The 60,948-nt window shown below is 44.5% G+C and overlaps 3 protein-coding genes and 2 non-coding genes across 12 annotated transcripts; 2 read left to right on the top strand and 3 right to left on the bottom strand.

Moving 5' to 3' along the window:
* Nucleotides 1–5,874: 5,874 nt before the first annotated feature.
* Nucleotides 5,875–22,591, top strand: RNF122 (ring finger protein 122). 2 transcript variants are annotated; one of them, XM_027600543.2, is made up of 6 exons: nucleotides 5,875–6,302; nucleotides 11,489–11,645; nucleotides 17,281–17,326; nucleotides 17,633–17,674; nucleotides 19,144–19,226; nucleotides 19,466–22,591. In XM_027600543.2, exons 1-6 carry the CDS (start codon nucleotides 6,278–6,280, stop codon nucleotides 19,578–19,580), a joined length of 468 nt encoding a protein of 155 aa, XP_027456344.1. In that variant the 5' UTR covers nucleotides 5,875–6,277; the 3' UTR covers nucleotides 19,581–22,591. The 2 variants fall into 2 exon arrangements, with proteins under 2 accessions (XP_027456344.1, XP_027456345.1); XM_027600544.2 differs by having other exon boundaries at nucleotides 19,147–19,226.
* Nucleotides 22,592–31,342: 8,751 nt separating this feature from the next.
* LOC113926121 lies at nucleotides 31,343–31,476 on the bottom strand. Its single transcript, XR_003521196.1, has one exon. It is a non-coding gene; the product is annotated as a small nucleolar RNA SNORA70 (small nucleolar RNA).
* Nucleotides 31,477–38,906: 7,430 nt separating this feature from the next.
* TTI2 (TELO2 interacting protein 2) lies at nucleotides 38,907–56,740 on the top strand. Of its 7 annotated transcripts, none has more exons than XM_027599637.2 (9): nucleotides 38,910–39,816; nucleotides 39,939–40,651; nucleotides 42,014–42,200; nucleotides 42,901–42,993; nucleotides 44,453–44,640; nucleotides 44,712–44,855; nucleotides 46,930–47,092; nucleotides 47,968–48,145; nucleotides 50,122–50,812. In XM_027599637.2, the coding sequence occupies exons 2-8, from the start codon at nucleotides 40,005–40,007 to the stop codon at nucleotides 48,070–48,072; spliced, it is 1,527 nt and encodes a 508-aa protein (XP_027455438.1). In that variant the 5' UTR covers nucleotides 38,910–39,816; nucleotides 39,939–40,004; the 3' UTR covers nucleotides 48,073–48,145; nucleotides 50,122–50,812. The 7 variants fall into 7 exon arrangements, with proteins under 7 accessions (XP_027455440.1, XP_027455441.1, XP_027455438.1 ...); XM_027599638.2 differs by having other exon boundaries at nucleotides 38,910–39,598; XM_027599636.1 differs by having other exon boundaries at nucleotides 39,554–39,598; nucleotides 39,936–40,651.
* On the bottom strand, nucleotides 39,143–39,247 carry LOC113926130. The gene has a single exon (XR_003521204.1). It is a non-coding gene; the product is annotated as a small nucleolar RNA U13 (small nucleolar RNA).
* MAK16 (MAK16 homolog) lies at nucleotides 48,164–60,624 on the bottom strand. Its single transcript, XM_027599641.1, has 10 exons — nucleotides 60,516–60,624; nucleotides 57,942–57,991; nucleotides 57,740–57,849; nucleotides 57,569–57,633; nucleotides 56,809–56,960; nucleotides 55,562–55,616; nucleotides 50,822–50,896; nucleotides 50,093–50,203; nucleotides 48,919–48,984; nucleotides 48,164–48,788 (listed from the first exon to the last, which is right to left on the bottom strand). The coding sequence occupies exons 1-10, from the start codon at nucleotides 60,528–60,530 to the stop codon at nucleotides 48,594–48,596; spliced, it is 894 nt and encodes a 297-aa protein (XP_027455442.1). The 5' UTR covers nucleotides 60,531–60,624; the 3' UTR covers nucleotides 48,164–48,593.
* Between the last annotated feature and the right edge of the window lie 324 nt (nucleotides 60,625–60,948).

Here is a 60,948-nt window from a genome sequence, read left to right on the forward strand (position 1 = left end):
CAATCTCATCTGATTCTTCACTTTCCAAATGAGAAAGCAGCCCTGGAGAGGTAACTAATTGAAAGTCTCAGAGAAGGCACCAATGCCAGGACCCGGGTAGGAAGAGACCGCTCATCGTCCACTAGATTCAATTCCATTCTCCACTTCTTCCTGTTATTAATAGAACCACCCTGAGTTCCAGCAGGACTCATGACTGTCCACCTAGAGACTCCATTTCCCAGCCTCCTTTGCAGCTAGGTGGAACCATGTGACTAAATTCTCACCAATGGGACGGGAACAAGAGTAATGCTCTATTTCTTACAGAGAAGACGCTGCGCCCCCCCCCCCCCACTCTTTCATACCCTCCCTTGGGGTTGAAACATAAGATACATAACTGGCAAGCGAGCTTCTAATGGATGAACAAGGGACACATCTCAGGATGAGGCCAAGTGGCAAGAGAAAAGAACCTGAGTCTCTGGATGGCTTTGGGAAGCCAAGCTTCCTCCTTGCCTTGCCCCTCCTTTTCTTGGAATATTTACAAGACAGAAATAAACTAGATTTTTTTTGAGCCCCTGCATTTTTATGTCTCTTTGCTACAATAGCTGTATTATTTATCCATTGCTAAACAGCACATTACCCCAAAACTCGGTGGCTTAAAACAACAAAAATTTATTGTCTCATAGTTTCTGTGGGTCAGGAATTCAGTGTGAATGAACTGTGTGGTTTTTTGTCTCGGGATCTCTCCTGCAGTCGCAGCCAGGGTGTTGGCTGGGCCCCGAAGTCATTAGAGGTTTGACCAAAGCAAAGGTATCTCCTTCCAAGCTCATTCACATGGCTGTTAACAGAGACCTCCCTGTTCACAGAGACTGTCCCCACCACATGGATTTCTGTAGGTAAGTGTCTTTGAAGAAAACTGCAGTGCATTTTTATATGACCCAGTCTCCAAAGTCAGGAGTTGTCACCTCTGCTTCATTCTACTTGTTAGAAGGTCTACAAGCCCAGCACACTCTCCAGGGAATGGGAACTAGGCTCCACCTCTTCAGGGGAGGAATATTAAAAAGAAAATATTAAAGAATATTAAAGAGTGGACATGTTTTCAAAACCACCCCAGGGACCCAGCCTGCATCCTAATTAATACACTAGACGTACTGGCTCTTTGGTCCAGTGCCCCTTCTGAGCCCTGAGACTTCAGGATATAGTTTAATGATAATAAGAACGAACATTTACTAGGGGCTTTTTTTTTTTTTTGGTTCCTGTCATATGCCAAGCATTTATCACACATTGTTCCTCATGTGATCCTCTATGGTAGATTCTACTACTAGCCCTAATTTTCCAGGTAAGGAAACTGAGGTTTATCAGAGTTCACACCAGGCTATATTCCAGAGCCTTCACTCATAACCACCATACCAGTGTTGAGGAAAAGGCATGTTTGGTGGAGAGAGACGTGAGTTTGGTTGGAAATCTGTCACTAACACTTAAGAGTTCTGTGATTTTTGCTAAGATTTAACCTTCTTGGGCTTTCCATTTTCTCCTATAGGCAAGGAGAAAACAATAGTACCTGGAGGGTTGTGGTGAGGAATAAAGGAAAATAGGCAAAGCGCTGGGCACAGGGCTTGGCATACGGTGGGTGGTCAATCAGAGGTGTGACTCTCTTCCTGTCTACTTTATTATCCTATCTCCACTTGCACACATGAGATGGTTCAGCTGTGGCCTAAAACATCAGCTTCATTCCAGAAAACCAGAGACACAGCAGGACTATGTATAATTCCTAGGAAAAATAGGGCCCTAAACCCCCTTAACTTCTGTTTCCTTCCAGCCTCCTTTGATACTTAGGAAGAGCATCACAGGGGCACCCAGATGGCTCAGTTGGTTAAGCGTCTTGACTCTTGATTTCGGCTCAGCTTATAACCTCAGGGTCATGAGATTGAGCCCTGTGTCAGTGGATGCTGCTTGAGATTCTCTCCCTTTCTTTCTGCCCCCTCCATGGATTTCCCATGTGGGTCAGGAGCTGAGGAAAAGGGGGGGAAATTGCTGCTTCACTTTCCTGGGGAAAGAAGGAAATTATGAACACATTCCATCAAGAGTTGTATCAATCCCTGAAAAGCATCTTGGTACTGAGACCTCTAGGGTATCTGGACAGAGGAAGTCCAGATCTTTCAAGAATAAAATGAGTGAAGGATCTGATTTGCCCAAATATACAATGAACAACTCTTAACGCCTTCAAAGAATCATGTGATCCTCTCATGCAAACTTCTCTTAAGAAATAAAACAGGGCGCCTGGGTGGCTCAGTTGGTTAAGCGACTGCCTTCAGCTCAGGTCATGATCCTGGAGTCCCAGAATCGAGTCCCACATCGGTCTCCCTGCTTAGCAGGGAGTCTGCTTCTCCCTCTGACCCTCCCCCCTCTTGTGCTCTCTCTCTCTCAAATAAATAAATAAAACATTTTTAAAAAAAGAAATAAAACAGTTGGATTTAATTATCAGCTTTTAAGATTTTATATGTATGTATGTATGTATGTATGTATGTATGTATTTATGTATTTATTTATTTATTTACTTGAGAGAGAGGAGGGGTGGGCAGAGGGAGAGGCAGAGAATCCCAAGCAGACTCTGGAGCCCAACATGGGGCTCGATCTCACCACCCATAACCCATGACCTGACTTGGCCAGGACCCAGGTGCCAGGACCCACACACCCCTTAATTATCACTTAATTATCACCATGGTTAGCAATTCTCTTCCATATCTTATGGCTGGCTTTGGAGGACCATACAAGAGAGACTCTTACTGAAGGTGAAATGGGATGATCAAGTCTTCTGGCCCCGTGCTCCTCCACAGAATTAGCTGTCTCTCCCCAAAGTGGTTCTCTAGTGCTTGCAAGGCCTTAAAATGAGGGGGCTCCTGGGTGTCTAAGAAGATGTTAGGGTAGGGCAGTAGGGATAAAGAGAACCCCTGACTCCTTAGAGGTTTTCCTGGAGGAAAACTTACATTTCCCTCTTTCTATGGAAGATTTAGAAACACCATTCTACTTCAGATTCCTCAAGTAACTTCGACTATATAATCCATCATCTTCTTCACTGTTTCAATGTCTTCCTCAATGAAATAACCAGACGTGTATTCCTGACTCACAAAGGGCTGGGGGTCTGAACCATCATCTGGATGGGGGAGCAGGGGTAAGTTACCTAAATTGTATTGACACAATGTGGGAAATCAGCTTGTCTTTGATAAGACCTTTGGTCTAGGAAATGCTGGGAGACTGAACCAATCTTTTCAAGGATGTGTGCAAGACCAAAGCCCTTCAACCTGTATCTCCCCCAATCTATGCCATCATCTGAGGCACAGCACCATGGCCACAATGGCCAAGGAGGGTTGAGGGTGAGGAACTGGGAAGGGGTGCATTGGGCTTGCCAAATTAGAGTCCTTTAGTGCCTCAGGAGACCTTACTGAATGTTTAAAATATCAGGCTTAGAACATAAATTGTTATAGAACATTCTGTCTGATGACCAAATTCATGGTCCTTGTAGGTATGACCCTAGACGTTCACTGTCCTGAATGACCAGCTCTATCCCCGTGAGAACTCCTGCTGTTCCTACCTTCAAGGCATCTTTCTGCCTTGGGGCTCTCTTTAGTCTAAGGAGGGTGGGAAGAAGTATTTCTCACTTCTTGTCAAGTTTTCCTTCAAAGTTGGAAAATTTATGCCCTAGAGGCACCTAGCAGGAACTTAATGCAATCAGGGTCACCTATCAACACCTTTCTCTTGAACCAGTGTATAGAAAGAATTATTGCATAACAATTATACACATGTTTAAATCCTCAACACTGTTCCTAGAACATGGCTTAAATCGTATGGTAATTTATATACATGCACATACGTACATCTATTCAAAAATACTTATTGGACCAGACACTTGGAACCACAAAAGTGGTTCATGTCCTTGAAAAATCTCTTATTAAGGAGGGCTCATGAAGCCTTCAAATTTAGGAAATCTTCGAATTATCCTTATAATCCCATAACATACTACATCGTACATGAAGTGTTGAAAGAGATGCAGAGACAGGGATGATGACAATGGTGAGCCACAGAAGAGGTGTATTTTTAGCTGAATCTTGCAAAATGTCAGGCACAGAAAGAAAAAGGGCATTCAAACATAAGTGATACCGTGTACAAAATCACAGTCAAGAAAGAATATCCTCTGTTCAAGGGACAACAACAAAAGCTTTGTGGCTGACCAATAGTATGTGAGGAAAAAGAGCGTATTTGGCATTAGAAAGACAGGCAAAGGCCAGACTGAAACCATTTGAATGGGACACACTACAATTTGGCTTTATCCAGTAAATAACAGGGACCAATAAAGGTTATCAAGCAAGAGAAGTAAATGATCAGATTTAAGTTTTAGTAAGATAAGGCTGGCCCAGCAGAGAGGCTGGATTTGAGAGTAAGATCAGAGCATTATTTCTTTGCATAATTGCTAGAGAATTTGGCAGCGGAGGGGTGGGGGAGGGTGGAGACAAGGCATTCTGGGGCCCACCCTTTAACTACTGAATCAGAATCTCTGAGTTCGAGGCCTGGGAGTCTGCATATGTAACATCTCCAAACAGAAGTGATTCACAGGGGCTCTAAAGTCTGAGGCGTAGACTAGAGTCAGAAAGACCAGGTAGGAAGCTTTTGCAATTGCCCAATTAAGAGATGAAATGTGCTGGATCTGTATGTGATTCCGATCCTCAAGACCGGCTCATAAGGAAAAACAATTGTTTTAAGACAATTACGTAATTAAGTGCTAAACTACTTGTTCCATACTGCTCTGTGATTTTAGCCAAGTTATTTAATACCTTAACCACCATGCTTTTAAATGACAAAGCACTCATATGCATAATCTTGTCTGAGTGTCACAAATTCCCAAGAGTTAGGGAAAGTGTTTATCACCTTCAATTAACAGATTAAGCTTAATTGAAAGATGAGATTGAGTCATTCTTATTTGTTTGCTTGCTTGTTTACCGTCTGTCTCCTCAGGCACTGAAAATCGCAGGAGAGTAGAACCCCGCTGACTCCGATGACCTTGATGGGTCCCCTGAGCCACAGTGCTTGACACAAAGTAGGTTCACGGTGAATACATTCTGAATAAATGAAAGACAGACAAGATAGAAATAAACAAGCGATGCAACATCAGATAAAAAGAAAGCATGGGGGGGTGGGGTTAAGAGATTCAGTCTTTCCTCCAACTGCTATTTATTTCAACACCTAGGTGGTGCTAGATGCTGAAGATGCTGCCCCTAAGGTATTGCCAATGTCGATTTCTGGTTTGATTCTGCTACTCAGGAGCGGATAAGTCTACCTTAAACTTAACCTTCGGACCTTAGCTCCTTGTTTGTGAAACGAGGGGCTGACCAAGAATGAGAAGGCAACTCGAGCTCTTTCCAGATCTCACTTTTGTCATTCATCTGCTTCACTCTCTTGCTCCAGTTCCTCCTTTTCCAGTGAGCAAAGGAACGTGGTAGCCGCCACCCAGGACCAAGTCCTTGCCCACGGAGCAGAAATGTAACGCCTCCCTAGAACTGGCTTCTCAGAGAGCAATGGAAATGACAGTGGCAGCTCTGGAGGCGGAAAACAATGTGGAACTTAATTGTTCCGTTTCCTCCAGGTCCTCGGCGGATGAGGCCGGCCCCCGCGCGCTCCGCGCATCGCACCGCGCGGCTCGCTTCTCTTTAGAGTTAAGTTTCCCGAGGACTGGGGAAGGCGAAGCGGGAGGCGCCCACCGTGCAAAGATGCTCTCCCCTCGGAGGGGGGCGGGCCTGCAAAGAATACCCGGGGCCAGCAGGAAGGCTCTCATTGGCCGGAGGGCGGGTGACGGACGCGGGGCGGAGTTTCCCGGGGGGAGTAAAAGGGAGGGGGGTGTGCGCAGCCCGTGTCAGTTTCAGAGTCCTGGCTGTTCACCTTTGCGTCCGGGATCCTGAGCCCAGCTTCCCGCTGAAGCGTTTTCCCTCCTCGGCGGGCGAACTGGGCGCCCCAACCCTATTCTGCAGCGCCCTGCATCTCCCCCAGCCTGGGGCCCCTTCCTGCATTTCCTCTGTGGTGTACTGATCCAGGGGACTTTCTGTCTGTTTTCTCCTTTTCCCTCTTTGTTGCTCTAAAACCATTTAAGCCCAAACCCGCCGGTCCGGAGGGAGTTCGATTTCTCCAGAAAGGCGGCTGCCGCGGGCTACACCGGCCCCTCCTGCGGACCCGAAAACCGGTGCGCCCACCCCGCCTGCCCTACCCGCCGCCTGCCTTCGTTCGCCGGAGGAAGCCAGCCTAGAGTTCATTGATGCACCCATTCCAGTGGTGTAACGGTGAGTCCCCAGGCCGGGAGGGCGAGCGGACGCTGGGCTGGCCGCAGACGAGGTGGGGCGCAAGCCTTTGAGATCAGACAGAGGGCTCGCGCTCTTCCTCTTGAGCTAAGTTTCTCATGAAATGCGACGCGCGAGAAAGCGTCCTGGCGCCCAACTCCGCTCAGCACAGCGCCGAATTTGGGGAAAAAAAAAAAATCAGGTTTAACTCAAGGCCCGGGACTGTCTCTGAACGTTGCGGCGGGCGGGGGGCGTGGGAGCCGAGGGGTTCGCGGCCTTTGTGTCGCGGCTTCGCTCTTCTATCCCCTTCCCTTGCCTTTGTGCGCTCAAACTCTGGTCTTTGTTGTGGTTGTCGGAGGAGAATAAAATCCGCGCTCGGGTTGGGATCTCCTAGAGGGAGCTCAAGTTCCCGGCCTGGAACTTTGCAGGCTATTTTAAATATGTATACAATGCAGCGTGCGGGACCGGGCGCGGGGGCGGCTTCCTCTGTGTCTTTGTTGGCTTCTCACTCGCTGCTAGGGGGCTTTTTTGTTTGTGGAAGACGCCAGATTAAAGAGCGTGTCTTTATTGGGTTGATAAAGCCTTGCAGATGTCTCGGCGCCCGGGTACCTTTGGGTGCAGGGCCAGGCCGGCGGGAGCCGTGCTCTCTGGCCCTAAGGCCAAAGAACCGCACCCGCACCCGAGCCTGGGTGGTGGCCGCACCTCCTTGCCTAATCACTCCTCCACCCCACTCTCTACCCACCCTCCCGGGCCTGGAGTGATGCTAAATCCATCTCACCTGAGGCTTTTTGGCATTTCAGGTGATACCGGTTGGGTTTGGGGCTGACTCCACCCAAGCTACCTTAAAGAAGGGCCTTTCTGAGCCGGTCAGTCAAAAGGTATTGGTTTTTGGATACTAATACCTTCCAGTGGCTTTGGTGTTTTAACCGTGTTGTTCCAAGGCATGGAGTTTCTGGAGAAGTGGGGGTGGGGGGCAGCTGGCCTTATCTCAGTATGGTAAGCTGGCCAGTTTGAAAAGAAAGAAAAGAAAAAAAAAAAAAAAAACACCCTTCTTGAGAGCAGACCCCTGCCAGATCTTGGATGAATTCTTCCAAGCGGCTTTTGTTTTAAGGCAGGGTTTGGACAGCATGTGTATGAGCGTCCCCCATCCCCCTCTTCCTCTTGCTGGTAGGATCTAATTTCCTGAAAATGAACCAAGCTGTGTGTGATAGGCGGGCATTGGGGGACAGGGGGCGGAGGATGGGGGTGAGGGAGGACGGTGCATCCCAGCATCTGGGAAAGCTTCCCGTTGGCTGGGCAGGGGAAGCATTTCCCAGACCCACTGGTCTTTCTTGGCCAGCCCTTCTCTTGACGTCATTCCAGCCCCCAGCCTGCGCACCACCACGATGAGACACTCCTGATGTCAGGGCTTTGCTAGGTCAGCTGAGACAATGGAACAGAGACTTCAGAAGAACCAAGGTGGCTGGCACTTGATTCTGGCACTCCTATTTCATATGGGGTTTTTAGACCAGCAGAGGGCTTGCTGCTTTTTCTTGTCACTTAAAGTGACTGATAGACCCTGTTCTTTGACTCCAAGGAGGAAGCAGTCCCTTCCCCCTCCCCCATCCCTTTGTTGGGGGTGGGGAATATCTGGAGTCTCTTTCCTCAGGTTGGTATTCTGCCCTTACAAGTTTTGGAGGAAAAAATGACTCCTACACCTTTTGGCCAATATATATCTTCACCATTGATTTTTAATTATAAGTAAATGTACCATCTCCTCTTGGCTATGAAGCTCTTCTCACCTGTATCTTTTTATCACATGAAGTCCCAAGCTCACTGACTCAGTCCTGGAACCCAGGAGAAGTCTCTGTCAGAAGAGCTAAGACGGTCAAGGTAAACTGAGGCCAGAGTCCCTGCAGAGTGCCTATACATATCCTTTACAATAGCAGTTTCCCAGGACGGGAAACCAATGAGGTTCTTTGGGACCCTAAAGATAACCAGGATCCAGCTCATAAAACGTGCATGGAGAGCCAAGAGGGATTGGGGTTAGACCCCCTTATGGCATCAGATGTTGCTGAGGTAGGGAGCCTAGAAGCAAGGGCTTCCTGTTGAACATAGCAAGGTTAGGAGCTAATTATTTAATCTTTTCAATAAAGTCTTTCAGGACAAGAACTACTTCTGTTTTTTGTTTTCCCACAATGTCTAGGTCAGTGCATAAATCAGGCTCTCAATAATACTTGTTGGTTGACCGGTCATTCATTAGCTGAGGGCAGTTTCTGGGCAATTTTCCCAAATATCACTCTCCTTACTTTGAAGTGGAGCCTTTGCCAAGGGTACCAAGTTGTCTTGAAAATCAGGAGTTATTTATCTGTCAGCTAGTTAATTGAAAAGAAGCCAAACGCTGGGCGAGGCACTGGAGAATATACACAAGTCCAAGTCTGCTGTCTGTCCTCAGACTTCACTCAGACTTAGGAACGTTCAAGCTGGTTAGGACTATTTCCTTTCTGATTTCAGGATTCTAGTCGCACCTCTATTGCCGTGCCTCCCTTGGTACAGTGAAAGCTTTTGTGTTTTCTTTGTCCCTACACAGTAAAATCATCCAGTCATTCTTTGCTTTTTTATATTCAATGTCTGTCATGGCATTTGTCCTGTAGTCAATATTTGAGTTCACTTAAGTTGATGCTTGGAACAGCATCTGAGTGTGCAAGAACCAGAATGTGTGGTACAGGTTGTGAGCCCTGTAGAATTCAGAGGAAGAGAGGGCTCCCTGGGATATCATGAGGTTCAGGCTTGGTGGACTTGCAGAAGGCAGAGGGAGTTTCGGGCAGGGAAAAGTTGGCGTGAACAAAGGTCTGGAAGCAGGTTAAGGACAGTTTAGACAAGATACAGTGAGACAGGTTCCTGGTGGGTGATTCCATAAGACGGTGAGTGGGGGAGGTTGAAGAGACCCAGGGCGTGTGTGTGTAGGAGGACTGGAAGCCAATCACAAGCTTGGGAAATAGTGGTGGGCTAAATTACAGGAGGGACCAGACATCAGTGAAGTGTCTGGGACAGAGACTTGGAATAGAATTGGGCCCAACATCTAAAAGAGGTTTGAAGGCAGGCTCATGATAGGTCACCAGACTGATCTAGGGGATGACAAGGCATGAGATGTAGGATGTCAAAATTGACTTCCAGTCCTTTAAACCAGTCTTCTTCTGAGTTGTGGTAGCACTGGAAATTATAATCTAGAATTCTGAAGTATATTTATGGGTTCTGGCTCCCAACCAAGATGTCAAGCCAGTGCTTAAAAACCCATGTTGAGGGCGCCTGGGTGGCTCAGATGGTTAAGCGTCTGCCTTCGGCTCAGGTCATGATCCCAGGGTCCTGGGATCGAGTCCCACATCGGGCTCCCTGTTCCTTGGGAGCCTGCTTCTCCCTCTGCTTCTCTCTCTCTCTCTCTCTCTCTCTCTCTCTCTCTCCTCCTCTGTCTCTCATGAATAAATAAATAAAATCTTTAAAAAAAAAAAAAACCCATGTTGAAGAGTTGAGTGCAGAGGTCTTTGGATACAAGACTTCTTAGCTGCTTGACGTTAGACAGCTTATTTAACGATTCTTTTTTTCCTGTTGAAGGGGGAAAGTAAGTTTCACAGTGGCATTACGAAGATTAAATTTGTAGCCTGAGAATGTGCTTGGGTTGTAGCAGGTTTATGGTAGATGCTAGTTTCCTTGTCTCCACACTTGCTGAAATGCAAGAATTGTATTATGCTTGCCTTTTGGATCACTGTAGCATTTTGTCCTGGTTGCAGGACAGAACATTCCATCCGGCTTATATCCTGTATATATTTTTTCGTACTGTTAAAACATTACAGGAAATTTACTGTTTCTCAAAACGAGTACTCCCAAAACAGCGGCTCCAGGATTGGTTCATCCAGCAGTAACTGCCATAATCTTGTCTCCTCTTTCCCTGCCCCTTCTGCCACCTTCTACCCTTGGCTTTATATTGAACAGCTTTCTCGTCCAGCTGTGACCTGGCTTTGAGCATTTCAGTTGTCTCAGGAAGATGTGACTCTTTCCTTGTCCAGCAGGACTTCGCTCTGTTTTTGGCCAGAACCCTGTCAACATACCTATCTCCACACCAAACCCTGGCAAGGGGAAGGTGACTACAATGATTAGTAGGCCAGTCGGGATTTACCCGAGTGATGGGAGAAGGAGAAGCGTCTAGTGGCGGGTCAGTGTTTCCCAGAAGGCATGTGTAGGAATCTGCCAAGGACCTTGTTCAAAATGTAGATTCTGGAGAAAAAAAAATGGGGGGGGGCGTGCTCAAGTCATGGTCCCAGGGTCCTGGGATCAAGCCCCTGTATTGGGCTCCCTGTTCTGCATGAATCCTGCTTCTCCCTCTCCCATTCCCCCTGCTTGTGTTCCCTCTCTTGCTGTGTCTCTTTCTGTCAAATAAATAAAATCTTTAAAAAAAATGTAGATTCAGGTTCATTTTGTTCCGGGTGGGCCTGAGATTTTGCATTTCTTACAAGATTTTGAGTCGGATGCCAATGCCACTATACAACTGCACATTGAGGCTTTGAGTACAAACGGGGAAAGTGGCCAGAGTAAGTGGCGCCCTGCAACACTTTCTGGAACACTGGCCCAGCCTTGGGGTGAACAGTTTCTGTTCTGGCCCTGGTGCAGCTTGTCTCCTGGAGCAGGTGACTTCATAATGACAACTGACCTTTGCAAGGGCACCTTGCGATTTTACAAAGCTTCGTTCTTAACGCACAGACTTCGGTCCTCTCTGTTTTTTGTTTGTTTTTAAATGACAAAGGGAAGTTTAGATAGGTCTAAGTTCTTAAAGGTCACATCTCTAGGGAAAGGCAGTGTTGGCAATCCAAATACCCATGTTGGCAACCCAGGGCTCTTCATTTTGCTGCTGAGCTCTGTGAGCTTCTAGCTGATGGGATCAAGTCTTCCATTGGCTCGTATCCTTGATCCCCTAGGTGGAGATGCAGTTTTAAGTGCTAGATGTGCTATCCCATTTCACGGATGGCTTATTTACCCAAAATCACATGGCTGCTCAGTGTTAGAGCTAGGATATAGAGTTAAGCCTCTGTATCAAAGAGGTTTAGGAGCCCAGAGCCTGCCATTTCTCTCTCCATCCTGGATGACCTGAGTAACATCAGCCTCGGTGGTACATTTCCAACAATCAACGATAAGTTTTCCTCTGCCTTTCTTTGCAGGGTGTTTCTGTGGCCTGGGACTGGTTAGTACCAACAAGTCCTGCTCCATGCCACCCATCAGTTTCCAGGACCTTCCTCTCAACATCTACATGGTCATCTTTGGCACGGGCATCTTCGTCTTCATGCTCAGCCTCATCTTCTGCTGCTATTTTATCAGGTGGGTGGCACCCTGGGTGACCTGGGGCAGGCAGGCAGGGAGAAGGAGGCCAGGGGTGGGGTGAGCCAAGTGAGACTTCCTCAGCAGAGTCCCTGGCTTCCCACTGGGGCCCCTGCTTTGAGGACAGGGCTTAGCCTGCCCTTGACTGGGCCCGTGACGCCTGCTGTTTCTATTTTCGTCAGCCTATCAAGTTGTCCAGGGCATATAAGGTCACCATTGGTTGGGCTGCATCGCATCTCTTGGCCTGTTACGCTAGGGTGGCCTAGGATTATTGTCTGACCAAGTAATATCGTGAGTCCATCCCTTCACTTTGTCTCCACTCCCCGCTCACAACTCTGGGTAGCCAGGGATAGGTGGCCATCAGTTACACCAGTAGCATGTTCCTCTGCCCTCCTGGGAAATCCTGTTGTCAGCCCTCCAGATGCTAATATTAGCAAACTGATGTCTGGAGAGCTGGTTGTTTATTCTGCCTTTTAAGCTCTTTATTTTTTGATAGTGGGGGCAGGAGGAAACACAATAACCCCCCCCCAAAAATAAAAACGTCACTTGTTCTTATTACATAGAGATCCAGGGAAGGACTTGAGCATGGTAGGGCTCCTGAGGCTAGCCAAGCTCCAGGAATGGTTTCTTCACCTCCTGTTGAAAGACATGGGAACTGGTGGCAGGTTTTCTACCAAAAATTTGGGGCATGACTGGTATTTAGAGTGGAAATTAGTGTTTCTGATGAGGGCATGCTCTTGGTATTAACAGTTCCTCATTGTATGGGACTACCTTGCATTGCATACTGAGGAGTGTGGAGCATCCCTGGGCACCCCAGTGGTCCTTAAGGCCATTGTAATAACCACTCCCTACCCCCCCCCACCCACACACACACTTGACCAAATGCCTGAGTAGCTGTCAGCTTGAGTCTTGCCAAATCATTTAAATTAAGATGAAGGAAAGGAGTTCTGGCTCCCTACTGAGAGGTCTTTGTGGGTCTGAGTGCTTCACCTGGAGGGAGGCTAGGGGGAAGGCAGACACTCTTCCCTTCCGTCTGTATTCCTGAAGCTAGAAGAGCTTCCTCTAAAAAAGGGGAAGTGCCCTGAGTGCCCCCAGCCAGCTACTTTAGGCCTCTTCTTTCTCAGAACTTAAAGTTCCTGGGACTGGAGTTTTCCACTTACATGTTTATGCAGAGAAGATAGTGGTTCACTTTCCCTCTTGTATGATTGAGTCTAAAATTTGCATAAGTGGGAATGAGGGCAATTCTTCTAGTAGCTCTCCGTCCCCCATTTCTCTTTCCCCAAGCCTATATTTTCTTCCTCAAACTTTCTGGCTTCCTGACCACCAGCCACCCCCATCTCCCCACACCAAGCAGTTCATGCAGTTCCCCAGAGACTGAAGATGGAGACATACCAAATACCAATGTATGATTCTGGGGAGGAGTCTGCAGAAGCAACTCTGGTACACACGCACGCTGCAAAGGGGGTGGGGTCGAGTGAAGAAAAATCTAGAAAATGGCCCTGGGCCAGGAAGTGGGTGACCACGGTTCATTTCCTAATTCTGCCACTAATAGGATAGGTGTGACCTTGGGTTTTTGCTACTGTTTACCAAGTGCGTTCTGTGTGCCACATTATGGTTGGCATTTTGTGACACACACACCCCCGCCCCCCAACGTATGTATTAGCCCACTTTGTAAATGAGGAAATTCGTGCTCAGGCAGGTACGGGTTTGCTCAGGATCCTATGTCGAGGAAAATCCAGACGTGGGCTAGCCTGGTGGTCATTAGCTAGAGTCTTTCAGATTCCTTACATTTGCCTTCTCTGATTCTTACTCTTTGAATGGGAAGTGAAGGGGCAGCTGTGGAAGGTCCCTCAGCACCCCCTTACCGCTAGAGATCGGGGTCCCTCAGGAGGACAGGCTAGGGAGCTAGGCCTGACTGACTTATTTTTGGCTGGCTGGAGTAAGAGAACAGAGCAATAACCAAAAGCTTTCCTGACTGCGGGCCGCTTGGCGCCAACTGTCCATTCTGTCACCCCACCTTCTGTTCTGCAGCCTGCCCAAAGCCAGCTGACCCCGGAGTTTCATGGTTCCAGAGGCTCGCTGCTGTGTGGCAGCCTGGGGGTGTCTATATATAGAAAGACACACACAAGCACAGAAGCCACTTCCTCTCCCTGCTTCTCAGTTTCCTCCACCGCCAAAATAGGCCCATGACCCCTGCTCTCCACCTGGCAGAGCTCATTGGCCAACACCAGCCTCCACTCTCCCAACTCCCCCTCACTCCTTCCTCGGTCCCCAAGAGCTGACCTCTGGACTACACAGGATGGAGGGGCCAGTGCAGTACAAATAGGCAGGAAAGGAACAATTCTTTTCAGGACCTGGCTGCATTGTTTGTTCCAAAAGGGAAAAGAAGCCAGGGAGAGCCCACTGGCAGTGGTGAGAAATGGTCTCATTGAAATCCGAGTATTTTTAGTAGCTTTGGTCACCCAACAGCTGAGAAGGCCACCTGTCCACAGTTGCTGGCACCACGGCCTCCACTGGATGGCCCAGGGGGTTTGCCCTTTGCTTTCTTTCTCTTGTAGCCTTTCTCAGCCCCCTCTCCTCACAATGTATACCTTCCTGTTCCAGAAATCTACACGCAGGGTGAAGGCTCTCAGTGTTCTGGTGGTACTGGGCTCAGGGGCCCCCAGCTACTGGAGGGTCGTTGACTGTGACCCTTAAGTGGAGCCAGGCAGACAGAAGGGCTGAGGGTGGGGGGGGGGGTACCCCGCACATCCCATGAAACAAGCAGAGAGGCACAACACAATGTGCTCAGAGCCATGTGGGAGGGGAGGCAGTGGAGACACCAAAGATGTGAGCCGTCCCCTCATTCTTGGAGTTAAGAAGCAGGCTCTTCACCACTTCCTTATTTGGTCTCCTACATAGCGGGTGACAGCCTCCCTCAGAAGGCGGCTGTGAGCACTTTGATCATGAGAACACACTCTTCCTTCCCCAGCTTCATTCGGTGTCAGCCAGGTAACCGTTGCTCCTTGAGGCTTTGGATGCATCCATGTCTGCCCCTCTTGTTTAGAGGTGGGGATGGAGAGGCCTGCCTGTGAAAGGCTTTTCTGGACTGAGTTCCCTGCAAAGTTAAGGTTGGGACAGTGGGAGTCCTGGTTAAACCTTTGGTCCATCCCTCCAATGACCAGAATCTCTCCAGTGGATGTGTTGCCCTGGGCCTTGCTCCATGGTGCGGGACTCCACCTGGACTAGAGTTCCTTTGTTTTTTTGTTTGTTTTTTTTAAGATTTTATTTTTAAGTAACCTCTATACCCGACTTGGGGTTCAAACTCACAACCCTGAGATCAAAAGTCACATTTTCCACTAACTGGGCATCCTTGGACAGGAGTTTTTTTTTTTTTTTAAGATTTTATTTTGAGAGAGAGGAGAGTGCAGGGGGAGGGAGGAAGGGCGAAAGAATCCCAAGCCGACTTCATGCTGAGCAGGGAGCCTGACATGCGGTTCAGTCTCACCACCCTGAGATCACCACCTGAGCTGAAACCACGTGCTCAACTGACTGAGCCACCCAGGCCCCCCTGGACTGGAGATCTTTTTTTTTTTTTTTTAAAGATTTTATTTATTTGAGAGAGAGGGAATGAGAGATAGAGAGCACGAGAGGGAAGAGGGTCAGAGGGAGAAGCAGACTCCCCGCTGAGCAGGGAGCCCGATGCGGGACTCGATCCCGGGACTCCAGGATCATGACCTGAGCCGAAGGCAGTCGCTTAACCAACTGAGCCACCCAGGCACCCCGGACTGGAGATCTTAAGAGGTTCCAGGTACACAGGCTCGCTGGGGCCCCTGACTTCTGTTAGTAACAGTGGAGGTAGGTGGCAGCCCGATCTGGATCTGCTCCCTGACTGGGATTTGGGCATGGCTCTGCTCTGCTCCATGTGCTGCACCTTCCCCGGCTCGGGCTGCAGTTCACCTTCTCCACAGTGTCCGTGGAGCGAGCGTCTTCTCTCACTCCTTTTGGTTGAGGCTTGTGATTTGAGATCTCTTACTCTAACTCAGATCAGCACTCTTATTTTGCCAAAGGACAAATATAGGGGCTTTGGAAGTCTTCCAGTCTCTTAATGACCCCACTGTACTGGGCAGAAGCAGCCCCGTGGACAATAGGGAGATAAAAATCTGTGGACACTGAAATTTAAGCTTCATATAGGTTTCGCAAGACATAAAATATTCTGGGGCCCCTGGGTGGCTCAGTCCTTAGGCGTCTGCCTTCAGCTCAGGTCATGATCCCAGGGTCCTGGGATCAGGCCCCACATCGGGCTCCCTGCTCCGCGGGAAGCCTGCTTCTCCCTCTCCCACTCCCCCTGCTTGTGTTCCCTCTCTCGCTGTGTCTCTCTGTCAAATAAATAAATAAAATCGTAAAAAAAAGATATTCTTTTGATTTCTACTTTCCACCACTTAAGAATAAAAATCAGTCTTAGCTCCCAGGCCCTATAAAACAAGTGCTCAGCTGGCTTTGGCCCTTAGGCCATAATCTGCCACACCGATTATAACTTGATGTTTCCTTCCAATAACCCAAATCTGGGGTAGGAGTGATCAGTGCAGAGGAAGCCCCATCTGGCTCCCAAGTACAGAAGGACATAGAGCTACCTGCTTAATTTGGAAGGTTTCTTTCATTGCAAATAAAACAGCAATAATAATAATGCATAATCATGGTCCCAGCCATTAGTTGTAGCCCTGCTAATGAACAGATGTTTCCCAAGTGGTCTGATATCGTTCTCAGGACAATGATGTGTTCCACCTAATGGGAAGCAGGACACAGTATGTGTTAAAGAGCTCAGGCTCTATAGTCTGGTAGACTTTGATTCAAACTCGCCTATGCTGCCAACTAGCTGTGAGGTTTGGGCAAGTTATTTAACTTCTCTGGACTTCAGTTTTCCTCTGTAAAAAGGAAAGCTCTCAAAGTACATGCGTATGTTAACACAGGGTTGGACGCACAGTAAGCCCTCCATAACTACGGTGTTCTTGCCATTAATAACAACGTGTGCTGTGTTTTGGCTATTGAGAGTTAGGTTGTATGTAGGCCACCAGCTCGAAACTGGAGGGGGAAAAGGGCAAAGGAGGGATCATCTGTGTTTGCTTGGTGCTGTGAAGGGGAGAGTATGCTTTGGTTCCAGAATACTTTAGTTCTCCAGGAGGAAAATTCCCCAGGGTAAACAGAGACTTATTTATCCTGCCGCCCTGGCTTAATGGCAATATCCCTTTTAAGACTATCTAACTCCTTCTGTAGACTCAGTAAGCAGCTTATTGATCCATAGACTTGGGGAGCCTGAAGAAAATGAGGTACTGGGAAACCACAGGCAGTAGGAATGAACCATTCTGCTAGAATGTGCTCGGCCAGAATTCCCCCATCTGTGGGAACTGCCAGAAAGTTTGGAGGCTGCTGGGCCCAGGAAAGAGCCTGAGTCTTTAATCCACTCTGGGTGACCCACATGGGTCCAAACCACACTCCGTGGCATCTCTGCGATGAGACAGCCCTGGGGTGAGCAGCCTCCCTGGCCCCAGAAGAATGGCCCCCTGCAACCCTCCTGCCTCTCTTACTCTGAATGGCTGTTTGTAGCAAGGCATAGTAATAACTAACCTCTTCTCTCCCCTATCTCTTTCTCCCCCAGCAAACTCCGGAACCAGGCACAGAGTGAACGATATGGCTATAAGGAGGTAAAGTGCTGCCTCTTTCCCTGAGACTTCCTGTCCTGTTCCTTGCCCTGCTAGGGAGCAGGCAGGATGCAGGCAAGCTGGTGCAGTGCTGGCCTGGAACCCCCTTGGCCTCTCTTCTGGCTCCCTTGGAAGCTGACGCTTTGTTACGGTCCTCACGTCTGGCTTGTCCCAGGCAGTGCCCAGAGCCCTCCCCCTCCAGAGGGAGAAGACCCTCCTGTGCAGGGCTGGCCACTCCCTTCTTTGTTGAGAGCACCTGGCCCTGTGGTGGGCTTCTTCTGACACCATGCCTCCTCTCTGTCTTCCCAGGTGGTACTTAAAGGAGATGCCAAGAAGTTGCAATTATATGGGGTAAGCGCACTGGGAAGCATGTAGGAAGGGCCGCAGCCGGCAAGGCAAATGGCACCTTCTCCGTCCAGCTCTGTCTGGACCTTTCAGGAACTACTTCTTCTTCTTTCTTCTTTCTTCTTCTTCTTCTTGTTTTGTTTCGTTTTTTTTTTTGGTGGGCAGCAAAGCCAAGGTTTCTTGAGTGATAGCAGAGTGATAATACAAAGCTCCCAAGGAGGGAGGGGACCCGAAGGGGTTGCCCTTTCAGGAACTTTAGACCCTGTCTTCATCTCCTTGGGCCAAATAAATGGGACTCATCCCAGCAGGTAATCCATGTATGGGATTCATGATGTCGGCGTAGGCAGAGAACCTAAAGCGATTACAGAAGGGTTTGAATAAGCGGGGACATGTGGCCCCAGGAAGGCTGCTCTGCATAATGTTGAAGGGGAGGGTGAACACACCACTCCGTGCCAGAGTCCAGCCGCCTTTGCTTTTACCGCCATACATGCACTCTGTCCTAGCCACCTGCGGATCTGACCCGTGTAGCCATCCCCGCAGTGCTTCCCTGTTTCCCCCAACCAGTATAGCAAGTCCTTGGGTCTCCTCACATGGACTTTTCAGGAGGCCATTTTCCTCTTCCTGTTCTACTTGCGCTTATGAGATCATCTAACCTCGAGGTGTCCATCCATAACCCCAGACACTTGTGCACAGGGGGTTTGTGGTTGTCTGGGAGCCGGGAGGATCCACAGGTATTGCTAGACACGAGACAGCCTAGGAATGCCTCATTTCATCTCTCTCCTTTTTAGATTTTATTCATTCGAGAGAGAGCACGAGTGGGGGGAAGGGGCAGGGGGACAAGCAGACTCCCGGCTGAGCAGGAAGCCCAACACGGGGCTCCATCCCAGGACCCTGAGATCATGACCTGAGTCAAAGGCAGACACTTCACTGACTGAGCCACCCAGGCGCCCCTCATCCCTCTTTTTGATGCCTGCTATTGCATTTCAGCAAATTCCCAGGTGTTCCCTAAGCCCTCCTTGAGAGGAAGAGTTCAGCTCTCAGGGGTTAATATATAAAGACAAAAAGCTGGATTTAAAGAATATTAAAACTGAACACCATATCCCCATCCTTAACCTCTAGTTATTGATACATGTCCCCTTGCCAAATATACCAGGAGAGAAAGGATTAAAAAATACTCTTCTAGAACAGTACTGGTCAATGAAGCTTTCTGTGAAGATGGAAATGTCTGATGTCTGCACAGCCCAGTATGGGAAGCCCTTGAAATGTAGCTGGTGCAATTGAGGAACTAAACTTTTAATTTCACCTTCTTTTGGTCAATGGAAACATCACGTGTGGTTAATGGCTACCCTCTGACTCAAGTGTCGGTGGCTGATGAGGAAACGGGGCCATAGCTTAGTTTACTTGGGTGGGGATGAGCCGATGGGTGCATGTGGTTCTTGCCCAGCCTCCTTTCACACTACCCCTTCTTCCCACAGCAGACCTGCGCAGTCTGTCTGGAAGACTTCAAGGGGAAGGACGAGCTGGGTGTGCTCCCATGCCAACATGCCTTTCACCGGAAGTAAGTGTCCACTGTGGGGAATGTGCTACCCAGGGATGCCTTTTGAAAGAAAAGAAGCAGGGAGCATCTTGTAGAACCTGTAATCCCTACCCCCTCCCTTCTACCCCTTGCCAGTGAGGCCCTACATCCTGTCTGGACATCAGACAAGCTGGAGGGGTTGGACTGGGGCAAGGACAGAGATGTCCTGAGAAGCCGCTGGGCTCCAGGAGACAGACGGAACAGGCTTCTTCTGCCCACAGGTGTCTGGTGAAGTGGCTAGAAGTACGCTGTGTCTGCCCTATGTGTAACAAGCCCATTGCTGGGCCCTCGGAGGCCACTCAGAGCATCGGGATCCTATTGGACGAGCTGGTGTGAGTGCTGCTTCTATGCCAAGACCTGGAAAAGACCTCTTGCCTCATGGGTGCCTGATCCCTCTGCACAGCTACAGTGAACAAGGACTGTTGGGTGGTGATTGACATGCTTACCTGAAGGGGCAGGGATGCAAGGCTAGTCTCCCAGCATCAGGGTGAGACCAGTGTTGCCCCACCTTTTTGCCCCCTGAGGCCGCCTTCCCTGCTACTCAGAACTAATGGCGTCACCCATAAAGAACACTGTATCCTGGTACTGGATTGTCTGCCTGCCTGTCCCTGCTGGGGAAAGCCATCCACCCTTATCTGGCTGAGCGCTTGGATTTCACCCCCTGAGGGTTCCCCTTAGGAGGACAGGCTGCCCTGACCTCAAAGAAGGGTTAAGATGGGCCCTGCCCCACTTGTCACCTCCCTCCCCTCTTCACTCCTTGCTGAGGAAGGTGAGAAGGGGTGGAAGGAATGATCAAGGAACCATCAAGGAACCAAGTGCCTCCGTTGGAAGTGAGAGAGGCTCTGTAGAAAGTCAGGAAGAGCAGGGGACACGGAAAAAAGGAAAGTCAATGTTTACATGGGGCCTGTGGAAATAAAGGCTGGTGGGCAGGCCTGCTGACTACAGGGTAGTGGAGGGCAAAGGCCTTCCCCCTGCTAGGATCTGTGGTGCTATCTGTTCACTCTCTTCCTCGGTTAATCTCAGAGCTTCCTATGCCGTGTTGGGGTTTGAGTGCCCCTCGAGAGGAAGGGCTTGTTCTACACTCAAATGAATTCCCAGGGGCTTTTTCTAAAGGAGCAAAAGGGGCCTGGGGATGGGGGTGTCTGTCTGAAGGTTAATTAAGGTAGCAGCAGATACCTCTTCCCCTTTGTAAATAGTATTTTTATACTTCATCCTCACCATCTCAGGCTTTATACATGGAACCCCTGAATGGATGGGGTGGGGTTTTCTCTCCCCCACCTGGAGTAGGTGAGGGGTGGGGCAAAGGTATGTATTTAAAGAAAATTAAATTTAATAACAAATTTCTCTTAACTTTTGCCTGTGGTTATGGCCTGTGTCTCTTGGCCCTTTTCTGCCAGCAAAGGAAAAAAGTTCTCTTACTGCTGCTTCTCACTTCTCCATACTCAAAACACATGCCTAAAGGTTCCCAAATCTTAAAAAGAAAAATTGATGTCAGGTTATTACCTGAATGCCATAGGACTAACATCCAGGTACTTTAAGGCCTGATTAAAATATTCTAGAAATGAGCTGAATGAGCCTGGCTTCAAGAAAGGTGATGTATGCCACCATGGTGTGTGATAGAATGCCAAGCTTAGTAAGACTTGAAATTAATAAAATCCTACACGACATTCAAGTAATTGTGCTCTTACTACCACTCAAGGTCCAGGTTGCTACCACAGAGGCTCGATCTCTTTCCCTTATTAAACTTTTTTCTCACCTCCTTGCTGACAATCATGGAAACATGTTACCCTCCTATACCAACATCTCTGAAGTGTTGCATCAACAAATTTATGCCCCCGTGTGCGCTCAGATCTTTTACCCATGCCCTCCATCTTTGCTCTCAGTGTCTCAAGGGCTAATGGATATGCAAAATGGACTGGGAGGGCTGAGAACAATTTTCTTGGCCATCATGAGCACGGAGCAGGTGGGCTGTGGTTCCTCAGGGTGGCCAATGGTCATCCCAGGAAGCAAGCCCTGGGTACCGTGCACACTAGGAATATTGAGCAAAGTAGGGCATAGTGGTGGGTCACAGATGTGCGAGAGCTGCCCATGGACCCAAAGGAGCCAGGCCTAAAGGGTGGGTGTGATACCCTCTCACCCCTGCAGTGGTGTCATGGAGGCTATTGGCACAGCTGGTGCTCATGCTTGACAGACCTGAGGTGTAGCTGGGGCATCTGCCCATCCTAGGGAAGTTACCAGCACCTGTCTTGGTGGGGTCCTTTGCCCGAGTACCTCCTCCACACTCTGAGGAATAACTCCCGCTCCTTAAAGCCTCTGCCCTCTCCTTGCTGTTACCAACCCTATAGAGTCTGGTCTTTTCTTCATCAGGGGCCCCGCTTCTTCCTCTAGTCTGGCCAGCTTCAGTGCAGGGAATAAAATGCTTTTCCTAAGCAAAACCGCCCTCCCTCTAGCTCCTGCTGCAGCCTCATGGTGGATGCATTTCTGGGATGAGGGGGAAAGCAGGTTGGCTTCAATATTTACATGCTCCTCCTTCACCATCTCCCTTCCTCATCAGCGTTGGCATATTCCGATTAAAATGTTGGCACTAAAGTGTCTTGTCTGCAGACTTGAATAGCATTGTCCTGAAGTCGAAATGACAGGGTAAAAATGCCTTGTATTACTTGCAGTGCTTCAATCCAGCTCGGTAGAACAGTGCACAGAGGTGAAAACTGTTTTTGTGAATCAGAGAGGAATGACAGTAACCAGTCACAAGGTAAATAGTCACTGGTCCCAAATACACTGTCATTAGTGTGGTCGTGTTTCTAGGGCACCTGCCAAGCTGCCAGGTGCTGGAAGACAGGATAGCCCTTGCCTTTGGAAAGGGTGTAAGCACGGTGTATTTGGAGTGAGCAAGCTCATGGGCCAGAAACTCTGAGCTCAACTGGTATGGAAGTGACAGCAGGAGTCCTGTGGGGAGGTGATACTGGAGCTGCGTCCTGAGGGAGTGACCTGGATGAAAGCACTCCAAGCGTTAACCAGCCTGGTGGGTGTCAGAGTGCACACAAGTCAGATGAAGCTCGGGTGGGGAAAGGCTGGGGGTGAGACAGTCCCGTGTGGGCCTGGAGCCTGGAACTTTAGGTTAGAGTGAGAATCCCAAAGTTCCTTTAGATGAGGCTTTTAAAAGATCCGAGCACCATTTGGAAGCTAAGACAATGCTTTTCTTCTCTCTGCACAAAATATTCAGAGGCAGCTACAGTGTGTGTAACACTACTTCTATTACTGAAGAAGAATTTGCATCCTGATCACGGTGTTTCAAGGAGTTAAAAAAAAAAAAAGGGGCACCAGTCGGTAGAACATGTGGCACTTGATTTCGGGGTTGTGAGTTCGAGTCCCACTATGGGCATAATAATTAGAAAAAAAAATCAGGTGCCTGGTGGCTTGGTCGGTTAAGTGTCTGCCTTCGGCTCAGGTCATGATCCTGCGGTCCTGGAATCAAGCCCTGCATCAGGTTCCCTGCTTAGTGGGGAGCCTGCTTCTCCCACTCCTCCCTGCTTGTGCTCTATTTGTCTCTCAAATAAATCTTAAAAAAAAAAAAACAACAAAAACCAAAGTAAAAAACTGAAGGAAGCTGAGTGATAATCATATATACCAGGATCTGAACTCCAATGATCGGTGGTAAGCAAGCACCATTCAATCAGAAGATAATGACCACTTAGCCACCAAATTCTTTCACAAAATACATTTTGCTTTCCTTTCTGTATATGCCCCTCTGAGTTTGGGATTAGGAAAAGAGTGTTGAGAAAAGCAAATAAATGGCTTACTCATAATTACATAGATGTGCAGATCTAAGTTCAATGTTGGCTTTGTTGACCAGCAATAGCTTTGGAGGCAGACTGACCTCCATGAAGATACTCAAAGCAGGAGGTGCTATTAGCTCCTGGGCTGATGCCATCATGGAAGACAACCCCAGAGTACTGTCAAGTGATTTGTGTGCTTACCATTACCTAGGACCATGGATTTTTTTTTTAACTCCACAATAGATGACTTCTTTTATTTTTAAAGATTTTATTTAAGAGAGAGCACAAGCTGGGAGAGAGGCAGAGGAGAAGCAGACTCCCCTGCTGAGTAGGGAGCCCGACACAGGACTCGATCCCAGGACCCTGGGATCATGACCTGAGCCGAAGGCAGACACTTAACCAACTGAGCCATCCAGGCACCCCGGATTACCTCTTTTAAAGAATCTTCTGTGGATCCACCATTTACAAAATGGTTAACTGAAGTGGGAATAAGAAACTCAGAACAGAATTTGAAAGCCAGGGACTTGGATAGATTGGAAAAATGGGTGCCCTGAAGAATGGCACCTTCTTGTTCCCCTTGTCTCCCAACGGGTCTTCCATTCCAACTCAAAGTCATCCATTGCCCACTGGGGCTTTTCCCATTCTCACTAGAGCCTTTCCTGCCTCCCCAACTTTGCCATGCCCACCCACCCCCGACAGACTGTATCTTCCATTCTACCACCCTCTTTTGTCTCTAGCACCCTCTTCTGTCAGCCTAACATGGATGCCCTTGACCATATCACTCACTCACTACAGGTGAATCTGTCAAAGTCACATGCACAGATTCAGAGCAACAGATGGGATCCAATTGGAGACGAGAAGGTCAAATGATGATCAGTCATGTGGGGTGGTATATAATCAATGCCATTCATGGGGAGAAAAGCAAGCTGTTTACCCTGCCTCCGACCCCAGACCATCAACAACCCTGAATTCCTACTGGTCCTACATTTTAAGAAATCATGCCCAGTTAATTCTTCCTTTAGTAAACTGACATACTGGGGTGCTTGGGTGGTGCAGATGATTAAGTGTCTGCCTTTGGCTCGGGTGATGATCCTGGGATCCTGGGGTGGAGCCCCGCATTGGGCTCCCAGCTCAGCAGAGAGCCTGCTTCTCCCTCTCCCTCTGCTGCTCCCCCTGCTTGTGCTCTCTCGTGCTGTCAAATAAATAAAATCTTAAAAAAGAAAAAATAAACTGACATACTATGTAGACGGGGGATATGACCAATGCCACCTTTGTGCTTTGAAGTGGCTTCTGCTTCTGTCCCTATATGACAGTCTCAACAACAAACCAGGGCATGTGCTCTGTAGAAGGGGAAATGTCCAGTTGGTGGCTCCCAGTGATCTTCAGTCTTGTTGCTCTCCACCACTGCTATACCTCAGCACATTTTTTCTTATTCACTTTCTCTCCTTTCTTATTGCTTTTTTCTCCCTCTTCCTTTTTTCTTCATCACAGCTTATTCGTGACATTACTGAGAGCCCCAAAGCCACCTCAGAACCCTCCTGATGGGCCATGATTGTCATGAATGGTTCAAAAGATACACCAGTTCCCAAGGGTTTTTACCCACATGATGGTGTGAGTTCCTCTGGGGGCCAGCTCTGGGTTTCTAAGTGCTTAATATTTATATGTGCTCACGAAGTCTCAAGAAGGTGGTTGATATCCTCCAAGACAGGAAGAGAATCCATGATGACTTTAAAGGCACGATGCAATACGAGAGGGGCCGACAAATCCAAGCCCAACAGAAGGAAAACCCAGGTTTGCTTCAGTGGAGAGAAGCTGATTTGGAAGCACAGAGGGTGTCAAGTTGGGCATAAGTCAAGAAAAATCCAAACAAATCCAAAATGCAATAGCGTGATTGTACCCAGCCAGGGGGTCATCCTTTCTGCCCTCTTCAGTATTCTTCAGTAGTAACCAAATCTCCGTTAAATAATTTTACTCAGATTTTTATGTCTGCAGAAAAACAGAAGCTATACAAAGTCCTCTGAGGAAGGAACTGGAGTATTTTAAATCTGGATGGATAAAGAGGAAGGGGCAAACAACTTAGTGGTGGGCTTCAATATTACATTGCAAGCATAAACCTCCATCACAAACTCACAGTCACTCCAGAAATAGATTGTTTTCTTGCCTTCCAGTTGCCTTTGACCCTGAGCCACCAACTGTCTCCTCATCTTTGTGTACATAACTATGTTTGCCTTCCTCCCTAAATTATTCAGGAGCCTTAGAGTCTTAAGCAGATCACTCCTCTCCCCCCATCCTCTATACACACTATGAAACAACTGATCTGTCTGTTCTCTGAGCCCCAGAGACCCCACATCTATCATCCCTGGTGCCCGGGCTGCAGTATGGGAAGCTTGCTGAGGTGTTGAGGGTCCAGCTCAACCAAGAACCCGCACAGCTTCCTCCACTGACACCCTCTTGGGCTGCCACCTGGGAGCTAAGGTGACCGTCCCTGTTCACCTTGGGACCCAACACCATTTTCCTTTTCAGGTTGAAGAATAGAGTGAACCACCTACATTCCATAATGAACATATTGTTGTATTTGTTTTATCCCATATTTATGTATAATCAGTGTATTTTTCAAAGCATTTTAAAGTAAATTTCATAGACCGGGACACTTCTTAAATTTTACAGTCAGCTTCTCTGTTTGCAAGTGAACTGAGAATGACCAGAAATCTGCCTTGAATATGAAGATACGCACTTTCTGATAACTTGCTGATAAATACTGAAGGGAAGTTCTGACGTCAGGGTGGTTTTAGAAATTACTCAGATATGAAATCATTTTATATTTAAAATGAGGTGAGTAAAGCGTTTTTCACTGCCTCTGGTAACTTTTAACTTGGCTAAATTTTATGCTGGCATCAAGGAAAAAAGAAGGGACGCGGGAGGGGAGAAATGCATTGGGAGTATAGGACATCCTTCTCTTACTGCACATATTAACATTTCTTGCACAATTACCCATGGAATATTCTCATTTTGGACTTTTTCCACACCCTAAATTTAGCAAGCTAGAATTATCTTTTAAATACCACTTTAAGCGACATTTTTTGAAAAGAAGAATGCCAAAGACGGGAAAATCTGCATTTCTTTGTGGTTAGAATGTAATGGCCTCAACTTAATTATTCTGCAAAGCAGCAGATTACTCCTTTATTAAATCCTGAAGATATAGTAAAGACAGTAATATAGCAAATTCATTACAAGTCTGAACATTAGAACTTTATCCATTCAGATTGAGAAACAGGCAATGCATTTACAGGCATCTCTACTTTATATGCTCTGGTAATGGCGCACAGTGAAATGAATAATTGCCTTAAGTGTGTAAGGCAGGTTTCATCATTTAAGGGAATTCTATGTTTGAGTCTTTTTAGGTCTAAAAAAGTCTTTAAAATGAGGGCTGAGGACTTTTTCGTTTGTTAATTTCTGAACTTTGAAACACTAAAATCTTCATATAAAATCAGTTTTTCTTAAAGTGAGACATTGCTCTAGAATACAACAGAATTTCCTTACGTCGGGTTTACAAGGAGAAATGCATTAAGCGAGCACAAATGTAGAGAGAAGTTTTTTTTTAAAGATTTTACTTATTTGACAGAGAGAGACACAGCGAGAGAGGGAACACAAGCAGGGGGAGTGGGAGAGGGAGAAGCAGGCTTCCCACGGAGCAGGAGCCCGACGCGGGGCTCGATCCCAGGACCCTGGGACCATGACCTGAGCCGAAGGCAGACTCTTAATGACTGAGCCACCCAGGCGCCCGAGAGAGAAGTTTTGAATGAATGGTTTTTGTTCATAATTATTAGTTTTACAGTGGGGGGGGGGCTCAGTATTTGGAGAAACAAAAGGTTTACAGTGATGAACTGTGGCTTTTTTAGATCAGGGGTACCTTCCTTGCTGCTCCTCATTATGAGGCTAATTTGTGCAGTGGAATAAACAAAAAATGGGTTTTAAACCCAGCTCTGTCTCCAGTTAGCTGGGAGACCCGGCCTGGTTCCGTAAGTGAGGCCTTACCTTTCTCCTCCGTAAAATGGAGCTAGTAGTAACTGCATCCAGAGTGTGGTCAAGAAGTGTAATTCAGAAACCAATAATACATTATATATAATTAATTGAACTTAAATTTTTAAAAATGAAAAAAAGGGAAGAGTACATAAAAGCACGTGTAATACAGACTCAAAGTCACATTCAAATATAAGCTATTTTTTGTTTCTAAATAGGGACTTAGACCCCCAAGTAAGTGGACTAAGTGAAAAGTCTGCAAGAAATAGGAAAGCGTGTGTATTTCCCCCAACAGTCCAATAGTCCTGTATCAAGCATACACGATGTCATAGGTGCCGCACTTTGCTTTCCTTCACTGGGCATAGCTGTCACTGCTGTCTGTAGAGAAGCCAGATATGGGTCATTGTACTTAGAGCCAAAGATGGAGGAATACATATCTCAAACATTTTTTTTTTTTAGATTTTTTTTTTATTTATTTATTTGAGAGAGAGAGAATGAGAGATAGAGAGCACGAGAGGGAAGAGGGTCAGAGGGAGAAGCAGACTCCCTACGGAGCAGGGAGCCCGATGCGGGACTCGATCCTGGGACTCCAGGATCATGACCTGAGCTGAAGGCAGTCGCCTAACCAACTGAGCCACCCAGGCGCCCCTCAAACATTTTAAATTTATTCATCAGCCAATGCTGATGAATCGACATGGGTTGATGAATTGAGTGCCTGCTGCATACCAGCCACTGTGCCAACCAACAAAGACCATCTGCTCCCAAGATGTGTGTGGTCGTATGAGAGACAGACACTAAACGAACATCATGTATACATGTGCCAAACATGATCAAGCATGCAGCACCCACCTAAATTAAACGTGGGGTGGGTGTGAGTGCAGGCAGGAAAGGCCTTTCTGAGCAAGAGGCACTGAAGCAGAAACCTGAAGCATGACAAGAGTTGAGGGAAGACCAGGCAGAAGAAGCATCTGTGAGGATGGGGAGGCCAGACAGAGCCTGGATTGTTGAGGAACAAATCCGGTGCGGTTGGAGCTCAACAAGAGAAGGGAAATGGGATGCAAGATGAGACTGAAGGGACGCTGGGGCACGCCCTGTAGGGCCAAGTGGCCACAGTAAGGAGTTTTGAGTTGACAGTCTCAGGAGTTAAGAAGAGAAGTGACATTGAGTTAACTTTTTCATGGAGATAATGGTGGGCAAACATGGGAGTGAGAGGCCAACTGGTAGGCTACCCAAGTGGCTCAGGTGAGGTGGGCTTGGACTGAGATGGTGGTAGTGGCAGCAAAGAAAAACTAATGAATTCAGGATATATTTTTGGGGAAAAAAATCAATAGAACTCACTACCAGATTGCATGTGGGGAAGGAGGGACTAGCAAGGATGACCAGTTTCTGGCTAAATGGCTTGGTGGAGGGAAGGGTTATTCAATGAGGATGAGGTTATAGAAAGAAAAGCTTTGGAGGGGAAGATTCCGATTTCAGTTTAGAAATATTAAATTTACCCAAAGGGACACCGAAGGAGATGCTAGCCAGGAGTCTGAAATGCACCACTCCGAAGCTCAGTGGCATGGATGAACTAGATATCCACAGTGGGAGTTGAGCCTATAGATGGGATTGAAGGCCACGGGCAGCATAGGCTCCCCTTCGGGGAGAGGACTGGCAATGAGAAAGGGGTCCATGACAGGTCCTGAAGCATCACCACCTTTCACGACCTGGAGGAGGCAGAGGATGTGGGAAAGGAGAAGGAATGACAGAAGTGGAAAGAGAACCAGGAGAGGTGAGCTCTCCACAAGCTAGAGAAGAGAAGGCTTTACAGAGAGGAAGATCAAGAGTCAAATGTTCCTTAGCAATCAAATTAAGAGATGTAGGAAAGTGGCTGCTGACTTCGGCAATAAGGGGGTTATTGGTGGCCCAAGAGCAGTTTTGCTGGAGTGTTGGCGGGGGGCGGCTGGTGGTAGAGGCAGAGTGGAGTGTGTTGAAAAGTGAGAAGAAAGAAGCCCTTCCTAAAAAACTGAAAAGAAACAAAAATAAATGAATCTACTAAACATAGATCAAGTTGGTCACAGAGTCATAAACGAAAGAAGAAATTTGGGGAGGGGCGTGTGGGTGGCTCAGTCATTAAGCGTCTGCCTTTGGCTCAGTCATGATCCCAGGGTCCTGGGATCGAGCCCCACATCGGGCTCCTTACTCAGTAGGGAGCTTGCTTCTCCCTCTGCTGCTCCCCCCACTTGTGCTCTCTCTCTCTCTCTGTCAAATAAATCAATAAAATCTTTTTAAAAAATTTAAAGAAGAGAGAAAAAGTAAAGAATTTTTCAGGTGGCTTGACGCGTAGCATTTGATTGTAATTATTTACCAGTATATCCTAAAGACAAAAAAAGAACAGCAAAGAAATCTTCAATCATGTTCAATAACGTTTAGTGATAACACTTTTATTTAAATACCTATATGTGTATATTTAGGATAAAGCAAAGAAGTAATTGTTAATGTTGTGAGAAGATAAGATTTTCAGTGAAAGAGATGTCTCATACTTTAAAAGTATAAGCCTAATATCTTAATTTCAATAGGCAATATCAACATGAACCCATGATTTATTTTCATTTTCTAAAGAACACATATTTCCTAGATGCGTCTGCTGAGCCTGGAAACCTAAAATAAGAAAAAAACCTCAGGAGCAATGGCATTCCACTGGTCAGATTATAGCCTTTAAATAGCATTTCCCCTTAGAAGGAGCCAGGGCTCCTGAATGGTTGATTCAATCTTGCCATTCTAGAAAGCAAGGAAGAAATCCAAGACTACTGGTCATGTCAGAAAGACACAGGAGCCAAAATTAAAAGACTCCCATTGGCCTCGATTATGTGTGGGGGAGGCAGAGGAGGACAAGGGGTATATAGGAAATCTGTATCTTTCGCTCAATTTTGGTGTGAACCTAAAAATTAGACTGTATTTTTATTTTTTTATTTTTTTATTTTTATTTTTTTAAGATTTTATTTATTTATTTGAGAGAGAGAGAATGAGAGATAGAGAGCACGAGAGGGAAGAGGGTCAGAGGGAGAAGCAGACTCCTGGCTGAGCAGCCCCTGGACAAGATGTGCTTAGATCATACACTCTCCTAATAAAAAACACGTGTAGAAATATTAAGCTGATGGCACACACAGATCTGAAAAAGAAGCTAAGCGAACCTAGGCGTTTAGGAGGGAGAAAGGTATACTGGAGATGTGATGGATTTACAGCACAGTGAAAGCTGACACGCTAGGTCAAATTTTCAACATGACTCTGATTTTTGTTATTCCAGTGGATATTCTATGTTTACAAGATTCTTTTGTTTATAGCTCTCTTTACTATGATGTTTCAGAGTTCTGGCTCATTAAAAGCCATTTGGTGCAAATAATTAGTATATACTCTTTTCACCCAAACCAGCCTTCATTATGTTAAAACTTCTGTATCCTCACAGACAAAAGGAGATAGTGGTCACCTCATTCTCCATAGGCCTTCAGGAGTTGTAAATATTGGACTCTCATTTCTCCAGTTGGCCCGTAATCAGAAAAGTGGCTTTGCTGCAAGCAGTAATTACCTTCCAGTGTGTTCCCAATCCTATTATTAACCACGCCGCGACCACGTGAACCCTGAAAGATGGAGCTGCAAATGCTGTCATGCTCTAAACACAGTTTTGACTCTTTGGAGAAGGAAAGGGAGCAAACACTTGTTTTGTTGTTGTTGTTGTTGTTGGTTTTACTTTCTCTCATTTTTGTTTCTCCTGATGAGGAAGTCTTCACCACATATCGTCAGTCATATGGTCTCGGAAAACCTGAGAGGTACGGCTAAAGGTTTAGCCACCAAATCTCTGTAATTAATTGCATTCTTCCATTTCTCCTTAAAGAAAATAGGTAAAAAAATTTTTTTTGACAGGAAGTAGGTTTTATTCGTGGGCATGAATAGGGAGGGGGCAGTGCTGAGGTTCTCATGAGTGCAGAGCCCTCCATTTGTCCAAGGGGCCGCAAGTAAGGATGTATTTGACCCCACAGCCATCTGGGATAAGCCACTTTTCAGTCACCCTGTCTTCAAATTCATCCGCATTAAATTTAGTAAAGCCCCACTTCTTGGAGATGTGGATCTTCTGGCGGCCAGGGAACTTGAACTTGGCCCTGCGTAGGGCCTCAATCTCATGCTCCTTGTTCTGCAGCTTGGTATGGATGGACATGATGACTTGGCCAATGTGGACCCTGGCTACTGTGCCCTGGCACCCCGCATACCTGTCTGTAGCCTAGATTGGCGATAGCATAACGTCAGACCTCAGTGTCCACTGGAAAGGGCTGTCTTCAAGGTCTCTTAGGGCAACCCATACAATCAACAGGCTGCATACACTACCAAGGAGGCTACTATTTGCAGCCATGGCACACTGGGCCCCCATGGACAAAGAGAGGAAATAGTTAAAAATTTAACCTCTTTGTCCATAACCACGTTCATAGATAATTTTACATGGGTACGCACGGTCACATATGTGCTTTGGGAAGAGGGATGGCCAGTCTTCCCTTTCTGTGTTTTTGTTTTGCTAAGCTCCAGCCGCTTCCTCTCTTCCTCCTTTTCCCCAACTGAGCACCCAAGGCCATCTATGCTCAGAAGCTGGGATGTATCCTCCCAAGTTTTCTCCTTACTCAGGTATTCTTCGACCCACACCTAGGCATGTATCTACTTAGAAAGGCATGCATTTTTTATTTTTTAATTTAATTTTTTTAATTTTTATTTTTTTAAAGATTTTATTTATTTGACAGAAAGGGCACAAGCAGAGGGAGAGAGAGGGAGAAGCAGGCTCCCTGCTGAGCAAGGAACCCAATGTGGGACTCAATCCCAGGGTCCTGGGATCGTGACCGGGGCCGAAGGTAGCCACTTAACCGACTGAGCCACGCAGGCATCCCAAGGCATGCGTTTTTTAAAGCACTGTCTTATAAAAAGGTGGCCATAGTCCTTTGCATCCTAGGCTCACCATTGCACACCTTTGTGTGCGCGGGGACCCCTCCTAGTTAGTCCTCTGGATTAGCTCCACTTCATTCTCTTAGTAAATGGAGGGAGAATTCCCCAGTGTGGAGGTGCTACTGATGAGCCTTCACTTTGTGTTCAGGTTTTTGCCCTATGAAGCCACACAATGAACCTACTTGTTTATCCTTGTGGTCTCGAAGAACCCACAGCCTTACATAGGGTCATCCGTATTTGATAGGGTCTCAGGAGCACAGCTGCCAATGAATTCATTTATTCTTTGAAGAGATGTTGCCAGATTGCTTCCCAAAACCGGGAGGAAGAGGAAGGGAGAGTTAAGGAGAGGACAGTGCATGTGGATAAAATGCTTAGTCCGCAGATTTAAATTGTGTGGATTGAATGAGGGGCCGGGTGCCATGTAATGACCAATCCAGTCATTATTATTATCAGTTCTTCTGAAGACTCTAGGCTCCCCAGGTGACCATCTGGGCTTGTGCGGAGGGGGGCCATTCATGAGGTGTGTAGCAAAAGTGACCCTCCAACATTGTGCACCCAGAGGTTTAGAATGGAATGTCAGAGCCGTGAAGGGCACAGGCTTTGGGGGTCAAACGGACCTCACCTCCAGTCCCCACGTGATCCCTTTCCACTGCGGCATCTTGGGCAAGCTGCCCAGCTTCTTCACTTCATTTCCTCATCTTGCTGAATGGTGAGGATGGTGCCAGTCTCAGAGGGTGGCTGTGAGGAGAAGCGTCTGGAAGGCCCTGAGCAGAGTGTCTGACCCTCGGGATAGGTGGCATTGTTTCTCAAAGGCCTTCATTACGGCTCTTCCCCACACCCCGTCTCAGTGTGCACCCCGCGGAGGAGAGCCTGCTGAAGCAGGGACTGCTTCATCTCTGCATCTTTACATGTCCGCTTTGGAGTCATCTCTGCATCTTTACGTATCCAGGGAGTAGTGTGAAGTGAATCCCAGATGTGATCTCATGTTAACTGGCAATACTTGCGTGTACTTCTGATAGCAGTTCTCAAAGTGTGATCCGGAGGCCCCTGAAAGTTTTCCTCTCGGGAGGTCTGCCAGCTGAAAACTATCATTATAATAATACTAATATGCTGTTTGTCTTTTTCATTCTCACCCTCTCATGGATGTACAGTGGAGTTGCAGGCACAGACAGAGCTGAGAATCCAGCTGTCTCAACTAAACCGATATGACAGAGTTGCACATTTTTACAAATCTTTTCACAAAAATGTAAGACAATGCCACTCTGGTTTTTTTTGGGGGGGGGTCTTGGACTATATACTTATTTTTCATAAAAATAAGTTTGAAACATTTATTTAAATATGTGTATTTATGTTGTTGCTGTTTTAAGAGAATCAAACGGATATTTTATTTTATTTTTTATTTTTTTAAAGATTATATTTATTTATTTTGAGAAAGAGAGCACATGAGAGAAAGAGAGCATGAGGGGTGCCTGGGTGGCTCAGTTGTTAAGCGTCTGCCTTCAGCTCACATCATGATCCCAGGGTCCTGGGATTGAGCCCCGCATCGGGCTCCCTGCTCCATGGGGAGTCTGCTTCTCCCTCTCCCATTCCCCCTACTTGTGTTCCCTCTCTCGTTGTGTCTCTCTCTGTGTCAAATAAATAAATAAAATTTTTTATTTTTTAAATATTTTATTTATTTATTTGAGAGAGAGAGAGAGAAGGAGAGACAGTGAGAGAGTATAAGCAGGGAGGAGAGGGAGAAGCAGGCTCCCTGAAGAGCAAGGAACCCGATGTGGGGCTCGATCCCAGCACCCTGGGATCATGACCTGAGCTGAAGGCAGACGCTTAACAACTGAGCCACCCAGGTGCCCCATAAATAAAATATTTTTAAAAAGAAAGGAAGAAAGAAGGAAGGAAAGAAGGAAGGAAGGAAGGAAGGAAGGAAGGAAGGAAGGAAGGAAGGAAGGAAGGAAGGAAGGAAGGAAGGAAGGAAGGAAGGAGAAAGAAAGAAAGAAAGAAAGAAAGAAAGAAAGAAAGAAAGAAAGAAAGAAAGAAAGAAAGAAAGAAAGAAAGAAAGAAAGAAAGAAAGAAAGAAAGAAAAGAAAGAAAGAAAAAGAGAAAGGAAGAAAGAAAGAAACAGAGCATGAGCAGAGGGCAGGAGCAGAAGGAGAGGGAGAAGCTGTCTCCCCGCTGAGGGTGTGATGTGGGGCTCCATCCCAGGACCCAGGGGTCATGACCTGGGCCAAAGGCAGATGCTTAACCAACGGAGCCACTCAATCGCCCCTAATTTCTACTATAGGAAAAAAAAATGTGTATTTCACATAAAGAAAAGCTCTTGGGGGTCCTCAATAATGTTTTAGTGTTTTAACTGAGATTTAATTCACATACCAAAGGATTCACCTTTTTAAAGTATAATATTCAGTATGTTTTAGTATTTTTATAAGGTTGGGCAACCGTCACTACTAGCTAATTCCAGAACATTCGTATCATCCTAAAAAAGAAACTCCATATCCGTTACTGGTCAGTATCAATTCTTCCCCCTCCTCATCCTCTATCTGACTCTGACTTGTTTCTTCTGAACATTTGATATACGTGGAATCTTCTGTGTCTGGCTTAGTTCACTTAGCATACTGTCTTTAGGACTCATCCACATTGTAGCAGGTGCCAGAACCTCATTACTTTTTGTACCTAATATTCCACTGTACGTATATACCACATTGTGTGTATTTGTTCATCAGCTGATGGACGTTGGGGTTGTTTCCACTTTTGGCTATTATGGATAATGCTACTAAGAACATTTGTGTCCAGGTTTTTGTATGAATACATGTTTTTAGTTCTTTGGGCTCTATACCTAAGACCAGAATTGCTGAGTCTAACTCTGTGTTACGCTATGCTTAACTTTTTGAGAAACTTTCATACTGTTTTCCACAGTAGCGGCACCATTTTACATTTCAACCACCAATGTATAGGCATTCCAGTTCTCCACAGCTTTACCAAAATTCGTTATTTTCAGTATTCTTGATGCTAGACATCCTTGGGAGTATGACTCAGTAATTTTTAGAAGTGTAAAGAGTTTTGAGACTAGAAGTTTTGAGAGTTGCTTTTCTGACATAGAACTTCTAAAATTAAACATAATAATGTCAATATAAAAATTAACAATAATTCCACACAATTGTGCAACCCCAGGGTAATCAAGTTGGCCTGGACAGACCCAATTTACACCTTTGTAGACTTTAACTTTCAACATGCCCTGTTTAGATGACAGATTATACGAACACCCTAATAATGAGTCTATGTTCAAATTTCTCCCAATTGCCTTCAGTATGTCTTTTTCCAACGTACTGAGAACAAGACCCAACACTGCATTTGGTTGAGATGTCTTTAAAAACTTTTAACCTCTATCAGTTCTCCCTCTACTCCATTTCTTTCATGCTCGTCATCGATTGAAGAAACCGGGTGATTTGTGGAACTTCCCACATCCTGATTCGACTGATTAAACCATCGTAGTCTCTTTTCATCTGTTTCTTTGTCCTCCATGTTTCTTGCCATTTGGTAGTTAGATCTGGAAGTTTGATTAGATGAAGGTTCAATGTTTGTGCAAGAATATTTCGTAGATGCTGTGTACTTCCTATTGCAACAGGAGGCATGTGGTATCTGTCTGTCTCACTCAGTGATGTTAAGATAAATCAGTGGGTTCAGGGTTTTTAGTTTGATCCGGCCAATATAGGTTTCCCACCAACATACTTGAATTTTTATTTTTAAGTAATCTCTCTGCCCAAGATGGGGCTTGAACTTACCACCCTGAGATCAAGAGTCCCATGCTCTACCCACTCCCTGAGCCAGCCAGGTGCCCCCCACCTCATACTTTTATTTTTTATTTTTTAAAAAAGATTTAATTTATTTCTCAGCGAGAGAGAGAGGGAGAGAGAGAGAGAGAGCAAGCGCACAAGCAGGGGGAGCGGCAGGCAGAGGGAGAAGCAGGCTCACCATCGAGCTACTCAACTCCCTGAGCCAGCCAGGTGCCCCCCACCTCATACTTTTAATAGCTGTTGTTGCTTGCCCTAGTGTTTCTTTATGAGTTGTGAAGAGTGACTCTCTCAGTCCCCCTGTTCTGTTGCATTTATTTTCCTTACAAACTATTTTGGTATCCTGAAATAATGAGAGCAGAATAAATGCTTGATTTTTTCCCCTCTTATTTACCAATTTTCCAAACACATTGTTCCTTAGGCGATACAAGAGTAAACAATAAGCGATTTTAAAAAATATTACTATGCATTCATGGATTTGTATACATTTGATATGTTTCAATAAATCACTCATTATTGTTTCTTCAGCCCAAACTGTTCCATCTTTAGCCAAAGGGTGCCCCTTTATCTTTGCTCCTGGGCTCTTTTGACATAACCTCAGTAGTATTTGATAGCCACCTTACTCTGGGGCATAACAAAATGCCACAGGCTCATCTTTACACAATCCCTGTCCCAGTTCTGAAATCAGTCATCTCCTAAAGGGGTCTTTGTTCCTCTTAGTGGGCAATGGCATTTAGATGATCAGTTTGGACACTAGGGGTGCTCAGAGGCAATGGACTGTCATTGCTTCTTGGCCTTTTCAGTGGACATAGCTAACATATATGTATTTTTGTAGAAAGAGAAAAATTAATCATGGCTCATACTACCTTTGCCGATTCAAATTTTCCATTATACAACTTATCCCTCACATCATTGACTTGATACTTGTATCCCTTCATCTCTCACTGAAGACCCTCGTATCTAACGATATCAATTCAATTACTTATTTACTATTTCACTGACACATATAAATGTAAAATACAAATACATGCAATAGCAGCTAAACAACAATACTAGTATTATTACTAACAAATACTATTAGTAAGTGTAGTTTGATTTCTTTGCCATTCTTTTTTATCCTGAGGATGTGTCACCCTAAGGATATATAGTCAAAATAATGAGTTTTAAAGTTAGTTACTTATTTTTCCAGGTAGTTATGTCAGTAACTCCTGATACACTCTGATTAGTGGCTTTTTTTTTCTTTTGGAAAATGCTTTATTTTCTTTTAAAAAAATAATCATGTAAGCCATTTACATGATTCCAAAGTCAAACTATAAAACACAGTATATGAAAATAAGCCTAGTTTCCGCTCCTATTCCCTTCACTCTGTTTTTTCCTTATATGTAACCATTTTTATTAGTTTGTGATTTACACTTCCATTGCCTTTTCTTAAAAATGTAAGCAAAAGCACACATCTTTGTTAGAAGAAAGGCAACGTATATGTGGTCCCAGCCTTGCTTTTTTCACTTGATGTATCCTGGAGTTTTGTGGCCTTCCACAGAGATGGGCTTCATTCTTTGGTAAAGCTGCACAGAACAGCATTGTGTGGATGTACCCTGGTTTATTCAGCCAGTCTTCTGTGGATAGACTTGTGGGTTCAACACACATTTATTTCGTCGCTAAATCGTGCCAGGCACTGGGGATAAAGACATGGTCTTTGGCCTCAGGAAACTCAGAGTGAAGAGGGGGAGACCCCTGCAATACAAGCGCTTTGCTCACGAGAGAGTGAGATCTTGGATCCACTTAGCACAAAGGGTGCGTGGAACAGGGCAGACAGGCTCACACACAGGAGGGACACAATGACACTCTGTTGGCTGGCATCTTGCTCCCACACGGACCTTAATAAGGGAGAATCCCTATGGGAGGAACTCAGTTTTATTTTGTTTTTTTAATCAATGTTTGAAACTACTTAGAAAATCATGAGTGCCACCAATTGGTCAGAGAAGGCAAGGCCAAATGAAAGAGGCAGAGAGGAAGGGTCCTAACCACAAAATTCCCTCAAAAGAGGAAACGTAAATTAATACATAAGCTGTGGTTTAACAATTAACGCCGGTATTGAATTTAACACTCACCAGAGACGGCTCTAAGCTGTTGACACATACTTAACTCCTTTATTTTAAAATAACAATCCTAAGAAGTAGGGACTATCATGCCTCACATTTTACCGTCAAAGAAATTACGGCACAGAGAGGTTACTGAACTCTTCAAGGGCACACAGCGAGCGAACGAGGAAGGGAGCAAGGAAGCGCAGACGACAGGATACTCGCAAGCACTGCCCTCTCTCCCTAGTGGGACAAAAGCACCGTGTCTTCCCCTACCATAATCACCCCCGGCGGAGGAGAAAGTACCGTTGACACCTCCCTCCCTACACCCCGCCCCCCCAAGATCGGAAAAACCCTGCAGGGCTCTCTCTAGACTCTTGGGGGGCGCAGGAATCCCAAGGCCCGTAGGCGACCTGCAGGGTGCACGGCGGAGGCCCAGCCCGCCCGCCCCGCAGCGCGGTTTTGAGCAGCGGCCGAGAGCTGAAGGGTCGCCCGCTGAGGGTCCCCCTCCGAGCAGCGGCCGAGCCGGCTCTCCGACCCCTCCAAGTGTGCACCGCCCATTTCTCCGCGCTCCCGCTCATGCCTGGGCAGCAATGAAGTCCGCTTCCCCGGGCTCCTACGACACGGGGGAAGCTACATGCAGCCACAGACGAACTCCCAGGCATCGTTACCCTCCCATGGGGTACCCCATGTCAACTGGACACAATTCTACACTCAGGGAACCCGCAGCGAGGGGACAAGCAGTGCCGGCGTAGCATGACACGGGCAAGGACAACGGGTCGCACTGGGCAGTGGCTCTCCACCCCGCTCCGCCTCGTCTCGTCTGTCGAAACCCCACCGAAGACAGGTGGTGTGGGCCGCCCAGCTTGAACCTGCAAATCGCCTACCGCCCGGAGGTTTGCTCCCGGCACCGCCTGCCGCCCGGACTCAGTACTGCGGCGGCCTGCCCCAGAGCACAGCGCGCTCACACCCGCAGGCCCGCCTGGAGTGCGACCGCCCCGCCCCTGGTGGAGGGTGAATTACACAAGCCAAGCCCTCGCCCGACACTGGCACCTAACCTGCAGCCGTCTACGGATATGCGCTTTAAAAAGCCGGCTCCTAGATAAAAAGCTACACCCCGCACCAGACGGAACTCCGAAACTCTTAAGCTAGAAGCTCACAAATCGTGGAAACTGCTTTCAACTGCTACAACCCACAGACGCAACACAACCCAGGAATAACCAAAGCTCTAACTCGTTCAACACGTTGAAAAATAAAAGGATCCTCCAAGTTCACGTCAGACGGGTAATGTGCCGAGATCGTAACAAGGTTTAGAGGGACGCACATGTCACACAACGGTGTGAACACCCAATCATCACGCTCATGAACTACAAAAGGATCGCGCGGTTGTTTGTGTTAAGGAGTCCCGAGTATGTCCCACTGACTTTTAAGAAAGGGTGACAGACTTTTGCTTTATATATTCAGCCTCAACAATGAAATCGGATATACTTTTAAAATATTTTCGGTATTTTTCTTTTGTTTCTACCTTAATAAATGAAAACAAAAACAAAATTACCGAGCGGATATGTCTATGCAAATTTTTCGTCCAAAACACCACCTTTTTGGGGGAACCTGGTCTCTGTTGCTTTACGACAAGCATGTCGTGAAATGACGAAGTGTTGCCTGAATATTGGCGGAAGCTAGCCTTGTGCTTTGCGGCAGCGAGGCGAGCTAGGTCCGGATCCTAACAGGTACTGCAGTGGTGGAAGGTGTGGAGGCGCCACCCGTGGAGGTGTTTGTGTCATGCCTTAGGGGTTTATTTCTTAAACTCTTAGGGTTTTTGTTTTTAATCTTCGGAAAGGCAAGAATAATTGATCTACTGTTGGGAGTCTGAGGCTCTGTTACTCCCGGAGAGGCTCTTTTCCCTTTCCTGCATCTTTTCCTTTACGCAGACTTTACTCTTTTGCGGGTGAGACTCGCGCCCCCCGAGCTCCACCCCGCCCCCCCCCCGACGTCTTGCCGTTTTATTTGGTTTTAGTTGCGTTCTTTGGGAGAATTCCAGCCTTCGGGTGATCTTATTTTCTCTAGCAGATCCCCACCAGCCTCCCATCTTGGCTTCCTGGACGAGACCCGCTCATCACTGCCGCAGTCTGAGGAATGGAGCAGGACAGCTCTCGGGAATCCCCATCGCAGGAAGGATCTTCCTTGCCGGGAGAGCGGCCTTCCTCCGCCCTCGGACAGTCTCTCTCCCAGGTTTTGCACCGTCTTACCAGCCAGGAGTCCCGACGGGGCAAGGCCAGAAGTGCAGTAATTCAGGACCTCGGTGCTCTAATAGAAGCCACAGAATGTGATCAATTATTTGAGGATAGTGGCACATCGCCCCGCGGAATGCCAGAGATGCTGGGGCAGGTGGCAAAAGCCCTAGAGAAGTATGCAGCCCCACCCAAGGAGCAGCAAGGTAGAGGTCATGGACACTCTGAAGTGGCCGAGAAAGCGGCAGCAGTTGGGGTACTGTTTCTTAAACTGTTGGGGAAAGTTGAGGCGGCCCAGAATTCCATGCTTTGTCCTACATGGAAGATAGGCCTACGTCACTTGGCAGGACCCATCTATATTTTCGCGGTCACACACAGCTTAGAGCAACCATGGACCAGCCCGAGATCCCATGACGTTGCTGGAGAGGTGCTCTCCTTACTCCTCCGAGTTACTCAGTGTGGTTCTGTGGCAGGATTTCTGCACGGAGAAAATGAAGATGAGAAAGGGAGATTTACTGTAATAATGGAGCTTCTCAAACCTGATTTGAATAAGTGAGTATTCTTGTCAAAAGGGCCACTAACTTGAGCTTCAGCCTAACATTTTAGAATATTAGAGCTCAAAGAAACCCGAGTTTCTTCGATGGTAAGATAAAGGTGGTGTGATAATAGCAGATGTCTTAAGGCCCAGGAAGGTTGCAATTTGCTATAAATGACATTATCAGATATTGGCAAGTTCGACATTAGAACCTAGGTCGTCAGATTTCCATTCCCTAGTGCTCTTTCTGGTCCTCTTGACAACTGTCCTGGACATCGGAAGGTCTGTCCCATTTATTTATATTAAGGTTTCTTAAGTTAGGTGAGGATGAGGATTTGGAGAGGATTTAAACTTATGATTTGAATTTAAACTTAGGGATCTTGAAACTCATCACTAGTTATTAGATGAGGTTGGTTGTTAGATATGAAAGTGGTGTTTGGGATGAAAAAAAGACCTTTAGATTGCTATCAGCTAAAGTATTTTCTGTGAGTTCCACTTGCTACTTTATACGTTATTACTATTAGTAACATGAAAGAGATGAGAGGAAAAGTGTGTACCTAACTGTCATTTTATCAGGAACTTGGAGTTTTGAAGTAGTCTGGTACTTTTTATTGGTTCTGAGTAGGACCAGGTCAGAGAGCCTTTCTGAACCTGTTGCATTTTTTTTGTAATATGAAGATAATATTATCTATTACAGTTATTTTGAAGGTTGAGTAAAGTGTGTAAGCCCACTTTATAAGCTGCAAATTGCTTTTGTTCAAATATTGATTCACTTGCTCCCTTGTAATACTTATAATACTGAAGATGTTTCTTTTACTCCTGTCTCCCTTCTTAGCAGATCTTTTTTTTTTTTTAAAGATTTTATTTATTATTTATTTGAGAGAGAGAATGAGAAAGAGAAAGAGAGCATGAGAGAGGGTAGGGTCAGGGAGAAGCAGACCCCCCGCTGAGCAGGGAGCCCGATGTGGGACTCGATCCCAGGACTCCAGGATCATGACCTGAGCCGAAGGCAGTCGCTTAACCAACTGAGCCACCCAGGCGCCCCCTTCTTAGCAGATCTTCCCTGTAACCACCCACGCCATCACCACAGATTCTTTACAAGCTACTGTTATAAATGGCTCCTCATTGGCTAAGCTTTAGACCCAGAGCCCTGGCAGATTCATTGTTAAATGTATTTAGTGTCAGGTTGTTTTTTGTTCTTTAGTGCAAGTTCTGTAAGTTATTTTGATCTAAATCTTAAAATGTATAACATCAAGAGTTACGTGTGATGTATTCTTTTCAAGGACAAGAAAATGCTCTGTTTAGCTTGAAGAGGTTGATTTTCTTTGCTGATTGATTCCATGTCGCTTTACTTAATGTGGTTTCACATTTCCATGTAGGGAATCCTGGAAGAAAAACCCTGCCACCAAACATGTTTTCTCATGGACTCTGCAACAGGTCACCCGACCCTGGCTGAATGAACATCTGGAAAGGATACTCCCCCCATCACTGCTCATCTCGGATGACTATCAAACCGAGAACAAGATACTGGGTGTGCACTGCCTCCATCACGTTGTGCTGAATGTGGTAAGCAGCCTCTGCACTCTGCCATCTGTGTGGATGGGACAGATTGAGTCATCATGATACCATTTTATTGTTGTCTTTTTTTATCTTTTATTAGCTTCCTATTAATGTTGTTATGTGACTAAATTCACTTATTTATATTTTTTTCTTTATATTTTCCTTCTGCCAACCTAGTAAATTGTACCTCAGAGGTAACATGTGTAAGACTCCTGGACCATTATCCTGCATGTCAAACTGAATAACCAGACCTTGAGTAATTAACAGTTGACTTTCACGGAGCAAAAAAAATCAGAAACTGAAAGAGGTTTTATCCAAATATGCAAGCCATTATTATGTTACTCAAGGAAACTTTTTTTTAAAACTGTGTATTTTGGAGCTTTTAAAATATACACAGAAGTAGAGAGTGGTATAATGAATCCTATGGCATGATAGCTTCTGTGTATCCATACTTCAGTTTCAAAAATTACCAACATTGGGTGCCTGGGTGGCTCAGTCGGTTAAGTGTCTGCCTTCCGCTCAGGTTGTGATCTCAGGGTCCTGGGATGGAGTCCCGCATGGGGCTCCCTGCCTCTGCACCTCCATGCTGCTTGGGTGCACATGCTCGCGCTCTCACTCTTTCACAAAAATAAATAAAATCTTAAAAAAAAAAAAATCAACATTTTGGCAACCTTGGAAAAATTTTAATTGGGTAATTTGCTTGCAGCCGGCTGCTGATTTGCTCCAGTATAACAGAGCCCAGGTCCTCTACCATGCCCTTTTCAACCACCTGTACACACCAGAGTACAACCTCATTCAGGTAATTGTAATTTTGTAATTGTAATTGTACTCAGTTCTCAAATTTGAATAGAAGGTGGTATTACGTGAATAAGAATAGTTGAGACATTCTCCTCTTTTGGAAAGTGAGGATGATGACTAAGTCATAGCCAACTTGAAAATAAAGAGGTAGCAAATGACTAGTGAAAATGTCAGCACTGAGCAGGCATCCACATTTCTGAGTCTCCACAGAAGAGCCAGTGTTTTGTCTTCGCATCTGGGTCAATTCTGTATCACTTGAGGGCAGCTTTGTCTGAAAAGTTCAATTTTTATTAACTTGTGTCCTCTGCCTCCTTGTATCAACACACACTTGAAACTCTTTGTAAGTTGGGTATTATAGTGCCACTCTTCCTTCCTAAAGACATTGAATAGCTACTGTGTGTGAGTAACCATTGTAGGTTCCAAGAGTGAATGGATCAGACAGGGTTTCTGGCTTTAAGAAACCCTTTGGAAAGGCATGTAAATAAGTATTTATACATGTCTATAGTACAGGGTGATAAATCTATTAAGAAGAGGTTTGTATAGAATGCAGTGGGTGTCCAGCAAAGGGCGGCTAACCAGGCTTGGTGGTGTTGGGATGGTTTTAGGAGGATTTAGGAAGGAGGTGATATTTGAAGGATAAACAGAAGTTTCTTAGGACAGGCAAGAACATTCTGAAGACAGAAGAAACAAGTTCTATAAAATCAGAGGTAGAAATAGCCTCTTTTTTTAATGCCTGTCCTCCCTTCCCCAATCCCCCCAGCCACCTTTCTTTTTAAATATTAAGTATTAAATTGAGAATCCAGGTATTGACAGCCAAAAAGTTTAAGGCTCTTTAGATGATGGTTTAAAAACAAAACAAAACTAAGAGAAAAAAAAAAATCCCGAGAGAGCTAGAAGAGAGTGCTTAGATACTGAAACTTCACATAGGGTGGTCAGACTGGATACAAATGAGGACCACCGTAGATTCTTTGTAGGAGCAGTTTTATTGTGAGTATGTGTAACTATCGATTTAACTTAGAAATTTAGTGGCAATAGACTTAGATTCCTACAATTTCGGTTAAAGTCCCAGCTGTGCCCATAAGGTCCCATTTCATAGCTTAGCAAAGAACAGTCTGGAAGAGAAGGTGTTAGGGGCGCCTGGGTGGCTCATTCATTAAGCGTCTGCCTTCGTTCGGCTCAGGTCATGATCCCAGGGTCCTGGGATCGAGCCCCGCATCGGGCTCCCTGCTCAGCGGGAGGCCTGCTTCTCCCTCTCCCACTCCCCCTGCTTGGGTGTTAACTTGTTTGGAGATGATGTAAAACAAGCTTGAAAATATAAAGTAATATACACTTCATGTATTACTGGTATCTTTCAGAATTCTATCACATGGACCCCAAGGATAGATTAATAAAATTGCTAGACCAATCAGTGAATGTGAATGCCAATAGACGAACAGTTCTTTTCTATTACTTCCTCCTAGGCTGTGCTCCTGTGTCTGCTAGATTTATTCCCCGTCCTAGAGAAAGGCCTGCACTGGAAGGGAGGTGCCGCTCGACCCACCACGCACTGTGATGAGGTACTGCAGTTGATCCTGACGCACATGGAGCCGGAGCACCGCCTTCTCTTACGCAGGACCTACGCGAGAAACCTCCCAGCGTTTGTGAAGAGGCGAGTGCCTGGGCTGCTGGTCCGGCCTACTCTTCATCTCCTTGGTGCCACATTTTCTCTTTCCTTTTTAGGTTGGGGATTCTAACTGTCCGGCACTTAAAGAGGCTGGAGCGAGTCATCATTGGTTATCTGGAGGTTTATGATGGACCAGAGGAGGAGGCTAGATTGAAGATACTGGAAACTCTGAAACTGCTCATGCAGTATGCATGGCCCAGGTAAAACAGCCAAGCAGGCAGGTGTGCCAAGAGGGGCAGAACTCAGCCAATACTCTCTTCAGAAATTGCCCAGGTGTACTTTCAGTACAAAGTCTTAAGGACATACCTTATATTTGAATATCCATTTTTACATTTCTATTGGATATTGAAATGAGGAAGTCGCATTGAAAAGATAAAATATACCCATTGTTACTGCAGGGGTACCTCTCTCTAGGTTTATAATGTATATTAGAATTTCAGAGGCTGTTTAGAAGCGATACAATGCTTAACTTTGTTCACCCCAGAGTTTTTTAAATCTAATTGAGAACAGAGAACTTCATAACACATTACTGAACATCTGCAGAGCAGTGACCAGGAGAATACTAATTGATGATTGCTTAGAAAGCATTCCAACTCTGGTTGGAGGTTGGTGTCAGGAACAATAAACTGGAACCCAGACATGTTTTGTCAGCAAATACTTTTCTTGCATGGACAACAAAGTTTAATTCACCTAGAGTCCAGTGCTCCAAAAACATCTCTATCTGTTCTGAACCATAATACTCTTTATTTCCTTAGAAGCTTCCCAGTCTTTACCCTTAGTTAGGTCTATTACTGGACTTTGTTTACTTCCTGTCTTTCTTCTCTACTGAACTGTAAGCCCACTCTGGGATACTGAGTATACAAGTTTTCTCAGTACTTGGTTATTACATACACAAATATTAGAAGAATGGATGGACTAGAACAGACAACGGATGGATGATGAAATTGAATCCAGTTAACGTTCCAGGTGGAGATTGGCAGGCCCAAGTAGGAAGGTTAGAAAATGAATGCCTGTATGGAAGCAGTTGGGCTGGGAAGTGGGAAACAGGTTTTATGTTGATGACAGGTAGGAAAGCTGAGCAGCAAACAATGTAGGAAACGGGCTTCATATTTACTAAATTGAGGGATGCAAACTTACTCTTCCAGTCACATTTCTGCCCAGAAATATGGTGTAGTATGCATATTTTCCCACTACAAATTATTTTTCAGCTCTGATTAAGGCTTTTAAGGTTTTTTTATTATATAAAAAAAAAAGTACAGGGGCGCCTGGGTAGCTGTCATTAAGTGTCTGCCTTCAGCTCAGGTCATGATCCCAGGGTCCTGGGATCGAGCCCCGCCTTGGGCTCCCTGCTCCGCGGGAAGCCTGCTTCTCCCTCTCCCACTCCCCCTGCTTGTGTTCCCTCTCTCGCTGTGTCTGTCAAATAAATAAAATCTTCAAAAAAAAAAAATACATACAATTTACCATTTAAAAGTGGACTCAGTGACATTAAGTACCTTCACAGTTTTGTACAACCATCACCACTATCCTTTTCCAGAATTTTTTTTATCAAGATAAAAACTTTCAGAAAGGCTAATAAGTTGAAGTAAATAGGCTGGGCTTAACTGATGGTAAGCGAGGATCTGGAACTGAGGGACAGAAAATTCTAATTGACAGTGAGGTCCCTGAAAGCAAGCCTCTTTCTCTCACTTTAATTTCCAGGCCCAACGCCCGGGTGGCTCAGTCGTTAAGTGTCAGCCTTCGGCTCAGGTCATGATCCCAGGGTCCTGGGATGGAGCCCCACATCGGGCTCCCTGCTCAGCGCGAAGCCTGCTGCTTCTCCCTCTCCCACTCCCCCTGCTCTCGCTATCTGTCAAATAAATAAAATCTTAAAAAAAAAAAAAAAACTTCCAGGCCCAAGACTACATAAAAGTTAAAGTACTGTGGACCATTTCTTCTTCTCTGGCCTAAAGTCTAAGCCCCTGGTAAGGGGAGATCCCAATTCTCCCTTTTCAGGAGGGATTATTTCCTTACAGTAGAACCAAGCTTCTGGAAGGGAGCAAGGTATTTAGGCCAGTGTGTGTATATGAGTACACACTATGCTGCAGAGAAAGAGGGGCTCGCAGTTAAGAAATCTGGTATATGGTCTCTAGTTCTGCTTCTGGCTCCGTGGTCTTTAAGTCAGTTCACTTTAGTTCATTTAGGAAATGAGGGCTTTACAACTTAGATGGCCTTTGAAATCTCAGTTTTAATATCCTGATTTAGAGTATGAACATAACTTTTTCTTCTTGATTCCAGAGTTTCCTGTAGACTTGTGGTCTTACTGAAGGCTCTCCTGAAACTGATATGCGATGTAGCAAAGGATCCAAACCTTACACCTGAGCCTGTTAAGAACACCTTATTAGAGGAAGCCACAGATTGCCTGATTCTCCTGGACCACTGTTCTCAAGGACAGGTGAAGGTAAGAGTCTGCAACCTGGTCCTTAAGTAATTCCTATGACTGATGAAAATTTACTGTTCACATGCCTGACCAAGTTTGTAAATGAACATGGAGGGTTCAGGTTCCCACCTTGGAGACCGCTAGCCTTCAACAGAGGTTGATTAACACCTTATTTTTCTTTTAAAGCTATTCAGAATTTAGACCAAAAGGTTTCTGGGGTGAGGACAGAAAATGCACAAAAGATTAAGAGGTTTATAAAACTTAAGTTCTGTTTTAGTCATCTGAATTTTTTTTTTAAATGGTGAAATAATGAGCTATAAACCACCAAGGAGTAATAATGTAAGTAGAGTGATTCAGATCGATCCCAGAAATGTTTCCAGTTTTTCTGGGGCAACTGTATTTTTCCTTATTCTTATTTATCCACATGGGAGTTCTTCCTTTAGTTTCATATTCCACAAAAGTTAATTTCTCAAAGCCAAAGCATGTAATAGCTATGTGTGTATATTTATATATATTTAATAAACTATTGCCTCATTTCTTCCATTTAGAAATCTAAATTTATATCCTAAAAGTATTTAGAAATAGTGTAGTTTGTTGTTTTATCAGCTTATTCAAATTACTTTGTGTTGGCTCTTTCATCTCAGGCAGTTTTCGAGTCCCTGGATCCAATCTGATTTGCACTGGCTGGTATTAACTCGCTTCTTCCTGAGCCAGCAGGACACTTCCATGTACAACGACACTGTTTTTAACGTTAACACCTGTTCCACAAACTGCTCTCTAGTCTTGTCTGTTCATCCTTTCTTTGACTATGGTACCAAGAAAGAAGAACCAAGGTAAAAGGAAAAGAAATACCAATTAAAAAGAAAAATCAAAGCCTATTTGGTTTCATGTTTCAGGGTCTCCTGGTCAAAATTCTCCAAAGCTGTGAAGACAGTAAGGTGGTGAACTGTATCAGAAAAGTGCAGCAGGTGTCTGAAGGCGCGTCCTGTGACGGAACTTAAATTTGTCTTTCCTAAAGCAGGAAGGCTTTTCTTCTTGTTCCAACTGTGTAAATGGAATTGTTTAAGAAAAAAGGTATTTTCACACTAAATATTATAACTTAGACCTTCTTTTTCCTTCTTTTATTCCCAAAGAAGTAGGGAAAAGAGAACAAGAAAAAAAATGAAGTCTGGGCATTTCTAAATAAAGTTGGGGGATTGGAGGGGAGGACGCCAAGGAAACGGGTGGATAGCATTTAAAATTTAGAAATATTTATACCCACAAATTCATCTGTTAAGCTTCTTGGGCTCAAGCTGTTACTTCAAAGCATATGCCAACGCTATAAAAATACTCTGTTCACAACTTAAGGCTTCCTCCGCTCCCTCCCAGATTTCGTGCCCCACAGAAGTAGCATAAATATTAAAAACACAAATATTGTGTTAAGTACTATATGAAAGCTAAAACTGGAGGTGTGCACGTTTATGGTAAAAGAAAGGAGGATGCTGAAAATGTTCAGTCCTATTTATAAATGTCCAAAGAAAAGTCACGTTGTTTTGGCCTTGGCCACAGGCTCTGTCTCCTGCTCATACTCTATCTCCACATAGGCTCGTTTTCTCCGCAAGGGTCCTTTCAAGGGTGTTTTGCCTTTATGTCTGGTATCAAGGGCCTTTTCTTCTTCCTCGATGGAGGATTTATCATCCTGATCTTCATCACTGCTGGCATCCAGTTTATCCATATCCTGATAGAGGGAAAGAAAAGAGAAAATTCATCCCCCAAACTCCTTTCATTGTACTCTCAATTTAGAACCAGAGAATTTATCTGCCTGTGTGTTCAGAAACCTTCTTTTCCCTGAAAGCCCAAAATCTCACCTCAAAATCACTTATGTCACTCTCCTCCACCTCATCATCTTCCACAAACTCTCTCTTCCCCACATCCTAAAAAAACACATAGCTGTTAAGTTCAAAATACAGAATGAAAATTCAGCTTACACATCTAGTTTTATTTTTTGATAAGTGCATAAATAACAAAGAGATTCACAGTCTACTTACTAGGCTCAACCAAAATCTACTTATTTCCAAGTTTAATTACTTCTGATTTAAAAACATTTCAGGGATACCAATTCTCATGCCTAATATAAATCATCAGAGAGTAAAACATCCTCATTTTAATTTGTTTAAAAAAATCAGTATACAGGTAGGGCTTTACAAACAATTCTGTACATTTAATTAAACCTATTAATTTCAAGTACCAAAAAAGGGTTACTCTTAGGAAAAGTACACCTATGGGGACGCCTGGGTGGCTCGGTTGTTAAGCATCTGCCTTCGGCTCAGGTCATGATACCAGGGTCCTGGGATCGAGCCCCACATCTTCTCCCTCTCCCACTCCCCCTGCTTGTGTTCCCTCTCTTGCTGTCTCTGTCAAACAAATATATAAAATCTTAAAAAAAAAAGTACACCTATGTGCCTATGTGAGTGTACCATGTGATTAAGCAACTACTTGGTAAATCTGGCCTTTTCCTAAAAATACAATCATTCCAGTACCTCCCCTATATTAATAGTGAAATTAAATCCTGTATAAATTTCAGGAGGTTCCTTAATGGTAGATTCTTTTTTTTTTTAGATTTTATTTATTTATTAGGGGGAGAGAGAGAAAGCACAAGTAGAGGGAGAAGCAGGCTCCTCGCTGAGCAGGGAGCCCGACGTGGGACTCGATCCTAGGACCCCGGTATCATGACCTGAGCCAAAGGCAGATTCTTAACCGACTGAGCCACCCAGGTGTCCCTTTAATGGTATGTTCTATCAGCTGATGAGGATTCTTCGTTTGTCCCCTTGTAGGAAAAATTTTAGAATGCCTATAAGTAAGATTAAAATTGTCAATGTGTAAATAGTTGTTGGCTGAACTAAAATTAACCTCATAATAGAAAAAAATGACCAAAGAATTATTTTTGGTTAGCGGAATGAAAATGATATTCTCTCAAGTACAGGTAAAGAGATATAGTTCTACAGATTACTGCATGATGAAGCAAAAACAAACAAGGTTTACTTCTTCATCTTCGTCATCTTTTTCCTCAGAATCTGAAGAGTCACTCTCTGCCTCCTGCTGTTCCAGGGCCTTGTCGAAAGCATGAATGGGGAAGTTGTAGATGTCACCATACTGAAGGACAGAAACACACACCGGCTTTAATGATATCTCAATCTCACACTTGAAGTCCACTGTCCAATAAGCATATTCCTCAGTGATTAAATGAGAATACTTAAGTTGATTAAGTAGTAATATTTCTGTATTAATTTCAAGCATAGAACCAACAATATCTTTAAAAGTACATTTTAAATAATCAGTGGTTAAAATCAGACAGGTAACTTCCATGAAGAATAGAAAAGCACATCACTTAAAACTTAGTAGTGTATAAAACCCATGGGTTGGAACAAACGTAAATTTGCTGACAGAAAGGAAATGATAAGGAAAATAAGTTTTATTCATTTTGTCTTTTAAATGACACTAATTTTTAAAAAGAGAATTAAAAACTCATTTTAAAGAACCTTAGAAGACTAGGGTAATACGCAGGAGGATCAAAACTGCATGTCTTTTATACAGAGATCTGGAACTAAAATGGAGAAGCCAAGGCCTATATATTTGTTTTATTCCAGGAACAAAATCAAAGTGAAGCTCTTTCCAGCATCTTTGAAAATAAAACACATTTCCCCACTATTTCCTAGTATGATATTGGTCTAAAAAATAAAATTTACATCCCAAAGTTCCTGGCTTTCTCACCGTATCTTGTTTCAGTCTCTCCAGCAATTCCTTTTCAATAGCATTATCCAGCTGAGCAGCTATTAATGCCTTTTCCTGTAACAGAAAAATTTGAGTAAACCCATTTACTTCATTAATACTCATTTTCAGCCTGTAGAAGTGGAAGAAACCAAGTTTTTATTTAAAAAAAAAAAATCACTTTTTTTCCCCTCTTGCTATCACCGGGACTCATACCTCTCCAGCCAGATATATTCCTGCTTTCAAACTTTGGGAACCTTTTAAATTTAAAAATTCCAATGGTTTTATAAATAGCATTTTATTTTATTTTTGGGGGGAGGGGGGCTTGTCCAGGCCATTTTATTTAATAAAATTTTACAAAAATCAGTGCCTCCATCAGAACCAGAGAACTGCTCAGAGTCAGAGGGGAGGACCAGAAGCAGAGAAAGGCCGCCGGACTATAAATAGCATTTTAAATTCTAACGAAGCCTTTCATAGATACACAAAGCATGTAGGTCTATATGCATTTCAGTGTCTTAGAAAATGAGCAATCCTGGGGCGCCTGGGTGGCTCAGTCAGTAAAGCATCTGCCTTCAGCTCAGGTCATGATCCCAGGGTCCTGGGATCGAGCCCCGCATTGGGCTCCCTGCTCAGTGGGGGGGTCTGCTGCTCCCTCTCCTGCTCCCCCTGCTTTTGCGCCCTCTGTCAAATAAATACATCTTTTAAAAAAAAAAAAAAAATGACCAATCCTGAAACAGATTTTGTAAAAGCTGAGAAAGGGAAATAGAGACTTTGACTCCTACTTTTTCTAAAACCATGTTAGATTCCATGTGACAGACAGAAAAAAAGATTAAAAATCTCTTCCTCCAATGATTGCATCAAAAACGATAATGATACATGGTATCAAACTACCACCCACAACCAAAACATAAAAATCTAACCTCAGTCTATCTTTCTTGCCTAAGACTGCATTAATTTAATAGTAAAGATCATAAAATTTTATGAATAAGAAAAAAGTCTTACTGGGGCACATGAGCAGTTAAGAGGCTATCGTGATGTTCTGCACTGTTCTCTCAAGTGGGTGCTCACACCTCAAGGGCGATCCACTGAGGTGCAGACAAAAAGTAGTCAAAATTGCTGTGTATGTATTTTTTCTTTAAAAATAAGTTATATTTTTTTATGCATAATAACACTGGTGCCTTAACTCTGGCCATAAAGCAAATAGCTGTGTGTCAAATACAGTGAGGAAGATAACCTAAGGGAAAAATACTGCCCAGAGTCTGAAAGTGGGGATTCTCACTACTTTTATTCACATGATTACAGCATACGGCAGTTGATGTTTGCTTAAGTGGATTTATAGATACTGAATACTTTGCAATACCACAGGAAGAGTTATAAAGGTATACTATTTAATTGTTTAGTACTTAAAAAGAGTTCTACATCTTAAAAGAATTATGCATTTTTCACAAAAAGAAAAATGTTCCAAATTTTCCAGGATGACAAATGACTGTAATAATGTAACAACAGAAGCTTTAAAAAATACACTTAACTCCATTCTTTCAAGAGAAAAGCAATATTTTAACAGTGAGTTTAAAATGTTTTTAAACTTGTTCTGTGGATAGAACATTTAAAAAAGGAAAGTGATTACATCTATAAGTGACATTGTGAAAACATATGTCTCCCATAAATCACACAATCTGGAAATGTAATTTTCCAGCTGATTTAAAAATCTTCCAAATCGACATTTTTCAGAAGGCTTCAAACTTACCTGGTAAAAGCAGAACAACTTAATTTCCTCTGAACTACAGGCCAATATCTCTCATGAATTCAGATGCAAAAATCCTCAACAAGATATTAGCAAACCGAATCCAACAATATATTAAAAAAAATCATATACCATCATTAAGTGGGATTTATTTCCAGGATGCAAGGGTGGTTCAATATTCACAAAACAATCAACGTGATACATCATTCAGAGAAGGGATAAAGACCACAGGATCATTTCAACAGATGCAGATAAAGCATTTGCCAAAGTACAACATCCATTCTTGATAAAAACTCTCTGCAAGGTAGGTCTAGAGGGGACATATCTCAACATTAAATACAGTCCTTATATAAAAAACCTACAGCCAAAATCATCCTCAATGGGGAACGACAGAGCTTTTCCCCTAAGGTCAGGAACAAGACAGGGATGTCCACTCTCACCACTTGTTATTCAACATGGTACTGGAAGTCCTAGCCATAGCAGTTAGACAACACAAAGAAATAAAAGGCATCCAAATTGGTAAGGAAGACGTAAAATGTTCACTGTATGCAGATGACATGATACTAGAAATAGAAAACCCTAGAGACTCCACCAGAAAACTGCTAGAGCTGATAAACGAATGCAGTAAAGTCGCAGGATACAAAATCAGTGTACAGAAATCTGTTTCATTCCTACACACTAATAATGAAGCAGCAGAAAGTGAAATAAAACAATCCCATTTACAACTGCATGAAAAGCAATAAAATATCTAAGGATAAACTTAACCCAAGAGGTGAAAGACCTGTATTTTGTGAACAGTGATGAAAGAATCCAAAAGGATGCAAAGAAATGGGAAGACATTCCATTCCATGCTCGTGGGATGGAAGAGCAAATAATGAATGTCCATAGTACCCAAAGCAATCCACACATTAAATGCAATCTCTATCAAAATACCACCAACATTTTTCACAGAAGTAAAACAAACAATCCTACAATTTGTATGGAACCACAAAAAACCTTGAATAGGCAAAGCAATATTGAAAAAGAAAAACAAAACTGGAGGTATCCCAATTCCAGATTTCAAGTTATATTACAAAGCAGTAGTAATTAAAACAGAATGGTACGGGCATAAAAACAGACACATAAATCAATGGAATAGAACAGAAAACCCAGAAATAAACTCACAATTACATTGTCAATTAATCTTTGACAAAGGAGGAATGAATATACAATGGGAAAAAGACAGTCTCTCCAACAAACAGTACTGGGAAAACTGGACAACCACAGGCAAAAGAATGAAATGGGACCACTTTCTTTCACCATACACAAAAATAAATTCAAAATGGATTAAAGAGCTAAATATGAGACCCAAAACCATAAAAATCCTTGAAGAGATCACAGGGGTAATGTCTCTGATGTCTGCCATAAGCAAATTTTTCTAGTTATGTCTAAGATAAGGGAAATAAAAGCAAAAATAAACTATTGAGACTATATCAAAATAGTTTCTGCCCAGCAAAGGAAACAATCAACAGAACTAAAAGGCAACCGGGCACCTGGGTGGCTCAGTTGGTTGGGCGGCTGCCTTCAGCTCAGGTCATGATCCTGGAGTCCCGGGATCGCGTCCGGCTTCGGGCTCCCTGCTCAGCGAGGAGCCTGCTTCTCCCTCTAACCCTCCCCCCTCTCATGTACTCTCATTCTCGCTCTCTCAAATAAATAAATCTTAAAAAAAAAACAAAAACTAAAAGGCAACCTACTGAATGGGAGAAAATATTTGCAAATGATATATCTGACAAAGGGTTAATATCCAAAACATATAAAGGACTGATAAAACTCAACAGCCCAAAACCAATCCAATTAAAAAATGGGCAGAAGACATATCCAAAATATATAAAGGACTGATAAAACTCAACAGCCCAAAACCAATCCAATTAAAAAATGGGCAGAAGACATGAACAGACATTTCTCCAAAGAAGATATCCAGATGGCTAATGGACACATGAAGATGCTCAACATCACTCATCATCAGGGAAGTGCAAATCAAAACTACAATGAGTTATCTCCTCACACTGTCAGAATGGCTAAAATCAACAGCACAAGAAACAAGTGTTGGTGAGGATGTGGAGCATCTTGCACTGCTGGTGGGAATACAAACTGGAGCGGTCACTATAGAACAGTATGGAGATTCCTCAGAAAGTTAAAAATAGAACTACCCTACGAGCCAGGCATCACACTGCTGGCTATTTAGCCAAAAAATACCAAAATACTTTAATCTAAAGGGATGCATGCGCCACTCTGTTTATTGCAGCATTATTTACAATAGCCAAAGTATGGGAACAGCCCAAGTGTCCACTGACTGATGAACGGATACAGAAGCGTGTATATATATGGAATATTACTCAGCCATAAAAAAATGACACCCTGCCATTTGCAACGACATAGATAGAGAGTATAATGCTAAGTGAAATAAGTCAGAGAAAGACAAATACCATAGGATTTTACTCCAATGTGGGATTTAAGAAACAAAACGAGAAAAGGAAAACAAAAAGACAAACCAGGAAATAGACTCTTTAACTATAGAAAACTGACGGTTACCAGAGGGGAGGTGGGTGGGAAGATGGGGGAAATAGGGGATGGGAATTAAAGAGGTTTATCATGGGGGGGAAAGAAAAAAGAATGCTCAAACCCTGCTGAGAGTAGTATGCAATGTGTAAGAAAGGCAACATACCAAAGGTCTGATTTCTGAAACATTTAACCTCAAGAATTTCAGACAAGGTATTCCTTCTGTTCTCCATTATATATATCCCTAAGAACCCTTACTTTAACCTGCCCTGAAAGTCATAAACTTAAAATACGAATATCCGGTATCTTATACAACTAATATAACAGTATTATCCATTAGTGAACCCAAGGCCTGAGCAGTTCACAGACAATAGTGACTGAATCTTTTTCATGATCCCTATCTACACACCCCTAACCTCAATGAAAATACAGAAGCTATGAATCCCAAAATAATAAGTTACCTCTCTTCTTTTTTCCCTCCGTTCCACCTTCTTACTCAAGGGAACAAGTTTCCTCCTACGGAAAACAGAACACATTATCAGAAAACCGAAGTGCATGTTCTGCGTGTACCTTTAAAAAAAAAAAGAGAAGAGGGGCGCCTGGGTGGCTCAGTCGGTTAAGCGTCCGCCTTCGGCTCAGGTCACGATCTCAGGGTCCTGGGATCAAGCCCCACATGGGGCTCCTTGCTCAGCGGGGAGCCTGCTTCTCCCTTTGCCTGCCACTCCTTCTGCTTGTGTGCTCACGCACTCTCTCTCTCTCTGACAAATAAATAAAATCTTTAAAAAAATGAGGAGAAAAAAGGATTGGAGTTGATTTTGTAGGGCTCAGCTCAATATAGCCAAGATTATATACTTTAACAATTTTCTAGGTATTTAATGCTATAGAAAGTCAGACATTTTCATATGTATTTATTTATTTATTTTTAAAGATTTTATTTATTTGAGAGAATGAGAGAGAGAGCATGAGAGGGGGGAGGGTCAGAGGGAGAAGCAGACTCCCTGCTGAGCAGGGAGCCCGATGTGGGACTCGATCCCAGGACTCCAGGATCATGACCTGAGCCGAAGGCAGTCGCTTAACCAACTGAGCCACCCAGGCGCCCTTCATATGTATTTTAATGTGTATTTTACTTTTTGTTTTCTTTAGGCGTTCTGAGACTTCTGAGGGCATTCACTGTGCCAAGATTAACGCTTCAGTTTTAACAAAGAAGAATTTTCTGTAGAAGACTGCCATCTTTAGCTTTCTCTGCAGGTCACAATGAAGAAGTATTAGGATCTATCACTCCTTAGGAAGATATTCTGTGGATTTCATATCACTTTTAAAAATTAGTTTTCAGTGAACTCAGAATAAAGTTCTTACATTCTTATTTATTTAAAAAAGTTTTTAGGTCATCGTCAATTCCTTAATTTTATGATTCTGTCAGGGAGTTATAAAGAAAATTTTCTGAAGCTGCTTTTCAGACAGGGAGGGGTCAGACAGGGAGGGGATCATCAAGTTTTACTCAACTGTTTTTTAAATCCTGCAGCATCAAAGGGCACAATTTTAACTGGAAATAAACTTTCTTCTTGCAACATATCATAAAAGGTTATCCGAAATTGGATTTAATAAGAAGCATTACCAGAGATTTCATAATCTCTCATCTTCCTAATATGTCCCATGGAAAGATAGACTTAAAAAATAAATATAATAAATGAATGATCTAAATACTTACTGTCGCTTTAGTGTAAGTTTTCTAATTCGAATTAGGTACTGGGTGATCTTGGTGAATCTCTGCTTACACTTGTGTCGAATGAAACGGGGCCAGTAAATTAGATTTTCATCTATCTGCTCCAGTGCTTTCTCATAGTTTTTATGAAGCCGGACCTATCAAACAGAAAAAAGGAAGCTTAAAGAGTAAGGGTAAATTATTAGGTCTTCACTGCTATGATACCCATGGGACCTAAGGAGGTTGGCTTCAAAAGTTTAATCCAGGGGCACTATTGTGGCTCAGCTGGTGAAGCATCTGACTCTTGATTTTGGCTCAGGTCATGATTTCAGGGTCCTGGGGTCGAGCCCTGTGTTGGGCTCTGTGCTCAACATGGAGTCTGCTTCTCCCTCTGCCCACCCCCCACCTCCCTGCTCATACTCTCTCTCTCATAAGCAAATAAATCTTTTTTCTCTTAAAGATTTATTTATTTATTTATTTGACAGAGAGAGAAACAGCAAGAGAGGGAACACAAGCAGGGGGAGAGGGAGGGGGGAAGCAGGCTTCCCGCGGAGCAGGGAGCCCAACACGGGGCTCCATCCCAGGACCCTGGGATCATGACCTGAGCCAAAGGCAGACCGCTTAACGACCGAGCCACCCAGGTGCCCCTCATAAACAAATAAATCTTAATGAAAAGTTTAATACAGCTATGGTCAAGGAAGAGAGAAAAGCATGTGGCATTTTTGCTCTTGATTAATGATCATTGTAATTTTATGCCAAGTCTTACCCGTTCCCAGAGACGCCTAGGAAAAGCTGCTCGCTCTATAACCTTCATATACAAGTAGCACTGTCCTGCAGGATAAAATAAATACCATTAATATTATTTACAGAGAGACTAGAGAACATCCTTTTATGAGCTGTTGACTAGTTCTCATGGAAGTTAAAACTGAGGAGTTACCTTTCTCTTCTTTGATAGTGGCATACTGACTGTTTGCCAGGGGACAAGACGACCGATTACACAGTCCAGTCAGGCTATATTCATTTCTGCAAAAACTCTGAGTCTTAGTTCTAGAATGGGAGGAAAAGAGCAAAAATTGTAAGATGAATTACCAAGAGGGCAACTGAAGGAATCTTTGTTCAATATGCAAATCTAGACTCACCTAATCTTAAAGGAACAAAACTGCTTGTTTCCTAGTGTATCCCAGATAACCTACAAGACAAAGAAAAAACCCAATTCAATTGCTTTGACCCAACAGATGGGAATATTAACTCAAGAAAACAATGCCCTAGGGCAATGCCCTGGTTTACTGAGGAAGTCTCAAAGGAGTCTTTGAGGAATGAGAGGAGGAAGAAATGCTTTGTAAAATAGTCTGATCTGTTTTCTTTTTACAAAGATTCTTGTAGAAAAATAAAATACAAATTGGCAATAGCCATCACCCCATGACCCACAGATAAAATTTCATTAGAATTTTGTAAATATTTTTGAATTTTTTCTATACATGTACTTTCCATCAACCAGTATGCCTATATTTTTAAAAATGAGATGTATATACATTCTTTTTTTACTTGATATGTTCATTATCCATTGTAAAAGGCTGCACAGTACTAGACTGTTGGATATATGTACCATAATTTGATCTCATCTGGCAAAGAAAATCATCTACTGCTATCTTCTACTAACATGTACTTTATTCTTTCAGCATTGATTATATATTTAATTTATGTAAGGCACTGGTATCTCTAAATCCTGACACACAGGAGGTACTCAAGTATTTGTTGAATCAAAGAAGGTATAGTCCTTAAACAGTTTTATCTATCTATTTAGGGGGAATGAAATGTAAACAAAACACCACAAAGCATTAGTCTAAGTGCCACAAAAGAAGTTTTTAAGAGCCTTTGACAAGTGAGCTGCCCTGAGGAACTGGGAAAGGTTTTAAAGAAGTTAAAGCCTAAAACATAAATAAGTGTAAACAAACAGAATAACATTTTTAGAATTTTATAGGATGTGTCTTTGGTGGGGGATGACAGGAAACAGGTGAGAGGAAATCAAACTGGGAAAGGAGTTAATTCTAGCTTGTGGCTTTAAATATCATCTATAAGTTGATGACTCCCAAATTGTCATCTCCTGGTCAAACTTCTCTCCAGAGCCGAAGTATATATACACCCAACTGTCAACCTGACATCTCCACTTGGATGTCTGAAAGGTATCGCACACATTAACAACCAAATGAAGCTCTCAATTCCACATCCCTCAAAATACTGTTTTCCTTCCCCATCTCCACAAATATAACCACCACTGAACTATTTGGACAAATCCAAAAATCCTTTGATTTTTCCCTTTCCCCCTTCACTGAATGGATTACGTAGTGTTTTCAGTTATACCAATAATACAGATCTCAAATTCATCCACTTCTTTTCCTCTCCACCATTACTACCTTGATTGAAACTACTTTCATCATACTCTAGTCTCCTTGCTTTCATTCTTTCTCTCCTTCAAAAGCCTCTCACATAACCACACAACTTTTCACAAAATAAGTCAGATGTCATTTCCCATTAGAAGCCCTAAAAATACTTCCTACAAGACTCTACATGATCTTGTCCTGCAAGCATATCCAACTCATTATCTCTCTCTCTTCCCTCGATTCCTATAGCACAGGTCACATTGGTATTCTGTAATATATTCCTTTTTTCTTACCTCCAGATCTTTGCATTTTACTGTTCCCATGGCCTGGACCTGGATTTTTTGCTTTTCCCTCAGCCCCTCAATGCCTGCTTGTTCTCATCTTTTAGATCTCAGCTCAAATGTCTTCCATTCAGGGAAACCTTCCCAGATCAGCTTTGTCTGAAGTGGTCTCTGCTAATTACTCTCTACTTCATCAACCTTGGTCTTTCTTTCACAGTATTATTACACAGTACAATGGTTTTCAATTTGTTCACGTGTATACCACCTGTCTCCTCCACCAGAGTGCTCCAGGAAAAGAGGTCTTTTGTCTGCTTATTAAAAACTAAATCTCCAGTAATTACACAGTACTTGGCACACCGTAAACACTTGTTATTTCTCATACATGTAACTAAATAAATGAATTGAGGGGGCGTTTGCCTTCGGCTCAGGTCATGATCCCAGGCTCCTGGGATCAGCCCCGTGTCGGGCTCCCTACTCGGCGGGAAGCCTGCTTCTCCCTCTCCCACTCCCCCTGCTTGTGTTCCCTCTCTCGCTCTCTGTCAAAAAATAAATAAAATCTTTAAAAATAAAGAAACATTATTAAATAAATGAATCGAGGATGCTTCCAAAAAATTATGACTTGGGCAGCCAATGGAGCAAATGTAAAGAAAATCTAACACAGAAAAAGCAGACTTAAAAGTAACATACACGTGGAAGAAAGGGAGCCTTAAATTTCATGTCCAAACTTGGCCGTACCAACCCCCACCTCACCCCCCACCCGCGCCTGCCTCCCACGTCCAATGACACCACAGGCAAAGTCCTTCACTGCTGGGTACCATGGACTGGATAAGCCAACCCTGTGGATTGAAGTGACGGTGTTCCAGCCCGTTTACCCAGCTAAGGAAGCGGGCTGGGGATCCCGAGTAGACACGTGAGAGCCCCACGCTCGGAAATCGGGGTTCTAGAAGCCTCGGTTCTGGAGCAACACGAGGCTAATGCGATGGGCCAGCTGAGTGGCTTCTGAGTCTCCTAAAGCGGGAGAACCCAGGTGGCAGAGAAACACGACACTCACATCATCTGACTGCATGGCGTCCGCGGTTCAGAATGCAAAGCCTGGCCAGATCTAGGGAGCAGCCATGCTTCTTCCGGAAAATCACTTCCGGAGAGCCTGGTCTCACCTATCGCGAGAGTTTTGATTTCTCGGGCTTGCGTAGTGCCCTTGGGCGGCGCAACTTCCGCGTTCACCGCCACGTCCGGTCCGTCACCGCCAGTTCTTACTGCCTATATCTTGTTCCGGGTCTCCCTTTGGGACGGTAAACACGGTTAGCGGCCCCCTGCTACTCCGCGCAGGAGTCGGCCAAGGCCTGGGGCGCGGAGGTGGAGGTCGCTGGGCACGCCCTTGTCCAAAGCGCGGTCTATGACTGCCCTGAGGTTTGGCTGGCCCACGCCGGCGGCCGGCCTCCTCTGTCGCGGGGTGCGCTCAGGAAAGCGCGGTCCGCCTCCCG

The sequence above is a fragment of the Zalophus californianus genome, chromosome 2 (genome assembly GCF_009762305.2).
Source record: "Zalophus californianus isolate mZalCal1 chromosome 2, mZalCal1.pri.v2, whole genome shotgun sequence".
NCBI classification, from domain to species: Eukaryota; Metazoa; Chordata; class Mammalia; order Carnivora; family Otariidae; genus Zalophus; species Zalophus californianus.

Bases quoted from the DNA above. Each gene is read 5' to 3' on its own strand.
- RNF122 (XM_027600543.2), top strand. From the start codon at position 6,278: ATGCACCCATTCCAGTGGTGTAACG. The intron at 17,327-17,632 runs GTAAAGTGCTGC...CTGTCTTCCCAG, and splicing joins AACGATATGGCTATAAGGAG to GTGGTACTTAAAGGAGATGC. The intron at 17,675-19,143 runs GTAAGCGCACTG...TTCTTCCCACAG, and splicing joins AGAAGTTGCAATTATATGGG to CAGACCTGCGCAGTCTGTCT.
- TTI2 (XM_027599635.2), top strand. From the start codon at position 40,005: ATGGAGCAGGACAGCTCTCGGGAATCCCCATCGCAGGAAGGATCTTCC. The intron at 40,652-42,013 runs GTGAGTATTCTT...ATTTCCATGTAG, and splicing joins CTCAAACCTGATTTGAATAA to GGAATCCTGGAAGAAAAACC. The intron at 47,093-47,967 runs GTAAGAGTCTGC...TTCATGTTTCAG, and splicing joins GTTCTCAAGGACAGGTGAAG to GGTCTCCTGGTCAAAATTCT.
- MAK16 (XM_027599641.1), bottom strand. The intron at 50,204-50,821 runs GTGAGAAAGCCA...TCTGTCCTTCAG, and splicing joins AGAGACTGAAACAAGATACG to TATGGTGACATCTACAACTT. The intron at 48,789-48,918 runs GTGAGATTTTGG...TCCCTCTATCAG, and splicing joins GTGACATAAGTGATTTTGAG to GATATGGATAAACTGGATGC.